The sequence below is a fragment of the Nicotiana sylvestris genome, chromosome 8, assembly GCF_000393655.2.
Source record: "Nicotiana sylvestris chromosome 8, ASM39365v2, whole genome shotgun sequence".
In the NCBI taxonomy this organism is placed as follows: Eukaryota; Viridiplantae; Streptophyta; class Magnoliopsida; order Solanales; family Solanaceae; genus Nicotiana; species Nicotiana sylvestris.
Window position 1 is genome coordinate 125,978,584 of NC_091064.1, and position 72,089 is coordinate 126,050,672.

Here is a 72,089-nt window from a genome sequence, read left to right on the forward strand (position 1 = left end):
ACGTGTAAAGACTAAAAGGATTGGCATTTTGGCTTCATTTGGACTTTAGATATTCAAGTGAGTAATCCGATAATGATTTCCTACGGCAAAGATTACAAAACAAAGAGAATTCATAACATCTACAAGGATTCTAATGTTAGCAACCTAAATCCAACGAGAGTACAACAAGATTTCTTGAAGCAAAAATTCCAACGAGATTTTTTAGCACCTCAGCAACGTGAGATTTTGAGATTCTAAGGGAGTACGGTGAAACCTTTTCTAAGAATATCATAGGGATTTTCCCCTACTCTAGGTATGTTAAGGCTATCCCTTCTTTTTTTTGACATGATCTATACGACACAAACGAAACGAGAAAATGCACAACTTCCATAATGACTCTATTCATAGAAGTATTAGAGGTGCCTATGTTCTTGAATTCCCATATGTCCTATTATTTTATCATTTGTTCATGGATCTTAGAAAAATACGTAAGTTGAAAAAGTTTACTTCATGATATTACTCAAAGGCAAATGGTCTTATGACATTTCGAAAGATTTTATTGACGTAATTTTTATGCATTGCATTCATTTATACATATACATTGACCCATGACCAGATGACATTATATACGCATATATATATATATATATATATATATATATATGTATATTATATGTATATAGAATATGGGAAAAGGTTATGGCATTATATACGCACCACCACCTGATCAGCCGGTATACGTTGATGATTTTGTCCATAGTGGCAGAGATGATATGATGGGATACCCTCAGAGGCTTGATAATGTCATGAACACATGTACCTATGCACGACATGACATTCATACGCATATCCATGACACTATAAGTATTTCATGATTTACAGAGTTATTCAGACTTACATGTCAAATCTTTTACTCCATGTTTCTCCCATGTCTATTGTTTACTGATTTTCATTCCTTACACACTCGGTACATTATTTGTACTGACGTTCCTTTTGCCTGGGGACACTGCATTTCATGCCCGCAGGTCCCGATAGATAGGTTATGTGTTACAATCCATATTCACGTACGTTAGTTTATGCCATAAGGTAGTCGACATAAATATATGAAGAGATTATCTTTAAGATGATAAGAAGTTAATCCTATTGGTCTTAAATGATACAAAGGTGTATAAGGGTGGTTAACAAGTATTAGAAGTTAAACGAATCAAGGATGTTGTCAGCCGTATTTTCGGGTAAACCTAGAGGTTCTTAATACACTCAAGAGGTTGTGTTTTAAGGTATTTGAATCATATAATAGCCGTATCATAAGTCTTGAAGTCAAACGAGTTATGAAACAAAGGTCGACAAAAGTTGTCGCAACTTAGGTTCATAATTTTACTTAAACATTAGTTCAAATGTTACTAAACCTTTATCCCAATTTACAAGGAATTACGGGGTGATCTACCCACCAAATTAAATATATTTGAGTCAAGTTTCTAACTCATTAAATTGTTCATCAATACGACATCGTAGTAGAGCGATATAGGCATTTTTGCGAGACTGCACAAGCTGCTAGGTGACAAGTAGGTGTGTCACCTACTTGGTTAAATGATAGCCCAAAAATAGAAAATTTTTGGTTGGCCAAAGAGCCCATTTAAAGTGGTATCTCCTGAAATATAACCCTCATTATATACCACAAATAACCAGACCTAAACCCCTGCAAACTTCCTCCCAAAAATTATCCACAAACCCTAATCGAGTTTCCCTCTTTTTCAAGTTCTAATTGGGGGTAAAACCTAGAGTTTAAAGAACCAAGGGAAGGGTTGAGTTATCCAACACTTAAGGTAAGTTTACTGCTTTCTTTCATACATTTTGTCTATTGTGAATTCATGGTAATTCATTTTATACATGTAAGAACTTACGGGACGGTGATCGGAAGCCGTGAGTTCGAGTTATTCACTTGTAGCGGACTGTTTTGCGTTGTTGTTAGGCTGCGTGTTTTACTACTGTTTTGTGGAGTTTTGGAGGAGTAAGGGTGTGTATAAACACTATATATATATATAGGGTTGTGGGCTGGTAGTTCTTCGTAACTTTTTCCGGGTCTTTTGACAAAACTACGGTGGCCGTCGTACGTATGAAGTGATTAGGTTGTGCGTGGACTGTTTTGGGAGGCTCAATATGATTATTATTGATGTTGTTTGGGCATTGGTGATTGTTTTGAATTGTGTGAAGTCATATGTATAGGGGATGTGTTGTCTGTTTCATCGTAAAATAGGTTGTGGTCGATACATAATAGTTATGACGCTTAAATGATAACGATAGTATCGTTTCTCTTATTGTAGACTAAAGAGTCGCGACAATTGCATAGCTTGAGATTGGGGCAGTATATACAAGGTATGTGAGGCTATCCCTTTCCTCTTTTGCACGACTCCGATAGTACATAATGTAATGAACGAGCTTCCAAAGATACTCTACTCTTAGAAGCTAGCAGTACTTACATTGTTTCCCCTCTTATGGAACGATTGATGTTCATGTTGCTTCTCTTATTCTTATGTTATCAATGTTGTTGGTACTTCCTGATTCTTATAAGGTTCATAGTGAAGAGTTAGTCCTAATAACGTGTACAGAGGATACCGACCTTACATCACTCCGGAAGGTTTAAAACGTGATTCCATGAGTAGAGCATAAATTATATATATGTATTTATTTTACTCTACCGAGCCACGCTATAGTCGGCCAGGTACGACACCTATTGTACAAACACTGATCAGTTGGGTTTTACCGAGCTCTACGTGGCCGGGTACGATACTATCGAGCCTTATGATGGCCAGGTACATTTTTTTACCGAGCCTATTAAGGCCTGGTATGACATGATGATGATGATGATGATGCCCATAGAGGCGTATGATTTAAAAGTTTATGTATATATATATATATATATATATATATCATTCATTTCATATTAGTAGCCCTCAGAGGTACGCAAATGTTACAAGTTGTATATTCTCTATCCCTGCTTACATTACTGTTCGTACTTATGGTTCCCTGCCTTACATACTCAGTACTTTATTCGTACTGACGTTCTTTTATTTGTGGATGCTGCATGTCGTGCTGCAGGTCCTAATAGACAGGCAGGTGCAGCTCCCCCACCACAGTAGGTTGTCCAGTTCTGCGGTGATTGGCGAGATCCCTTCTCCGGACTTGTCGTGGTCTTGGTATGCATTTTTGTTATAGACATTATGGGTATGTCGGGGACCTATTCCGGCTATGTTGCAGCACTTATGTTCCTTTAGAGTCTCATAGACAGGTGTCGACTCATGTATAGTTTGGTATGCCTTGTCGGCTGGTTTTTGTTGTATAGTCTCATGGTAGCATGGTAGCTCGTACCTTATATATAGTTTCTTGATTGTCTGGTCATCCCATTTTATGTATGTTTATGCCATAATATTTTAATGTTGGTTGTCCATGATCCATGTCTATCATTTATATTGATCTCATCAGCCCTAAAAGATAATAAAGAAGGTTAGATAAAATGTACGTTGGTGCTCGGCAAGTATGGCCGGGTATTGGACATGGCCCTCTAGTTTGGGTCGTGACAAACTTGGTATCAGAGCAAGTCTGTCCTAGAGATTGTCGATGAGCTGTGTCTAGTAGATTCTTGAATGTGGATGTGTAGCGCGCCACATTTATAATCAGGAGGCTACATGACATCTAGGGTTGTTACCTTCTTCCTGAATCTAGATCGTGCATAGAGTTGAGTTGTAAGTGTTCATCTCTAATTTTCACCCTGTTTTCTTTCAGTGATGCCTTCGACTAGGAAGCAAACAATTAGTAGACGGCTTGATACAGCTACGGGAGAGGGTACCAGTCAGGTGCCCCAAGCCAGAGCAGGCCAAGTGAGGCTTAGAGTGAGATGTCGTCTCATACCTCATCTACTCTGTCTCCTCCAGAGGAAATTAGGAGGCACCCAGCACTACCTGTTCCTCCGTCTGGCACTACAAACCAGGATATGCGGAATGCGGCGCAGTAGTTGACTAGCTTGGTTGCTGATCAGGCTTAGAGGCAGAATGCTGGTGTTGTTGATAAGACGGTTAGTACGAGAGTTCGCGATTTTATTAATCTAGACCCTCCAGTGTTTATTAGATCAGACCCTAAGGAGGAATCACAGACTTTTATTGATCAGGTTCATCGTACACTGCGGGTTATGCATGCTAGTGATACAGAGGCAGTAGAGTTGGCTTCTTATCTGCTACGGGATTTAGCGGTTCTCTGGTATGATAGTTGGGAGAGATCCAGGGGTCCGAACTCTCCTCCAAATATGTGGAAGGAATTTTCTGAGGCCTTTCTTCATCACTACTTGCCAGTTGAGATACGACGAGCTTGAGCTGATAAGTTCTTGAACCTTAGACAAGGTAATATAAGTGTGCGAGAGTACAATATGCAGTTTTATTCTTTAGCAAGGTATGCTCCCCATATGGTGGCCGAGATGAGTGATAGGGTGCATCTGTTCGTGAACGGGTTTGGACCACATCTGATAAATGAGTGCACGACAGCCTCCTTGGTGGAGGGAATGGATATTTCTCGTATTCAGACTTATGCCCAGACCCTAGAGGATCGTAAGCGCCAGCAGAGGGCAGATAGGGAGCAGGATAGGGGCCAGCATAAGAGGGCAAGATTTACAGGGTATTCTAATGACTACAGAGGCAGCGTTAGGCCCCAGTCTTCGAGGAGTTCGGCGCCTCTTATAGCTAGTGCTCCTCCACAGTTTCAGAGGCATCCATATGATCGATTTACCTATTCTGGTCCAGGTCAAAGTTCACGGGCATCGGGCTCGTAACATCATAGGGATACTAGTCAGACGAGACCTCCAACACCACGTTGTGATCAGTGCGACAAGGCCCACATTGGACTGTGCTGTCGAGGTTCTGATGCGTGCTATTCTTGCTGACAGCCTAGCCATATGATGCAGGATTGTCCTAACAGAGGAGGTGGTGGTATGGCTCAGCCGACTGGATCTATGTCTAGTTCTTCCTCATCAGTTCGACCTCTAGCACGAGGTTTTTAGAAGTCAACAGGTCATGGTAGAGGTATAGGTGCAGTGCCGAGTGCGAGTGGTGCTCAAAATTGAACCTATGCTCTAGTAGGTCGACAGGATCTTGAGTCGTCTCCAGATGTTGTTACAAGTATATTGTCTGTGTTTTCTTACGATATATATGCGTTGATTGATTTGGGATCCACATTATCATATGTTACACCCTTTGTGGCTAATAAGTTTGGCGTTGAACTTGAATTGATAAGTAAACCCCTTGCGGTATCTACTCCTATAGGAGATTCTATGATTGCTAGAAGGGTATATAGAGGTTGCACTGAGATTATTTGTAGTCGTCAAACCTCGGCAAATTTATTTGAGTTAGAAATGGTTGATTTCGATATGATAATGGAAATGGACTGGTTGGCCTCATGCTATGCAAATGTTGACTGTCGTACGAAGATGGTTAGGTTTCAATTTCCTGGTGAACCCATCATTGAATGGAAGGGGAACATTGCTACACCGAAAGGTAGGTTTATTTCCTATCTTAAGGCAAGGAAAATGATCTCAAAACATTAGATTTATCATCTCGTTCGCGTTAGGGATGTAGAGACGAAGCTGCCTACTCTACAATCAATCCCCATGGTCAATGAATTTCCAGATGTTTTTCCAGATGAACTCCCAGGTCTTCCTCCTGAAAGGGAGATTGAGTTTAGCATTGATGTGTTGCCTAACAGTCAACTGATCTCTATCCTCCATACAGAATGGCCCCGGTAGAGTTGCGAGAGGTGAAGGTGCAGTTGAAAGATTTGCTGTTTAAGGGCTTTATTAGGCCTATCACTTCACCTTGGGGTGCGCCAGTTTGTTCGTGCAGAAGAAAGACGGGTCGTTAAGAATGTGTATCGATTATCGACAGTTGAATAAGTTTACTATAAAGAACAAGTATCCACTTCCAAGGATTGACGATCCTTTTGACCAACTCCAGGGTGCCAAGTATTTCTCCAAGATTAACTTACGTTCAAGGTATCATCAGGTGAGGGTTAAGGAGAAGGATGTTCCAAAGACAGCCTTCCGGACAAGATATAGGAATTTGAGTTCTTAGTGATGTCGTTCGGGCTAACAAATGCCCCAACAGCTTTTATGGATCTCATGAATACTGTATTCAGGCCCTATCTTGATGTGTTCGTGATCGTATTTATTGATGACATTTTGGTGTATTCTCGTTCGGAGGCGGAACATGCGGGCCACTTGCAGATAGTATTATAGACGCTTCAGGATCGTAAGTTATATGCTAAGCTCTCCAAATGTGAATTCTGGATGAACTCAGTAGCATTCCTTGGCCATGTGATATCTAACGAGGGTATTAGTGTCGACACTCAGAAGATCGATGCAGTAAATAATTGGTCAAGACCTACCACACCATCAAAAGTCCGCAGCTTACTTGGGCTAGCAGGATATTATAGGCGGGTTGTAGAAGGGTTTTCCTCTATATCAGCACCATTGACTAATTTAACAAAGAAAGCTACCAAGTTCTAGTGGTCTGACACTTGTGAACGTAGTTTTCAGGAGCTGAAGAATCAATTGACATCCGCACCAGTGCTCACTTTTCCTGAAGGAACTGAAAATTATGTGGTATATTGTGATGCCTCAAGTATAGGTTTGGGGTGTGTATCGATGCAACATGGGAAGGTGATTTCTTATGCATCAAGACAATTGAAGAAGCATGAAAAGAATTATCCAATCCATGATTTGGAATTGGCTGCAGTAATATATGCTTTGAAGATATGGCGGCACTACTTATATGACATCCATGTTGACATCTACACAGATCACAAGAGTTTATAATACATCTTCAATTAGAAGGAGTTGAATTTGAGGCAGCGTAGGTGGCTTGAATAACTGAAAGACTACGACGTCGAGATATTGTATCATCCCAGTAAAGCCAATATTATGGCAGACGCTCTCAGCCGTAAGTCAATGGGAAGCTTAGTACATATTGAGGCAGGTAGATGGGGGTTGACTAAAGAGCTTCATCAGTTAGCCAATATAAGAATCAGATTGTTAGACTCTGATGACGGAGGTGTTACGGTATAGAATACATCAGAATCGTCTTTGGTAGCCGAGGTAAAAGCACGGCAATATGAAGATCCTATCTTAGTATGATTGAGAGAGAGAATTCAGCAATGTAAAATTATGGCTTTTGAGATTGGAGGAGATGGGGCACTGAGATAACAGGGCCGATTATGTGTGGCTAATGTGGCAGGGTTGTGAGAGAAGATTATTAATGAGATTCATCAATCCCGATATTCCATCCATCCCGGCTCGACAAAGATGTATCATGATATCAAGGAGCAGTATTAGTGGGATAACATGAAGAAGTCCATTGCAGAATTTGTAGCTCAGTGTCCCAATTGTCAACAAGTAAAGATAGAACATCAGAAACTTGGTGGATTGCTTCTGAATATAGAGATTCCGACCTGGAAATGGGAGGTGATTAATATGGACTTCATTATTGGATTACCTTGCTCTTATCATAAGTTTGACTCCATCTGGGTGATAATTGATCGACTTACAAAATGTGCCCATTTTCTACCATTTAAGACAACTTACATGGCTGAAGATTATGCGAAGTTGTATATCAAGGAGATTGTTAGGCTTCATGGTGTGCCGATATCTATTATATCAGACCGAGGAGCTCAATTTACGGCTAACTTTTGGAGGTTTTTTCATAGGGGTTTAGGCACGCAAGTGAATCTCAGCACTACATTTCATCCGCAGGCTGACGGACATGCTGAATGTACCATTTAGACACTGGAAGATATGCTACGAGCATGTGTTCTAGATTTTAAGGGGAATTGGGATGACCATCTTCCACTCATAGAATTCACCTACAATAATAGCTACCATTCTAGTATTAAAATGGCCCTATACAAGGCACTATACGGGAGGAGATGTAGATCACCAATTGGATGGTTCAAAATTGGTGAAACAGAATCATATGGGCCAGAATTGATTCACCAAGCCATTGAGAAGGTGAAAGTGATACAGGAGCGATTGAGGACAGCACAAAGCAGGCAAAAGTCTTATTCTGATGTCCGACATTGTGATATGGAGTTTGAGGTTGGTGATTGGGTTTTCCTGAGGATCTCACCAATAAAGGGTGTTATGCGTTTTGGGAAGAAAGGTAAGCTGAGTCCAAGGTATATAGGGCCGTATAAAATTCTTCGACGAATTGGACAGGTTGCTTATGAGTTAGAATTGCCATCCGAATTGGAATTTGTCCACCTGGTATTCCATGTATCTATGTTGAGGAAATGTATTGTAGACCCTTCTCGAGTCGTCCCTAACAAATATGTACAAGTTATAGAGGATCTATTATATGAAGAAGTGCCAGTGGCTATAGTAGATCGACAAGTCCGCAAGCTGAGCACAAAAGATGTAGCTTCCGTCAAAGTATTGTAGAGGAACAAGAATATGGAAGAAATGACATGGGAAGTAGAAGAAGAGATGAAGTCTAAATACCCTTACCTATTTTAGAATGAAGATAACAAGGATGCTGGTGGAACGCAGGATACATTAGAAGGTGAAACGGCTCTATGAGGTAAGCAATAACTTGAAAATACTCTTCCTTAATACAAAATGGTGATATGCAGATAATGTACATATCCATAATGTTTTGTGTAGCCTTGTGAGGCCATACGTTGGGCTTAACTGCTTGCAAGCTTTGCTAGTGACCATTTTATAGGGGAAAATTGACCGGAAATTTCCGTTGGAATCTAGGATGATTTGGACTCCCCATAAGCCCTTACATTCAAGGACAAATGTTCCTAAGGGGCGGAGGGTGTTACAACCCATATTCACGTACATTAGTTCATGCCATAAGGTGGTTGACGTAAATCCATGAAGATATTATCTTTAAGATGATAAGAAGTTAATCCTATTGGTCTTAAATGATACAAAGGTGTATAAGGGTGGTTAACAAGTATTAGAAGTTAAACGAATCAAGGATGATGTCAGCCGTATTTCGGGTAAACCTAGAGGTGATTAATACAGTCAAGAGGTCATGTTTTAAGGTATTTGAATCATATAATATCTGTATCATAAGTATTGAATTCAAACAAGTTATAAAACAAAGGTCGACAAAAGTTGTCGCAACTTAGGTTCATAATTTTACTTAAACATTAGTTCAAATATTACTAAGCTTTTCTCCCAATTTACAAGGAATTATGGGGTGATCTGGCTACCAAATTAAATATCTATGAGTCTAGTTTCCAACTCATTAAATCGTTCATCAATACAATATTGTAGTAGAGAGATATAGTCATTTTTGCAAGACTGCACAAGCTGCTAGGTGACAAGTAGTTGTGTCACCTACTTGGTTAAATGATAGCCCAAAAATAGAAAATTTTGGGTCGGACAAAGAGCCCATTTAAAGGGTTATCTCCTGAAATATAACCCTCATTATATATCACAAATAACCAGACCTAAACCCCTGCAAACTTCCTCCCAAAAATTATCCACAAACCTTAATCGATTTTCCCTCTCTTTCAAGTTCTAGTTGAGGGTAAAACCTAGAGTTTGAAGAACCAAGGGAAGGGCTGAGTTATCCAACAAGTAAGGTAAGTTTACTGCTCTCTTTCATACATTTTTTCTGCTGTTAATTCATGGTAATCCGTTCTATACATGTAAGAACTCATGGGCCGGTGATCGGAAGCCGTGAGTTCGAGTTATTCACTTGTAGCGGACTGTTTTGTGGACTGTTTTGTGTTGTTGTTGGGCTGCATGTTTTACTACTATTTTGTGGGGTTTTTTGAGGAGTAAGGGTGTGGAGAAACACCATATAGATGTAGGGTTGTGGTCTGGTAGTTCTTCGTAACATTTCCGGGTCGTTTGACACGACTACGGTGGCCGTCGTACGTATGAAGTGATTAGGTTGTGCGTGGACTATTTTAGGAGGCTCAATATGATTATTATTGATGTTTTTTGGGTTGTTTGGTGATTATTTTGAATTGTGTAATGTCATATATATAGGGGAGGTGCTGTCCGTTTCATCGTAAAATAGGTTGTGGTCGATACATAATAGTTATGACGCTCAAATGATAACGATAGTATCGTTTCTCTTATTGTAGACTAAGGATTCACGACAATTGCATAGTTTGAGATTGGATCAGTATATACAAGGTATTCGAGGCTATCTCTTTCCTATTTTGCATGACTCCGATCGTACATAATGTAATGAACGAGCTTCCAAAGATACTCTACTCTTAGAAGCTAGCAGTACTTACATTGTTTCCATTATTATGGAATGATTGATGTTGATGTTGCTTCTCTTATTCTTATGTTATCATTTTTGTTGGTACTTCCTGATTCTTATAAGGTTCATAGTGAAGAGTTAGTCCTAATAACGTGTACAGAGGATACCGACCTTACGTCACTCCGAAAGGTTTAGAACGTAATTCCATGAGTCGAGCATGAATTATATATATGTATCTATTTTACTCTATTGAGCCGCGCTGTAGTCAGTCGGGTACGACACCTATTATGCAACCACTCATCAGTTGGATTTTATCGAGCTCCACGTGGTCGGGTACGATACTACCGAGCCTTATGATGGCTGGGTATGTTTTTTACCGAGCCTATTACGGCTGGGTATGATATGATGATGATGATGCCCACAGAGGCGTATGTTTTAAAAGTTTATGTATATATACATATGTATCATGCATTTCATGTCAGTAGCCCTTAGAGGTACACATATGTTACAAGTTGTATATTCTCTATCCCTGCTTACATTATTGTTCATACATATGGTTCCCTACCTTACATACTCAGTACTTTATTCGTACTGATGTCCTTTTATTTGTGGACGCTGCATGTCGTGCTGCAGGTCCTGATAGACAAGCAGGTGAAGCTCCTCCACCATAGTAGGCTGTCCAGTTCAGCGGTGATTGGTAAGATCCCTTCTCCGGACTTGCCGTGGTCTTGGTATGCATTTTTATTATAGACAATATGGGTATATCGGGGCCCTGTTCCGGCTATGTTGCAGAACTTATGTTCCTTTAGAGGCTCATAGATAGGTGTCGACTCATGTTTAGTTTGGTATGCCTTGTCGGCTAGTTTTTGTTGTATAGTCTTTTATGCTAGCGTGGTAGCTTGTACCTTATATATATTTTCTTGATTGTCTTGTCATCCCATGTTATATATGTTCATGCCATAATATTTTATTGTTGGTTGTCCATGATCCACGTCTACCATTTATATTGATCTCTTCAGCCCTAAAAGATAATAAAGAAGGTTAGATAAAATGTATGTTAGTGCTCGGCAAGTATGGTCGGGTGCTATACATGACCCTCCAGTTTGGGTCGTGACATTATGAGCCCTCTAAGTAAACTATCAGCTCAGCGAAAGGTGTTGGCATGCTCCATTTGCTCCGGAGTTGCCTATTTGGTCAGTATGATTAGTACATGTATTGATTGGTACGGCGGGGCCCTATCCCGACCTTTATAATTTTATGTATTCCTAGAGGCTTGTAGAAAGATGTCATGTATACAGATACTTGTATGGCCTTGTCGGCCTATGTTTTGAGTATATAAAGGATCATGCTGGCCTTATAGGGCCCTACATCACATGTATGAGTTTGGATTACATGTTTGTCACGACCTAAACCGATGGTCCGCAACGGGCACCCGGTACCTTACTCAATCGAGTACCTACATAATGTATCTTTTCATGTCATACTAATCACTGAGCTGGAAGATTGTCATGGGATAAATAGAACACAACATGTGATACCAACGTATACACAAGACATACGTTCCTATAAGATCAAAATAACCACTCGTACACTGAACATAGGCCGACAAGGCCATACAATCCTTTACGTACATGACATCTGTCTACAAGCCTCTAAGAATACATAATTTTCATAAAGGTTGAGACAGAGTCCCGCCATACCAAACAAATACATGTCTAAATCATACTAACCAAACAAGCAACTCCAAAGCAAATAGAACGCACCAAAATCTTCCGCTAAGCTGATAGCCTACTTGGAGGGCTCTCGATCTTTCTATCGGGACCTGCGGGCATGAAACGCAGCGTCCCCACGCAAAATAGACGTCAGTACAAATAATGTACCGAGTATGTAAGGAATGAAAATCAGTAAATAATAGACATGAGGGAAACATGGAATAAAAGACTCAACATGTACATTTGCACAGCTCTGTGAATCACTTAATATTATAATGTCATGCATATGCGTATAAATGTCATACCATGCATGGGTATATATGTTCATAACATCATCAAGCCTCTGAAGGCATCCCATCATATCATCTCGGCCACTGTGGGCAAATCATCAATGTATACTAGCTGATCAGATGGTGGTGCGTATATAACGACGTAACCACACACACACACACACACACACACACACACACACACATATATATATATATATATATATATATATATATATATATATATATATATATATATATATATATATATATATATATATATGCGTATATAACACCATCTGGTCATGGGTCAATGTAAATGAATGCAATGCATGAGAAGTACTTCAATAAAATCTTCCAGAGTATCATAAGACCATTTTGCCTTAGATTAATATCATGAAGTAAACTTTTTTCAACTTATTTTTTCTGAGGCTCATGAACAGATGATAGAATAATATGACACATAGGGAATCAAGAATATAAGCATCTCTAATATTTATATGAATAGAGTCATTTATGGAAATTGTGCATCTGCTCGTTTCGTTTGTATCGTATGGATCATGCCAAAAGAAAGACGGGATAAACTTAACATACCTGAGTCGATTCTCTTGAAAATCCCTCTAACACACGTTAATTGAGACAAAACACATGACAACGAGATCGAAATATAGAACAATCCGTATGAAATGCATCAAAGCAATAACGTTGCTATTGCAAAATCATCTTTGTCCAAACTCTTTCTCAAGAGAATTAGCTTAACGTTATGCATGGAAGCTTGCTGAAACTCTTCTTAAGAGTTTAGAGTTAATATTGAAATGGAAGGCTTTTGGCTAAAATGTATAACATTACAATTGTATGGAAAGCTTGGTTGGAGCTCTTGGAATTCACGTTACTAGTGTAGCGAAAGTGTGGTTGATATTCTTTTCATAAGACTTTAAATGGCATGACTAAGTCATATGCTACTAAAATGTGCCACATTTTCAATCATAGATAAGAGTAATAGTTTGGACAAGATTTTGCTACCACGTTAGCTTTCCTTAGTCTTTATCCCAAAGACTTCAATTAACCATCCACCACTCCTTAATCACTTATTAATTCCCCACTAATCCAATATTTAACCAATTACCCACATAATTAAGAATGATCTCAAATTACTTAAAATACTACTCACTTTTAACATACCTTATACGCCTTACTATCATGGTCATATAGTACCTTGTATGACACTAGTCTATAAATACCGAGTATTTTAGCTCGGGCTGTATTTTATCCAAAATGACAAACTTCAACGAAATTCATTTTCTTCGATTCGCTTATACTCTCGCCTTCACGAATTAACTTATCGCTTGTTTGATATAGCGTGGTACTTATAATCCCAAAATAAATCTCATTTCCGAACTTATGTTGATTAACTTACGATGAAACTTTAACGTACGAAAACATGGGACGTAACATCTCATTTCCGATCTTATATCAATTTACTTTTGTCGTACTTCCACGTACGAAAATATGGGGTGTAACAATGTTGGGTCGTCCAATGCGTATTTTTCCCATGTTTTATTCTATTTGTCTCACAACAACCTCTCTGGCTCATTTACCTATGATAGTATGATACGAAAGATACGTTAAGTAGGTAATCGGTTGAGTTAGGTACCGGGTACCCGTCGCGGCCCATCGATTTGGGTCGTGGCAGTAAGTAGAAGAAAAAAATACTAACTAAATAAGAAAATTAAAAACTTAAACAAAAATCAATTAAAAGCTTAACTTAGATAAACAATCAATAACTAAGTCCCTGGCAACGGTGCCAAAAACTTGTTGGTTCCCCAAGTACACGCAAGTATACGTGGCCGTCAAGCAATAAAGTAACTCGAAAGTCGGATGTCGAACCTATAGAAGCTTAAATTGATCGTTAACTAAGCAAACCAAAATCAATTTAATGTCCAAGATAATCGAGAGTGGTATTTCTCTATTACAAATACCATTGCGAAATTTAAATACATAACCAAAAGAGATATAGATTCCAAAGTTGTGGTCGGTTTATCAATCCTATTTAGTTCGTAATTACACCTGTTAATCCAAATTATATATGATTTCTAGTTGACCGGATCGTTTGTATAAATAGCATGTTCCCACAATACTATCAGTCTATCCATACTATATCAACCCTATATTCCTATGGTCTTGAATCTATCATGAACGAATATAATACGATATTCAACTAAGCAAGACTGTTAGGTATATTCCTATCCTAATCGCGAAATCTTTCCCCGAGCCACGGGTTCAGAAACAAGCTCTTTCTAATTCTACTCTAATCTAAACACGGCTTTCCCAAGCATATCATAGATAGTAAATAGAACTCAACTGCTGGCCAAACAATTAAGCAATTATGCACAGAATTAGAGAAACAACCAAAGATGATAACTCGAATTAACGATAATATAATTAATAAACTTCAATATTCATAACAACCACAATCCTAGAACGTGAAGTTTAGCTCCACATAGACATGGTAGAAAAACAACAAATCATCAAGAAAAAATAAAGATTACTAAGTTTGATGGAAAAAATATGGAATCTGATGAATTCCGGCCTCCAAGGCGACTCCGTGCTCTCCCTTCGTCCAAAATTCGGTCTCCCCTAAAAAATAATATTTAATGACTATTTATATGTGTAGGATAAAAGCCTAGGCGAAATAACCAAGTCCAAAACCAAAAAGGAGACAAAATAGGCTTTAAAACCCGGAACACCCTCGCTACAGATCGTGCCTCGCGAGCTCTGTAGCGCGCTCCACCTCGATGTACACCGGGCGACGCGAGCTCTCCATCGTGCTTTCCACTGCGCGACGACTCCATAGCGAGCTTTAAAGCTTGCAACGCCTGATGCTGCTTTGTTCTCATTTTGTTTCCTAACTTCCAAACTCTTCAATTTCACTTGTTTTCTTCTTTTTTCAATTCTTCTTTTTCAATCTTTGTTTCTTTCTTTGTCATCAATAATTACTTCGTCATTAGATAATCATAATCCCATTGTTTTAGTGCATGAAATACACTTTAAATATTTACTTTGTTCCAATTTCATCTTCAGTGTACCTACGCATAAAATAAACTCAATTAAGCACAAATATAATATAATTTAACATTAAAACACCTAAATGTAAGGTATGTAATGCACTAAAAATATATAATTATAAGCAAACATCATAAAGCAAGAATGAGGTGGGGGAAGATACTAAGGGAGAGGGCAAACTTATGATTGTTCTAGTAGAACCTAGCAATACTATTCAGCTGGAGGGTTCATCTAGGGGTGCCAATGAGCCCGGTCAAATACCAAATCCTATTAAACATGTGCAGGAGATGGGAAGGAACAAAAGATATCAAGGTAGGGGGTGGGCTCAACCATTAAAGACACCGAATGGAACTGGGGTTAGGATGTAATAACAAATGTAGTAACAACAAAGAATTCTTTCTTCCCACTTGGAGAGGAGGAAGGTGAAAGAATGTGGGAAGTGCAGGGAATGAGGGTGGACCATCATCTCTCCTAGTGAGGGATGGTTAATATACTTAGCTGGAATATGAGAGGCCTGAATAGCCTCACCAAGCAGAAGGAAGTTAAACTCCTCTGCAATGAGCTTGATGTTGGACTAATTGGTCTTTTGGAGAATAAAATTAAGAGTAACAAGATTAATCTAATAGCAACTAGAGTGTTTGATGGTTGGAAGTACTACACTGTGTGGAAGGAGGAAGTATACAATATTACTATATTTCGTAAGAATGCTCAGGCTATAACTTGCAAGGTAAAACATATACTGTTAAAACTGGAATTTGTGGCTACATTTGTGTATGCTTACTATCAGAAAGAAAAGATAACGCCACTATGGGAATATTTGAATCAAGTTTCAGTGGGTATGAATCAACCATGGATAGTTTTGGGAGACTTCAACTCTGTATTGCATATAGAGGATAGACAATGAGGTAATCCTGTTACTATAGCTGAAGTTTTGGATTTTCAAACATATTAAAATATGAATGGACTGGTGGAGCTTCCTAATGAGGGGTGCTCTTATACATGGAATGATAAACAGGAGAATGGTATGGTGTTCTCTAGAATTGATTGGATATTTGTTAATGGGGAATGGATGGACAATATGGTAGATTGTCGAGCAAGGTTCTTACCTGAAGGGGTGAGTGATCACAGCCCTGTACAGGTCACAACCATGCAACATACTTGCAGGTGAAAGAAAGCATTTTAGTATTGTAATGTATGGAGTACTCATCCTCAATTTATAGAAATAGTAGAGGAGGGGTGCAAGCAGAACATAGAAGGATGGAAGATGTTTCAAGTGGTGAAGAAACTTAAAGGTCTCAAACCTAAACTGCAGAAGTTGCATAAAAGCAATTTCAATAACATAGTGAAAGAAGCAACAATGGATAGAGAGAATCTGTTGAAGAGCCAAGAACTACTCCAGCTGAATCCTTTGGATGTACATTTACAACAAGAGGAGAGGAGATTGGGGGCAAAGTTTAAGAGGTCTAACTATTTGGCAGCAATATTCCTTCAAAAAAGGAGTAAAGCAACCTGGATGTGATTAAGGGATAATAACACTAGGTACTTTTATTCTGTGATCAAGCATAGGAAATTAGTAGAAGCAGTCACACAGTTGCAAGATAGTAATGGGAAGATATAGGATGATCCAACAGCTATAGCTGAATTGTTTGTACAGTTTTATAAAGAACTATTGGGTGAACAAGGAGGGTGGAGAAGAATATCATCACCATGGTTTCTACAGAATGGTCATAAATTAACTACACAACAACTGGTTCTACTTGACCCAAACACAAGGAAAGATGTTAAGGATGCAATGATGAGTATCAATGTGAACAAGAGCCCAGGGCCTGATGTGTTTGGGAGTGGTTTTTTCAAAAGTGCATGAACATTGTTGGTGATGAAGTGAGTGAAGCTGTGCTAGACTTCCTCAAAAATGGGAAGCTGTTAAAACAACTGAATGCTACACTGATTAGTTTGATTGCGAAGGTGGCTAATCCTCTGAATGTCGCGCAGTTTAGTCCAATATCTTGTTGTAACACCATATACAAATGCAACTCTAAGATTCTATGTAAGAGACTAAAGAGACTGTTACCATCATTGGTCAATGAATCGCATGCAGCTTTTGTCAAAGGAAGATTATTAGTGCATAATGTATTGATTTGTCATGATCTCATGCAACACTACAACAGGAAAACTACTCCAAGATGCTTAATGAAGATTGACTTGAGGAAAGCTTATGATATGGTGCGCTGGGAGTTTATAGAGGAGATGCTGAAAGGCTATGGATTTCCAGAAAGTTTCACTCAATTGGTAATGGCATGTGTCTCTTCTACATCCTTTTCTATCAAAGTGAATAGGGAGGAATATGGTTACTTTGCTAGGAGAAAGGGATTGAGGCAAGGTGATCTGATGTCACCCCTCCTGTTTGTAATGGTAATGGAATACTTGTCCACAATTATGGGAAGAAAGAGTCAATTACCAGATTTTCGATTTCATCATATGTGTAAGAGACAAAAGCTTACTCATTTGATATTTGCTGACGACCTCATTACTTTTTGCAAGGGGAATATTAGCTTTTTTAACAGAGTTATGGGAGCACTAAAATATTTTTTAGAGGTGACTGGCTTGATAGCAAATGTGAATAAATCTATGGCTGGGGTGGATGCAAAAATTAAGGAGAAACTAATAGAGATGACTGGATTTGCAGTAGGAACATTCTCAATAAGGTACTTGGGATTACCACTTTCGCCTAAGAAGTGGAACAAGATGGAATATCATCAATTGACTATGAAAATTAGAGCCTATTCTGCTAAGAATCTATCTTATGCAGGTAATCACAAGTCATAAAGTCTGTATTATTTTCACTACATAATTTCTGGGGGAGGCAATATTCATCCTCCCACAGAGTGTGTTAAAAGAGGTCCATAGGAAGTGCAGAAAATTTCTGTGGGGAAGTACTACAGAATAGAAAAAGGTTTCTTTAGTTGCCTGGGAGAAAATTTGTAAACCAAAAGCACAAAGGGCTTTGAATATTAAAGGATGTAGGAACTGAAATATAGCAGCCGTGGGAAAATTAGTGTGGATGATAATGGAGAAAGCGGATAATCTATGGGTGAAGTGGGTGCATGGTATATATATGAACAATGGTATAAATTTTTGGGAGCATCAGGCACCAGTGGACAACAACTGGTATTGGAGACGGCTTAACAAGCTAAAGCTGGGGATGATAAGTTGGTACCACAATGGAAGGTATTGCCTAACTGTTACTAGGCACTATTCTATAACAAAAGGGTATTTGAAACTAATAGGAGATGCTCCTAAGTTACAAGCAACTGGATTGGTATGGAGCAGAGTAATGCTTTCCAAAACACATGTTCATAGTGTGGCTTGTTATGTAGGGGAGGCTTATGACAAAAGATAGACTACGACATATGGGAATACACTGTGACAATACAACATGTGGGATGTGTGACAATGGCAGTATCGAGAATGCAATGCACTTATTTCATGAATGTACCTGGTCTGTGCAGCTATGGACAATGGTAAAGCAATGGATTGGTCTCAACATACAACTTCTAGAGGTGGCAGATACCATGCACAACATCAATAGTTAACATTGGAGAATCTTTAAGAAGAAGATCATGGTAGCGATACATGGAGGGAGAATCTATCAAATATGGCAAGCACGATACTAGAGACATTTTAGTGGACTTGGTGTAAATAATAGTTTTATTTTGCAGCAAATACAAAGTATAATAAGGGAGAGAATTGATATGTTGAGGGAAACTAAGGAAGCGAGGAAAACTAGATTTCTAATTGATAGGATATATAGCTAGTAGTTGTGATCTTTTTTGAGAGAGGTGTTCGAGGCTCAATTACCGGTTCTATAACAGTATTGAATAATCTTATGTGTAAACTGATGGTTAGCTGTCTGGTAACATATTCACATCTTATTACCCAAAAAAAACATAAGCAACTATTGAGGACCCAAGAGTCGAACAATGAAGTTCTCTTTTCTTTTAATTTGGCTGTTCCATGCTAGGGGAAGGACACCTCCCAAAGGAACCATTCCAATCCGTCCCTCGGTGCCCACTCGACAACCCGCTCTCATCGAGGAGTAGCTCAAGCAATATACCCCAACAACCGATGGGTGTGGGACTAGGACCCCGATTCCAATCGAGCATGAACAACACTCAGTCTTCTGCATTTCATGGGCTACCAGAGGCACACTGGACATCAGCATCTTGTGGAGTTGATAACTCAAATTTTGAATTTGTATTATATAGCAGTGTACTTGTGAAAAAATAATGTGTATACGAGCTTGATAATTATCAGATACACAGTGCATGCTTAGTGGTTTTGACCAAGTATACAATTTGCAGAGCTAGAAGATCATTAATGATTTCCTCTTAATGAACAAAAGAATGCCTCTAGTTATTAATGATATGGTATTTAGATTCAACATAGCTTTCTGCCTCCCATAAAAATGATCCAAAAGCAACTGCCTCCAGAACCAGCATTGTCAAACCAGAGTATGTAACAGAGAGAACTTCATCATTAGATACATCTAGCGTACCATCGTCAGAAACTTTAATATCAGGCCGTCCAAACAATGCTTGCGTCTGCTTTTCAATCACAGAAATTGCTTCCTTTGATCTTAAGGTTGCATATCTCTGTAGTGTCTCCGCATCCAAATACATCACATAAGATCTCAGCCTTTGTGATTTATCCTCAATATCAAAATCCGCTAAACCTTCTCTGTCACCATCTTCAGGGTAAATTTCTATCAATGACTCTGGATCCCATAGTTGTCTTGGTGCAGCTGGCTCATCAGGATTTGTTGAGATCTGGAAACTTTTAGGAGGCTTACTCATACTCCTCTCGAGTTGATAACGTTCGTCAACCCTTTTGAGGAAATATCCATACATAATAGAAGCAGCATAGAGCTTACCAAGTTTGACTTTGCTAATTTGAACAATGCTATCAAGAGGCCCCACTTCACGCTCACCAAGAACTATAGATATGTGGCTTACGATCATTTCAAATGCATCAGCAGAGTGAATAGATTCTAGCTTCTGCTCTTGATTTGGCCAAAAACCCACACTTCCAGTAGGAACTGATGTTTCAGATATTTTTGGGATCAACGAAATTTCATTGTCTACAAATTTGTGTACAATTAAGCAGTATAGAATCTCCTCTAATGCTCTCCGCCTTTCCTTCTCTCTAACTTCAGCTATTCTCCTGAAATTCAAAACGAATTTCTATCAGGCATGTCCATATATATAGCCTTGGCTGTAGGAAACGATAACTAAAATATGACTCACTAAGCAAACATTAAAAAGAAAAAAACAAAGATCAAATATATTACTTATGGAGCACATCTTTGGACGAAGGCTGATTTTCCTTTAATTGGGTATCCCGTTCATTCTGTAGGTTCTCCAGCTGCTGTTCAATAGCTGCAGGGAGCAAATGCGGATGGGTTTGTAAAATCTGTGCTAAAAACTGACCAACAGCAGACTCCAACTGAACAGGAGCAACTGGGACCAAATCACCTCCTGAACTTCCTGATGCTGTAGCTCTTATCATCCAGTTTCTGTTTTGGGCCTTTTCTGGCCCAATTCCTAGCCTCGGGACAGAAAAAGGGGAGCTCTGCATAAGAAAGTAAGATTATTTCAGGCAATGAATGTAAGATTATTACAAGTATTAAGAAAATATCTCTTGTGAGAACTGGAAGATAGAAATTAGTGCATCTTCATGACCCTCCGTCAAGAACATTGGCATAAAACAACAACAACAAACCCACTGAATTCCAACAAGTGGGGTCTGGGGAGGGTAGAGTGTACGCACACCTTACCCCTACCTTGTGCAGGTAAAACATTGGCATACAATTTTATAATCAGCTAAATGGTCAAATTGAATCGTTTCTTTTTTACTTCTTGAGAAAGATATATCAGATGAAGCCGCAGAGAGTACAATCATCACGTACTATTTAAACTACAACCTTTTCTTCTTAAGCCCCCAACCCCAAAAGGGAAGGGGTAAGTAAACAACAAACCAATATATCTGTAAGCCCTTAAATCAGGTTATATGTTTCCAAATTCCATCACTCAAGCCTACAATCTGGCATAAATAACTCAAACTATGAACTCCAAATCAAACTTCTCCTTTAACCATAAATATATTTACAGAAGAAAATCCAAATTTAACATTTGCAGCTGTCAAAAAGGTTTTCAGCACAAACAACATGTTTCATGCAACTTGATTAGCCAACTTTTCTGAAGATGTAAAGCCAAACAAATGGTCCCGAGAAGATATCTTTACACATTTTAAGTTTACCAGACCACACTCAATGTATGTTCAAGAAGAAGTGATATATCTTTAAATGTTAGTGATAAATGTTTCTCCTCGATCATATGTGTAATGCATCCACATCTATTTCAGTCACTTTCGTACTCGTAAAAGTCTAGTTCTATTATTTTCCAATTCCAGTTACATGAAATGAAGTCAACTATTGATCACTGACTCTGAGAACTTTAATATCTGGTAGGTGAAATAAGTCCACCTTAAGGGTTTCCAAAATGCAAACATACCACTTTGGCAATTTGAGCCTACTTGATGTAAACACTTACACCTCAAGTTCTATAATACAAGTTATGTAAGTTAAAAACATTTTAACTAAATTGTTGAAAGTCAAAAGAGATAGTCAAGTTGAAATTGAGGGAGTAAATTTGTCAGTTCATCAAACAGCAGATCAATATTTAGACATGTAAAGGAAAGATAGACGGACAAACAGATCCTTGAACCTTAATCGAGAACTTTGAAAAGTGGACATTGATCATCATTAACAGGGATAAAGGTACCATGCATTCCAAGATAAGCAAAAGTCAAAAAATGATGATGCGTATAGGTTAGTTTCATCTGCAGTGTGAACCTTTCTTCTTCTTTTTCTGGGAATCTTGGTAGCTACAAAAATCAATTTGACTTGATTATATGTAATTTATATGGAGCATGTTCACAAGCCTTTTAGGAGTACGATGGGCAGTGTCAAACAATGTGAAGGATGTGGCGGCCAATGACAAAGCAGCTTAAGGATTTACAGAACACTGTACCTCTATGCACCAAATGGACAAAATGGAAAGAGAGAAAATCCAGATGTTTTGAAGGGAAAAAAAACTGCACTACATTACGTAAAGCTACTAGTCTACATTCTCTATCAATTTGGTGTAAAACGAAGGATGTAAATCATTACAAGAGTAATTTGTAGACTCCTTGTATCATAGATAGGAACTTAAGTCTTTTATTTTGTATAAATTCCAACAGTTTCTTAGTGCTATTTTGGTGACAAAAATTTACTGACTTATACAGTTATACCCCAATAAAAGGGATTGAACATGCAAATTTCAATTAGTGATGATGCATCCTATTTTCATGTTAAACTTTTAGAAATTGATAAACAAGCATATGGATCATTGGAGAAAAGAGAAATGCAATGCCCTAGTGCTCTGAAAGCCTTTTTCATGATCCAGTTTCAGGTGTTCATGGTATTTAGACTACCTCCCCACTTATTTCCCCAACAACTGTAATCCGGCATTTTCTTGTTAAAACCGAAGAGTACGCCAATATTCTTTCTCAAATCGACAATCAACGAATTTGGTTTTCAAGCCAAAATATACCATATTAAGTTTGGCATCTGAGTACCTTTCCATCTTCATTATGCTCGTCACAAAGTTTTTCTATCTAATCAGGTATTACTCATTTAGAAGTAGTGCACACTGAACTTCTACATCACCTTTCCTATAATTATGGTAATCGAAATGGAAGTGGGCACTTTCTCTCTTACACCATAATTTTGTAACATTCTTATGCTATACAGGAGAGCAAATTTTTAAATACTTTTCATAATAACACAAAAAAAAACTATGCAAAAACCAGCCCTCGATACCACTTTTCCCAATTCGTGTACTTCTCAATACTGAATCATTATACAATTCCCCACTACTTAATTTCATCTGATTATTTTTATATTTTCATCTCTGTTGTTTCCTCCGCATAATAATCATGTTCAATCTCCTAATTAAAATAAGAATAATAATCTTTTTTTTTTTTTGGGGGGGGGGGGGGGGGTGGTGGTGTTAACTCTTCAACCAAAAAAAGCGGCTACTGCCAATTGTGACCTTTATCTTCACATAATTAACAACGAGTTCATACGCAAGTATTTACCGAGTCAAATTAACGTACTAATTTATCTAGTCTCTACAGAATACCATGACTGTACTGAAACCAAATATATTTCTTACTTTGGAGAAAGAATGAGAGAGGAAGGATTTGGTGGGGTCGGAGAATGCCTGGAACTTTTTCAAACCGCCGCCGGCATTGGACGGGAGAACAACGGACACGTCGGCTAATATTCCGGTCATTTGCATCGACTCTTCAGTGGTGGAGGTGAGGGGTGAATCTTCTGGTTGGCTGCTGCTGTTGCTAAGCCAACGGTAGAGCCGCGATTTTGCTGATATTTTTTTTTGTAGTTGGTCACTTGGCTGTGTACGGAGGAAAATATTAGTTGGTTACGTGGTATCTAATTTAGAGAAGGCGCACGACAAAGTCCTAGGGACGTTCTTTGGAGATGCAGGTAAAAGGATGTCGGTAGCATACATTAGATCGATAAAGAATATGTATGATAGAGCTAAGACTCGGTTTAAGACTGCGGGATGTGACTTAGAGCTTTTTCCAGTGGTTATAGGGTTACACCAAGGATATGCGCTTAGCCCGTTCTTATTTGCACTGGCGATGGACGCCCTAACACACCATATTCAAGGTGAGGTGCCATGGTTTATATTGTTCTTTGATGATATAGTTCTGATTGATGAGACACGAGGCGTCGTTAATGAGAGATTGGAGGTTTGAAGGCAGACCCTGGAGTCCAAAGGTTTTAAGTTGAGTAGGACTAAGACGGAATATCTGGAGTGTAAGTTCAGTAGCATGACGGGGGAAGCGTACATGGTAGGGAGGCTCGACTCACAAGTTATCCCCAAGAGAGAAAGTTTTAAGTACCTATGGTCTATTATCCAAGGTGATGGGGAGATCGACGAGCATGTAACGCATCGTATTGGGGTGGGTGGATGAAATAACGATTAGCGTTTGGAGTCTTGTGTGACAAAAAGGTGTCACCGAAACGCAAAGGTAAATTTACAGAGCGGTGGTTAGACCGGCTATGTTGTATAGGGTTGAGTGTTGGCCAGTAAAGAATGCACATATCCAGAAGATGAAAGTAGCCGAAATAAGGATGCTGAGACGTATGTGCGGGCATACTAAACTGGATAAGATAAGGGATGAAGATATTTGGGAGAGGGTGGGTGTTGCTCTTGTGGACGACAAGATGCGGAAAGTGAGGCTTAGCTAGTTCGGGCATGTGTGGGGGAGAACCTTAGATGTCCCGATTAGGAGGTGCGAGCGGCTGGCTTTGGCAGGTATGATAAGAGGTAGAGGGAGGCCTAAGAAGTATTGAGGTGAGGTGATCAGGCAGGACATTGCGCGACATTAGATTTCCGAGGACATAGCTCTTGACAGGAACGTGTGGAGGTCGAGCATTAGGGTTGTAGGCTAGGGGGTAGTCGAGAGTTTTTCCCTCTTTGTACCGGGTAATCTGATAGAGTTTTATCTAGGTATGTTAGCGGTCTATGCTTTGTCCACATTATTTTATTGTTTTGCATAGTATTGTGTTATTGCCCTTTCACTTAGTTGTTGTCTCAAACGATACTGTTGTTACCTTTCTGGTTTCTTTTGATGTGACAAACCTTTTCTTTTATTTCTTTTCTGATATTATTGTCTCTTCTGTTGAGTCGAGGGTCTCCCGAAAATAGCCTCTCTATCCTTCCGGGGTAGGGGTAAGGTCCACGTATATTCAATCCTCTCCAGGTCCCACTAGTAGAATTTTACCGGGTATATTGTTGTTGTTGTTGCTATTGTTGTTGTTGTTGTTATTGTTGTTGTTGTATATTAAAATAATAGGAGTATTAGCACTAGAGCGATTTATATTAAGAGAAATTATCACTTTATGTCTATTAAACCCAAACTATTCATTATTTTAGGGGCTTTTGCATCTATACCCGATTTTGGGGTCACAATTGAACCTATACCCACTTTGCAAAAAAAATTTGCAAGCCTACCCACTTTACGATCAACTTCAGGCTTATCGGGTCTGAAATTAAAAAAATATTAGTCTGAAGTGAAAAAATTGCACTTTAGATGCACTTAAGGCCAAAATAGGTCTGAAGTGCAACCAACGTTTTCATGTGTTTAAGGCTAAATAGGCCTGAAGTGCAAATTGCCCAGAAACAGAAATTTGTTTTCAAACTTGTACAATCCAATATACGATTTAATACCTAAATCTACTCCAAATGAGTTCAAATTTGAAACATAACCTCCAAATATCATCAAGAACAAACCTCAATCATCAATTTTTCAAAAACAACAATAAATCTAACAAATTCATTTTGCAATTAAGTGTGATGACCCGAAAGGTCATCACTTGTTTTAGAAATAAATTCTGTATTCCGAGGCCTTTAAAACCTCTTTCTGTCTCACCTCAATTTGTGTGCGTAGTCCGAGCGGGTAGCCGAAAAGCCATTATGTGAAAATCTGTGAAAAATAATGAATTTTGCCTTTAAAATGAATTTAAGTTGATTTTGGTCAACATTTTGGGTAAACACACTCGGACCCGTGATTTCACGGTCCCGAAGGGTCCGTAGGAAAATATGGGACTTGGGCATATACCCGGAATCGAATTCCGATGTCCCAAGCCCGAGAAATAAATTTTTAAAGAAAATTATTTTCTAGAATATTTATGAGTTTTTGGAAATGAAATGTGTTTTAAATTTAATGGTATCGGGCCCGTATTCTAGTTCCGGAGCGCGGTACAGGTCTTATAGGTGATTTAAGTTGAGTATATGAAATTTGGTAAGAAACGGACGTGAAATGACGTGAATTGGACCTTATTTGAGAAAATTGGAAAATTAATGTTCTTAAGTGATTTCATGATTTTGATGCTAAATTCATAGTTGTTGATATTATTTTGGTGATTTGAATGCACGAACAAGTCCGTATGATGTTTCTAGGTTGGTGTGCATGTTTGGTTTGGATCCCCGAGGGCTCGGGTGAGTTTTGGATAGGCCACGGAGTGGAATTTTAACTTAGAATGTTGCAGATTTTTAGCTGGTGTTGCAGGTCTGCAGGCTTCGTATTGGCTCGCAAATGCGAAAGGACCTGGTCTGCCTTGGGGTCGCAAATGCGACATAGTCAACGCAAGAGCGGTGTCGCAAATGCGAAAGGCCTGGATTCCCTCAGTGTCGCAAATGTGATAGTTCCACCGCAAAAGCGAGTTCGCAAATGCGAGAATAGCAGACTTCTGGGTTCGCAATTGCGAACCCTGATCGCAATTGCGATACTTGCAACCTGTAAATTCATAACTTAGACGCATTTCAACCATTTTTCAAACCCTTTCAAAACCAAAACACTCTTGGGCGATTTTTCAAAGACAAGTACTCTTCCAAATCGATTATACGAGCGAAGTAGTGGTGGAATCAAGAGGTAAAACGATAGTTGAGACTTGAATTGTGTTCGTGGCATTGAGGTAAGTGTTTGGTCTAACCTTAGCTTGAGGGATTAGGAGTTGTGTCCTATTTGCTATGTGTTATTTGTTGAGTACGACGTATAGGCATGGTGACGAGTATCTATACGGTAGTGTCAAGCATGCCCGCGAGTCTTATATTGTGATTTTTATGACTCTATTTGTATTGTTCATGCCTTTTGTGATGATTTCTATTTTTGAGTAAAGTTTATGGAAGTAATGGTGGTACTTGAGTATTGAAGAGCGTTAACCAAAATTGTATAATGAATTGTGGAAGTATAATTGGTATTTGAACCTTATAGGGCATTGGCTCAAGTTGTGAAGTAAGTTGTGAAGTAAAAGTGAAAAAGAGAAGAGAATTATTATATAATCTCCCTTGCCGGGATATTGTTGCTTTTAATGCTATATCCCTTGCCGGGATGTTGATGCTTTTGATATTGTTCCCTTGCCGGGATTTGATTGTTAAAATATTGTTCCCTTGCCGGGATTTTATTGCAATTTTATTCATTTCCTTTCCTTATTGCTTGTGATTGTTGTTTGGATGAGGAAGAGTGTTAAAGCACGAAGGGTGATGTCGTGTTGTCACGATCCCAAATAGCCAATCGCGATGGCGCCTATCACATTACTAGACAAGCCAACCCAAACCATTAACTACAACAAATTCCTTTTATAAAACCATTTTCTAACACATGTTTAAATATCAAATTTCCAAAATAAGCGTTTAAAACACAATTACATATGCAGAAGTCAAATAAACATAAAAACTACACAACCCCAAATATCTGGTGTCACGAGTCTAGAGCCTCTACTACATAACTGATTGTCTGATACAACATAAGTCTAGAAAATGCGGAAAAGAACAAGAAAAGAAGGAGAAAACAGGGCTACGGACGCCATGCATCTATCTTGAAATCTCCAGCAACCTCTGGATCAGCTGAGGACCCTCACTTTGCCACTCGGTCACCTGGATCTGGACACAAGGTGCAGGGAGTAACGTGAGTACGCCAACTCAGTAAGTAACTAAAGTAAATAAGGTCTGAAAGTAGTGACGAGTAGTTAAAAATTATATAACCAAATAAACAACAGGATAACAAATCTATTTCACAGTTTAAAGCCAGTTTCGTCGTAAAATTATCAACTTCAGTTTAAACACTTGAAATCATATACTTAGCAATTTTTTCCAACAAAGGTTATTTTTAAAATAAGAGTGAAATCAGTAAAAATATCATAACTGGGCCCCTCGGGCAAGGTATCACTCAGAATATGTCCTCTCGGGCAGCTTCTCAGTCACTCGTGACTCATTCTTGTCACTCAGTACTCACTCTCAACACTCAGGCTCATTAATATCTCATAATAATAGAAATCATAGTAACCGATGCGGCGTGCAACCCGATCCATAATTTATAGTCGACTACGCTCACTAGGGGTGTACAGACTCCGGAGGGGCTCCTACAGCCCAAGCGTCATATCGCTGCAGCACGCAGCCCGATCCATATAATATCCTCACCATTAGGTTCTCAACCTCTCTCAGTCATTAACCTCACAGCCTCTCGGGCACAACAATAGAAATTAGGAAACTCAGCCCAAACAGTCCTCACAATTAGAAGTGGAGTGATAAAACCAGTTTTAAACATTTAAACAGGTAAAACATGACTGAGGATATGCTTTCAACAAGTAAAGTGAGGAAAAGCAGTAGAAATGCCTCTAAGGGTCTCAACATGTCGGCACAAGGCCCCAAACATGACGTACAACCCATAATACAGTATAAATGACTAAAGTACGGAATAACATAAGATTCCAAATCAAATACGCGGCTTAATAGTCGCTACGGGACGGACCAAGTCACAATCCCTACCGGTGCACGCCCACACGCTTGTCACCTAGCATGTGCGTCACCGCATTTATCAAAACAAGTCAAATACCGGGGTTTGTACCCTCAGTTCCAGATTTACAATGGTTACTTAGCTCAAACCGGTGAAAATACTACTCTGCGATGCCTTTTCCCCTCGAATAAGCCTCCACTCGCGTCGTATCTATCTAAAATCAGAATCACGACGTCAAAATATGCTAAGGGAACGAAGCCCAAGCGAAAACAATCAAATAATACCAAAAATCCCGAAATTGGCCAAACTCGACCCCCGGGCCCACGTCTCGAAACTCGATAAAAATAACATCAACGGAATCCTTATCATCCCATGAGTCCATACATATCAAGAACACTGAAATCAGAGTCCAAATGACCCCTCAAATTCTCATTTTAAAGTCTCTTAATCTCAAGCCCTAATTCCTCCATTTTAGGCTTAGATTCTATGATTTACTAGGTAGATTTCACATTAGAATCGAGTTTTAAGACCAAGAATCTTACCTCCAAGTGATTCCCCTTGAATCCCTCTTCAATCCCCTTCAAATAACTCCAAAAACGACCAACAATGGAAGAAATAAACTCCACATTCGCGGACAAGACGACCTTCTAAACCTTCTACCCAGACCTGAAAATCCTTCTTCGCGAATATGGTCAAAGGCTCGCGTTTGCGAAGCACAAAAATAACCTTGACCAAATTCCTCTTTCACGATCGCGACCAGCACATCGTGAACGCGATGCTTTACTCAGACAGGCCTTCACGATGGCGTTCCACCTATCGCAAACACGATGAATTAAATCCACTAAAGCTCAACCGTTCATTTTCTTCTATGCGAACGCGACACTACCGCGCGAACGCGACACTACCGCTTAGCCCTTAGCGATCGTGTAGCCATCCTCATGAATGCGATGGATTAAATTTCACCTTCCTCAACTGACTCTTCGCGAACGCGAAGAGTAAAATACCTGCAGCAGCTGAACAGAAATCTGCAACTTTTCTTTAACTCAAAATGGTTCGTTCAACCCTCCAAAACTCACCCGAGGCCCCCGAGACCTCAACCAAAAGCACAAACATATCCCAAAACCTTATTTAAACTTGTACCAATCTTCAAAACACCTCAAACAACATCAAATCGACCAAAACACATCGGATTCAAGCCTAATTTTCCAAAAACTTTTAAATTCCGCTTTTGATCAAAAACCCGACCAAACCACGTCCGAATGACCTGAAATTTTGCACACACGTCCCAAATGACATGATAGAACTATTGCAACTCTTGAAATTCCATTCTGACTCCTATATCAAAATCTCACCTATCAACCGGAAATCGCCAAAAATCCGATTTTGCCAATTCAAGCTTAAATCTACTTTGAACCTTCAAAACTCATTCCGATCACGCTCCTAAGTCCCAAATCACCTCCTAAAGCTAACCAAATCATCAGAACTCACATCCGAACCCTCTAACACACAAGTCAACATCCGGTTGACCTTTCCAACTTAAACTCACTCTAAAGAGATTAAGTGTCTTAAACCTTACCAAATCCTTTTCGAACTCGATCCGACCAACCCGATACTACATAACACGGATAAATAAAACATAAAGAAGCAAAAATGGGAAAAACGGAGCGGTAACTCATGAGACGACTGGCTGGGTTGTCACACGTGTATTATTTTGGTGAGAGAGTGTTAAAGCACGAAGGGTGATGTCGTGTATGATTTTTGAGGAAGAGTGTAAAGCACGAAGGGTGATGTTGTGCCGCACGATGTACAATTCTGTGTCGATTATATTGATTTTATGGAGAGGACGAGAGTAAAAGCATGAAGGGTGATGCCGTGCAATTTATATTGATTCTTATGGTAAAGACGAGAGTAAAAGCACAAGGGGTGATGTCATGCACTTATTTGATTTCTGGTTCTTGTTGAAAATTTAGATATGGTGTTCCTCGTATTTACTTGTTGCCTTCTTATTCTTAATTGATGTTTCCCCCGAAGCATGTTTCCCACTCCCATTATTAATTGTACATTCCTGTTTCTACTTTCCGCTATATGTGATTTGACTACACAGGTTTGTTTGGTAGTCTGGTCCTAGCCTCGTCACTACTTCGCCGAGGTTAGGCTAGGCACTTAGTAGAACATGGGGTCGGTTGTGCTGATACTACACTCTACACTGTGTGCAGATCCCGGCGTAGCAGCTTTTGGACCTTAGCTTGGATGGTTGCCTTCAATCCACACAGAGATCCAAGGTAGTCTTGCAGGCGTCCGTAGGCCCAGGCGTCTCCCTCTATCCCTTCATCCTGTTTCATTTACGTATTTCAAATATAGTGTATTATTTATTTTCAGTATTTCTAGACCATCTGTGAAGTGTGACACCAGTTCTGGGTAGTCTTTGTTTAAGAGATTGTATCAGACATATTAAAATGGTTTTATTGTTTCTTCCGCTTGTTTAAATTCCGCTGTTTACAAACTATTATTTCATAATTGTTAAAGGATTAAAAATGGGAAAACAGGTAAATTGTTCAAACGTTTGGCTTGCCTAGCTTTCATTAGTAGGTGCCATCACGACTCCAGAGGGTGAAAAATCCGGGTCGTAATATTAAGAAAAAGAAAAGGAAGAAATCCTAAGCAAAAAATAAAGCGCCACAATAGCTCACCATTGTAAAACATCATTAACTACCTTAAATATGTTCACAAACACCATATAAAATCACTCTTACCTGGAGAAGAAGAAGAAGAAGAAGAAGAAGAAGAAAATGGCCTGAAGTTGTTTAAACAGTGGGTACAAGTTAAAAAGGAATTTAAAAAGTGAGTACAAGTTAAATTGGGGCGACCAAATAGGGTCGCGGGTGCAATTTTTACACTCTTTTGTACCCCAAGCCCAAATGATTTACTTATCCTACTGAACCATTCCATTGACGCATGATTTTTTTTCTAGATTTTGTTTCTGTCTTCTTCTAATAATAGTATTTGGGCGAAATTTTTAGATTTCAAAGTACATTTTTGAGAAAGTGGGTCCTAAAAATCAAAGACGTTTTGTGGGTTTCTTTGTACTTTGTTAATCGATGTATGTGGATTGTTGTATTTCAGTATGGGTCGGAAGCATGCTGCACGTAGATGGTGGCGCGTGAAAAAAATCATTCTTCAAAACAAGTAGGGGCTGAATCGGTTGCATCAGTTATGTCTACTCCAAGTTTTTCTTTATTTACTGATTCTCCATCAATGGTTAGCCCTAAACCGAGTAGTAGTCGTATCGAAAATAAAAGAAAAAATGTAGAACCCATAGGTGTTGATTTTGAATTAGAGGGAAGAAAAGCCAAAAATTGATGATTTTTCATTAAAGGGAACTCCCTACCAATCAGTACCCGAAACAAATTCTGAACTAGCTATAGCAGGTGATGCAATGATTGATAAGGAAAAGCTAAAGTCGTTGAGGATTCCGAATTAGGAAAAAGTCGATGTGAATCAGTGCCTGAACCAGTCAATGATAATTGTAGTGACAACTCTCAAATAAAGAAGAGAAAAGTTGGTGTACCAACCAAGAAGGTAATTTCTTAAAATTAAGTTTTGTGCTTTTGAACATATAGTACATTTTTATTTTTGATTTTCTTTTATGCATTTGTATTATATAATAGTTTTTATAGTTATAGGTAGTTGGGGCAACGATCCCATATAACTGTATACTCTGTTGGTATAGCTATATACTATATCAGTATCATATGTTAGTTGAAATTTGTATTGGGTTCATTTAATTGCTATAATATTTGATTTTTCTTTAGTAATAATAGTATAGTACGGTATCTTGAATTTTTTTATTATATGAACATGTGGTACATTATTTGATTTTCTTTATGCATGTATGTAACAATTTTTACAGTTATAGGCAGTTCTAGGAATGACCTTAGTACAACTATATACCCTGTTAGTATAGCTATATACTATATTGGTATCATATGTTGGTTGGAACATTTTTTGATTGTATTAGCTCCATTTAATTGGTACACTATTTGATTTTCCTTTAGTATTAGTAGTATAGAATCTTGAATTTTTTTAGTATATGAACATGTGATACATTGTTTGATTTCCCTTTATGCATGTGTTTATGTAATCATATATTTGATTTTTCCTTTATGCGTTTGTTTTATATTATAGTAGTATAGTACAATATCTTAAAATACTTTATTATATTAATATGTGGTACACTATTTTTGATTTCTCTCTTTATGCATTCATGTTATGTAATAGTAGTATAGTCGGATAGTTGCAGGAAATTAACCAGTAGAACTGTGTATACCATGTTGGTATAGTTATATCTCATATTAGTATTATATGGTAGTTAAAATATTTTTTGGTTGTTTAGCTGCCTTTTTAAGTAAATTCTACTCTGAAACTATGTATATGAACATATTTTGCAGTATTGGAATTTTCTTATGCCGATGGACATAGATTACAAACCAAAGATCGATTGGGATACCAAGTGCAACATCATTCGTGAGTTGAAAGATAAGTTAACAAATAAGAAACATCGGATGTTTAAGAAATATGCTTTGGATATTTTTTGGATCTGCCACCAGTCATTGTGCAAATTCAAGTTATGCACCATTTACTTATTAGAGAAGTACATCATGAGGTGAAATATGAGATGCGGTTTGTAGTGAGTTGTTCTAGGTTGCGTTTTGGTTTGAGTGGATTTACACTCATTACGGGGCCAAAATACAAGGGTGATACAAGTATTAGAGAGCCCATCAAAGAATATATTGATTTCAAAATACTTTGGGACTTTATCTGCGACATGGACCCAACTAGTAAAGTATTTTTATGAAGAAGAAATAGGAGTCTGATGATGATGCGCTGAAGATAGTAGTTTTTTATTTTGTGAATACCTTCTTACTTTCTATGGTCAAATAAAAATTATTTCACGGTCTTACATTGACTTGGTTGAGTGTGGTGATTTTAATAATTATCCTTGGGGTTATAGATGTTTATAACGCTATACTCGAGTCGTGTTCTAACAAGGTTCAAGATAAATCTTCTTTTTTATAAGCATGGTGACTTCCCGTTGGCTATACAGATTTTGTTGTATGAATGTTGCACAAGTTTGGATGGTCTCTATGCTAATCATATTGGAACCAAATTTTCACGAATTCTAAACTGGGTAGTCAAAGAGTAGATACGGGATGCGTTGCGTATATTTAGCTTACAACTTGAGCAGGTAATTTTCTTATGCTTTTATTGCATCTTTTAATAATTTTTGTACAGTAGTATAGTCACAGATAGTTGTAATATCCCAGAGGAATAGTATAACACTATAGTATATTGTTCCAAAATACAACATATGATTACAACATGTTGATACCCAATTTTGCCTTCATATTTTTTAAATAGTATATATATTTTCAAAATGTTATTAATTATTCAATTTACAAGAATTATACAGGTATTTTCATAATTGTCCACAATATTTAGAGCTTTAAAATCAATTTTTTTGCATTTAAATTACTTAAATATTTATTAATTATCCCTCAAATTATTTTATGATGACTTAATCATGCAAATTACTATTTGCATCCACATATATGTTTCATTATAATTTTTACTTGATTTTATATAATTATATTTGTATTTTTAAGCTATCTATATAATTTTGCAATAATAACCTATATGTTATGCACAATTACAATTATTACATTATTCATGCTACAATAGTATTTTTATATTTTTATAATGTTAAGTTATTATTTTCAGTCATTTTATTGCATAAGTAATATTTTATTATTTATTAGTTATTTTTTATTTAAATAATTTCGTGTATTTAACTCCTAGCCCAATTTTAGGCTAATTTTGGACCAAAACCAGCCCCAAAGCAGCTGGCCCATCTCCATTAAACCATTCAATAGCCCAAACCAAACAACCCCTTTTAAAATCCGGTCACGACCCGTTTTAAACCCTCTCCACTCCCATTTAGATCCTGGCCGTCGATTTCAAATGATCAACGGCCCATAATAATTCCCCCACATTCCTTATATCCCCTCACCCAAACCCTAACCCCATTTCCTCACTCTAGCTGCCTCTAAACACTCTCCCCCCTCTCTCTAAAGAAACCCTAGCCGCCATACCCCCAACCTTCTCTGATTCCAACCCAAACATGGAATCAATCCATGATTTACTTACCTATTTTGTGATACTCTGCTATTATACGCGTATCTATAGTATTACTTAGTTCTTGCCCTATTTTTGACAAGCACTACCTCTCAAGAATGGGACCGATTTACCTTAATTTTGTAAAGATCTGGACGATCTTTCATCTAAATACACACTACAATGAACGATTCTTGCATTATTGGTTCCATTTAAACCCTCCCCACTCCCATTTCTTGTGTTTGATTGATGATTTCCTTATTTGTTCGTTTAAATCTGCTACTATATAAGCCCCTCCCCTAATTCCCCTAAAATGGACCTTAATCACTATACTCTCACTCTCACTAGTCCTGTACTTTTCTAAAACTAGACCTCTTGGCCACCTGGAAGCCAAGGCCACTGTAATTGAATTATTAGACCTCTCTCAGTGCGAGCACTGCCCGGGGTTCACCTGAAGCCCTTTGAAAACTCTTAACGCATTGAGAATTTTGGGTTTCGTATTCTTTGTTCAACGACAAAAGGAATACAATAGGAATATTTACAAATATATACACACAGCAAATCACTATCTTCATAATGACAAAAGGCGCCGAACGCAAACACATCAAGCTAAGAAATACCTGACTCTCTCATAACTATTCTTTGCGTTCCTTGCATGAGACTAAGTGTCGCACCTCCTTTTTACCGCGCCCGCGGGGGCGCGTGGGAGTTTTCTCCAATTAAAGGACAGTCGAAACGGGATTTGTTTGTTTGTTTCAGAGTCGCCACCTGGGAATTTTAAGGCGTCCCAAGTCACCGATTTTAATCCCTGAATCGAGGAGAATATGACTCTGTTTGTTATTCTGCGAACCAGAAATCCTGAGTAAGGAATTCTGTTAATTCGGGAGAAGGTGTTAGGCATTCCCGAATTCCGTGGTTCTAGCACGGTCGCTTAACCATTTTTATATTTGGCTTAATTATCTTGATTTACTAAATACCTTTTTTCTTGTTGCCCGATTTTATTACCGCTTTTGTTTAGATTGTTTACAATTATATAAACGAATCACGCGTACGTATATTCGTATTATGTACCTTTTATAAATAAGAGCATCGTGCCACGCATACGTGTACAACACAGGGTTGACAATATATTTTTTTTTATATTTTTATTATAAAAATCATATGTTTGAAATCGTGCTTAGAATAAAATTAAGGACGTTTGTCGCTCTTGTATTGATTAAATAGTGAACCGCACATCTCGGGTTTTTATGAAATTAATTTGATATTCTCCGAAAAATCCCTTTTTATTAAATATTTACTCGAAGCTGCGCGAACGCATAATCCGAATTGCTTTTTTAGAAATATAATCAGGTCACGCGAACGTATCCCTAATCAAAAAAAATATTCTTGATGGTAGTATAAATTTTTTCACAAATTGTTTATTACATCCATATATTTTTTGTGAAAGTCATGGTAAATCACTATTTGAGACGCCTCTAAATTACTCGAAAAGGATTCACAAATTATTGAGTGTTGGCCACAAATTATATTTTTTCGCGTATAAATTATATTCCTCCAAGCCATTCGAATTTAAGGAGTAAAAATGAACAACGTGTGATTAATACTACCATTTATAGTGAATACAATATTTGACTACCCAAATAAACAACGTGCGAATTACGTATAAACATTGGGAAAGAATTGATGTAAGAAAGGAAATGATATTTTCGAAGAATCTTCATTATTCTATTTGAGGCGAATACTATTTTTTATATTTTTAAAATTGTTATAATCTATAAACCTAATCACCTTCTACATTACTTGTTTTTAATCCAAAGTTGTAATCGTTTGGTTAATTTGTTTACGATGGTAGATAGGCATCAAGTTGATAAAAAGGGGATTATTATACAAATCGATTCAATAAAATTGCATTACATGCAACATAGTTATACGTCTGAACCGTTCATAACATTCTAACATCGTAACGAACTATATCAACTCACCTTTCACATATGGTTATATATATACCCGTTATCATGCCATATATGAACATACAACTTATATCAATCTAAACAAAAATCAGATTTTAAAATCAGGCAACAAGAAAAAGGTATTTAGTAAATCAAGATAATTAAGCCAAAATGGTTAAGCGACCGTGCTAGAACCACGGAATTCGGGAATTCTTAACACCTTCTCCCGAATTAACAGAATTCCTTACTCAGGGTTTCTGGTTCGCAGAATAACAAACAAAGTCATATTCTCCTCGATTCAGGGATTAAAATCGGACTTGGGACGCCTTAAAATTTCCAGGTGGCGACACTGAAACAAACAAACAAATCCCGTTTCGACTGTCCTTTAATTGGAGAAAACTCCCACTCGCCCCCGCGGGCGCGGTAAAAAGGAGGTGCGACAGCTCTGGCGACTCTGCTGGGGATTTGGTTGGACTCCTTTGCTTTATTGACTTTACGTGTGCTCCTTTCTCACATGGGCAGGCTTTTGACTTCAACCCGTAATGTCAAACTACATTGCCATTCTGTTCTTCAGGTGGGCGCCTGACTGCTGATCCTTCAATTGTATTCCCTTATTCTCCAGGTGGACGCCTGATTGTCTCTTCGATTCTTCATCCTCATTCTCTAGGTGGACACCTGATTTCTTCTTCAATTCTTCATCCTCATTCTCCAGGTGGACGCCTGATTTCTTCTTCACTTCTTCATCCTCATTCTCCAGGTGGACGCCTGATTTCTTCTTTAATTCTTCATCCTCATTCTCCAGGTGGACGCCTGATTTCTTCTTCAATTCTTCATCCTCATTATCCAGGTGGACGCCTGACTTCTTCTTTAATTCTTCATCCTCATTCTCCAGGTGGACGCTTGATTTCTTATTTAATTCTTTATCCTCATTCTCCAGGTGGACGCCTGACTTCTTCTTAAATTCTTCATCCTCATTCTCCAGGTGGACTCCTGATTTCTTCTTAAATTATTCATCCTCATTCTCCAGGTGGACTCCTGACTTCTTCTTAAATTTTTCATCCTCATTCTCCAGGTGGACGCCTGACTTCTTCTTAAATTCTTCATCCTCATTCTCCAGGTGGACGCATGACTTCTTCTTAAATTCTTCATCCTCATTCTCCAGGTGGACGCCTGACTTCTTCTTAAATTCTTCATCCTCATTATCCAGGTGGACGCCTGATTTCTTCTTAAATTTTTCATCCTCATTCTCCAGGTGGACGCCTGATTTCTTCTTTAATTCTTCATCCTCATTCTCCAGGTGGACGCCTGACTTCTTCTTAAATTTTTCATCCTCATTCTCCAGGTGGACGCCTGATTTCTTCTTTAATTCTTCATCCTCATTCTCTAGGTGGACGCCTGACTTCTTCTTTAATTCTTCATCCTCATTCTCCAGGTGGACGCCTGACTTCTTCTTTACTTCTTCATCCTCATTCTCCAGGTGGACGCCTAATTTCTCCTTTAATTCTTCATCCTCATTCTCCAGGTGGACGCCTGATTTCTTCTTCAATTCTTCATCCTCATTCTCCAGGTGGACGCCTGATTTCTTCTTCAATTCTTCATCCTCATTCTCCAGGTGGACGCCTGATTTCTTCTTCAATTCTTCATCCTCATTCTCCAGGTGGACGCCTGATTTCTTCTTCAATTCTTCATCCTCATTCTCCAGGTGGACGCCTGATTTCTTCTTCAATTCTTCATCCTCATTCTCCAGGTGGACGCCTGATTTCTTCTTCAATTCTTCATCCTCATTCTCCAGGTGGACGCCTGACTTCTTCTTTACTTCTTCATCCTCATTCTCCAAGTGGATGCCTGATTTCTTTTTTAATTCTTCACCGGGTGTTTCCTGACACAAATGTTGTTTTTGCCCTTGTTTCAAATCAAAGAAAACTTCGTTAGTTTAAAACAGGGTGGTTAACTGGGGCATTCTTGCCGACGGTGGGGCTTCTCTTCGTCTTGTTTTATTGCCTTGGAATGGTTGAAAAGACTGTTTTGTCCTTGTAATTGATCCTTAACTATAGGATCACCAACTGTTGTTTTCACTTCAAACCATTTCAACTGTAATCATATGTTTCTCCTGACATTGCTGAACCACATTTGATTCCACTTTTCTTACACCCATATCTTATTTTTTATCCTATTACCTCCTGCCCATCATGGTCGTATTTTGTCCTATGCAATCTTGAATCTTGGTAGTATACCTTGACATTCCTCCTTATTTGTTTGGAACAAAACTCATCTCAAAAGCTTTAGAAGAGTAAGATTATTAGTGACGAAAACATGACGATTTCGACAATCTAAAAAGAAAAGAAAAATCCAAATTTGGATGACTGTTGGAGAAAGAATAAAGGACTTATCTGATTGGAGTCACTGGCACCAATGATCATGGTATGCATTTGGATTAATCGACCCGGTCTTTTAATCAATCTCCTTTTAATTGTTTCATTTTGTTTTCCCAAAATTTCCATAACCCAATTTTCTTTAAACCTTATTTGGGTTGCTGTATCTAAAAGAGTTTTCACCGGCAAACCTTCCTCATTTGTTTATTTCTTCATCCCTTTTCGCCTTATGGTGCCCACGAAGGTTTTCACCAATAAGACTCTCTCATTTTACTTTCTCTCAACTTTCGTCGTCTTATGGTGCCCGTGTGGGTTTTCACCTATAAGACTCTCTCATTTTTACTTTCTTTCAACTTTCGTCGTCTTATGGTGCCCGTGTGGGTTTTCACCTATAAGACTCTCTCATTTTTACTTTCTTTTCTTGTTTGGACCAGAGTGTTATGAACCATCTTCATTTGCTCGATTCGGCATTTTTCTAAGATTGATCGAAAGGTCTTTTTGGTATGTGGTTGGAATGGAAAGGTATCAAAAGTTAAACAGTTTTGATATGGGTTTAAAATTACAACTCTTGGAATCTTTTTCTTATTTCCAATACAATTCCTGCCCCAGTTTCTTGATTGGGGTCTCTTGATGTTTCTTTTTGTGCACATTATGCATATCGTGCACCCTATGACCGAGCCGTGAGGCGCCTACGTATCCTTCTTTGAGGAATCAGGTTAAACGTAGTTCACTACTATAATAGTGATTTTCTATTTTTTTTATTTTTTTTTATTTTTTAATATATATATATATTATTTAATTTTCATTGATTCCAAGAGAGGGAAAGAAAGAAACGAATGTGGTTCAAAGGGGAAAACGAAGGGTACAGTGGTTGGATAGCAGAATAAATTGCCTTTGTCATCCCAATCTTCGAAATAATGTCGAATACAAACATTTAATAATTATACCAAAAAATCATGCATAATATCTCTTTACCGCATCAGAATTGATAGCCGTGTCAATGCATTTGCCTTCAATATCTGTTAAACACAATGCACCATTGGATAATACTCTGGTCACGATGAATGGTCCTTGCCAATTCGGGGCAAATTTGCCCTTTGCTTCGACCTGATGTGGAAGAATACGTTTCAGCACATGCTGACCCACTTCAAACTTTCGGGGACGCACCTTTTTGTTGTATGCTCTTGCTATTCTTCTTTGATATAATTGGCCATGACATACTGCTGCCAATCGTTTTTCATCAATCAAGTTTAATTGTTCCATTCGGGTTTTGACCCATTCATCATCATCAATCTTAGCTTCGGCGATGATCCGAAGGGAAGGAATTTCAACTTCTGCAGGAATTACTGCCTCAGTGCCATATACCAACAAATAAGGAGTTTCTCCTACTGAAGTGCGAACAGTAGTGCGATATCCTAACAATGCAAATGGTAATTTTTCGTGCCATTGCCTTGAACCTTCTACCATTTTCCGAAGTATCTTCTTTATGTTTTTGTTGGCTGCCTCGACTGCTCCATTCGCCTTGGGCCGATATGGGGTAGAGTTGCGATTTATAATCTTAAACTGTTGACATACTTCCCTCATCAAGTTACTGATAAGATTAGCACCGTTATCTGTGATGATCACCTTTGGGATTCCAATCGACATATGATATTTGAGTGAACAAAATTGACCACAGCTTTCTTGGTCACTGATTTGAATGTTTTGGCCTCAACCCATTTGGTAAAATAATCAATGGCTACCAGAATGAACCTGTGCCCATTGGATGCTGCCGGTTCAATTGGTCCAATCACATCCATGCCCCAAGTGACGAAGGGCCATGGTGCCGACATTGTGTGTAACTCGGATGGTGGAGAATGAATTAAATCCCCGTGTATCTGGCATTGATGACACTTGCGCACAAAACTGATACAATCTCGCTCCATGGTAAGCCAATAGTAACCAGCTCGGAGAATTTTCTTTTCCAATACATATCCACTCATGTGGGGTCCGCAAACTCCCGCATGCACTTCAGACATGACGGCCGTAGCTTGTCTGGCATCTATGCATCTTAACAATCCAAGGTCTGGTGTTCTTTTATACAAAACTCCTCCGCTCAAGAAGAATCCATTTTCCAATCGCCTAATGGTTCTCTTTTGATCCCCTGTGGCTTGTGCTAGATATATCCCCATTCCGATATATTCCTTGATGTCGTGGAACCATGGTTCACCGTCAAATTCCTCCTTAACCCTATTGCAGTAGGCATGCTGATCGTGGACTTGAATATGCACTGGATCCACATAAGCTTTGTCTGGATGGTGTAACATTGATGCCAGGGTAGCCAATGCATCGACAACCTCATTATGGATCCTTGGAATATGTCGGAACTCCACTGATTGAAACCGCTGACAAAGATCATGTAGACATTGTCGGTATGGTATGAGCTTCAAGTCTCGGGTTTCCCATTCTCCTTGAATTTGATGTACCAGAAGATCCGAATCTCCCATGACTAAGATTTCCTGGATACCCATGTCTGCGGCTAGCCTTAACCCCAAAATACAAGCTTCATATTCAGCCATATTTTTGGTGCAATAAAATCGTAGTTGAGTCGTAACAGGATAGTGATGCCCTGTTTCAGAAATGATTACAGCTCCTATCCCGACTCCTTTCATGTTAGCGGCCCCATCAAAGAAAAGTTTCCAGCCAGGTTTTTCAATTTGCTCCGTCTCATCGATATGCATTATTTCTTCATCAGGAAAATAGGTTTTCAATGGCTCGTACTCCTCATCGACCAGGTTTTCGGCTAAATGATCGGCCAGTGCTTGGGCTTTCATTGCAGTCCGAGTCACATAGATGATGTCAAATTCTGTGAGTAATATCTGCCACTTTGCAAGTCTTCCCGTTGGCATAGGCTTTTGAAAAATATATTTCAACGGATCCAAACGCGAAATGAGGTAAGTAGTGTAGGACGACAAATAGTGTTTCAACTTCTGAGCTACCCACGTTAGGGCGCAACATGTCTTCTCCAGATGAGTATACTTAACCTCATAAGCTGTGAATTTCTTGCTAAGGTAGTAGATGGCCTGTTCTTTTCTACCGGTGAGGTCATGTTGCCCCAATACACAACCAAATGAACTTTCCAAGACCGTTAAGTAAAGAATCAGAGGTCTTCCTGGCTCCGGCGGGACTAGCACGGGTGGATTCGACAGGTATTCTTTTAGGTGTCACAAAAACAGGAGTTACAGGTGGAAGAAAGTATGGAACTGGTTTAGGAGGGGGAGACTGCGGTGTCTGAGAGGTGGTGCCTCGGTAGTGTTGGTAGATGGGGAAATTTGGGGATAATTCAGTGGTAAGATTATCCTGAGTTTGGGCCATTGATGGAGCAGGGTTAGTTGGGTAAGATGAGGGTGACTGCCCTGTAGACCAGGCCTGGTACATCTCAGCCATTTGCTGCTTGAGTTTAAACATCTCTTCTTTCATTTTCCCGACATCCATCTCCTCTAGCTCAATACCTGTGTCAACATCTGGGATAGACATACTTTCGGGTATTGGTCCTTTTGATCTCGTGTGATAATGATAATATGCCAGTATACTCTTTAGAGAAACTAACTGCTTGAATTCTGGAAATGAGCAAACTTGTTAGTTTTGAGAGTTTAACACATATATAATTACACGTTGAGATGCAATGCTCCTAGACAAATAACCCATTTCTATTTTGCATTTGCTTGGCTGCTTGTGTCATCCCAGCTTTTCTTGGTCTTTTATTGTTGTTCACTCTTATTTTATTTTATTTTCTTATATATATTTTTTTTTATTGTGGTCGAATCTTATAGAGATTGCCTATGTATCATGCCCCCGCATGAATCAGACCTTGCGTAGTTCGGACATAAGGCAAATACTTTTATTTATTCTTGAAAATAATACAAAGATGGAACAGACATTACATTTGAAAACCTTATAAGAAAATGGTTTGAAACACACACACCCAAATCAAAATAAAAGACACAATTCTCTCATCATGCTCCACTTTCCACTTTTGTTGTCAATCATTGGATTATCTGCTCAATGTGGGGCTTGACATGGATGACCTCCCAGCGTACGATACATCCTTTCTAACTCCATTGCCAGATGACGGGCAAAAATAGGTGCATGCTCTGTAAACCCTTCATAATCCATCCCTTGGCAGTTCACATAACTTTGAGAGGTGTAAACCGCTAAATCATGGATTTGTGCCCTGAAATCTTGGAGACGTTGGTCTTGGTTTTGCAGTTGCTGTTGGCGAGTGGTGGCTATATCTCTGATACGGTCCTCACGATCTAAAGCTGACTCTAACTGAGCTCGGAGTCTGGCCAGATCGAGTCTTGCTTGTGCCCTTTCTCTGTCAATGTCTGCATGTTGATGTTCTCTGTTGTATCTTCTCGCCTCTTCCAGTTGTGTACGAAGTTGGTCTTCTGAACGTATCCAATGGTCTTTTTCCTTCTTGAATTGTGCCCTGTCTTATTCGGATTGCCTTACTTGGCGTTCCTTATTAGATCTGGCTTCTTCATTTAATTGCTGGATTCTTTCTTTAGCTTTGCTCAACACCCTTTTGTTTTTTGCAAGAATGGAATCATAATCTTGCATTCTTTCAAAAAGATTGGCGATGGTTTTTTGATCCTTCCAACTCCTCATTGGTGTTTCAGAAGCTTTCATTTTTTGAAATCGAGCGTGAAGATTTTCTTTCTCACATGCCAGACTCTTCTTCTCGCCTTCTGCTTCCTGTGCCTGCAAATCTTTCTCCAGATTGAGGCTCCTCAGATTTTCCTTTAGGGCATGGTTAGTTGCTTTGTACCCTTTTTCCTTTTCTCCCCAAATCAACCGCTGTTGGATTTTATCATTAAAGGTTTGAACATGGGGTCTTTTTGTTGGCCTTCTTAGCTCGGGTTCTGGTACATCATCCACGCGAGACCGTTTCTCAAACCACCTTGCATATCCTGGATTTATCTCGCCCCTTGTAGTGTCTGGGACTTGAGTATCACTTTTCAAGTATCGACATCCATTCCACATCTGCTGAATTAGAGCCTCGGGAATAGTGGCTTCAGGGTGTAATTCGATTACTTGCATACTCAAATCTTCATCATCAGGAACTACTTGGTATCTCCCTAGTTGTCTTAGAACTCTTAGTGGCGCATATGGCTGGATGCTTCTCAATCCCAATAGTAGCAAATAACTATTTGAGGTTGACATGTGTATCACTTCCCTCATCGGGAGCCATCCCAAAGTCCACTCAATTTGATTCGCCGTTAAAGCCCTTAGATGAGATACCCAAGCTTCTATCCCTTCTGGGGACTTATAATCTTTTATTCTTTCCTCATAACTCTCGATGAAATTATCATTGCTTGGCCCATACTGTATGATCTTGGGCTGATGTTGGAGATGTTCAATCATCCACATTTGCAACAAAATTTTGCATCATTCGAAGACTTTTGCCCCTGATTTACATAAAGTCAACGCCCGATAAATGTCTGAGAGAATGATCGGGACAAGGGTGTGAGTTTCCTTGGTGGTGAGGACCTGTACAACTTTCGTTGTGCGAATATCAATTGTTCGCTCTTTGTTTGGGAAGACCATGATTCCTAGAAAAGCCACCATGAAGGCGAAGCGACGGTGAATCTGCCAGGTGTCTTTGTTTTGCTTGTTAGTAAGGCCTTTCTCATGAATTTCAAATCCATCTGGCTTTCCGAACCTTGAATACAAGAAGTTGAAAGAACAACATCCGTTGATGACATTGCTTTTCCTGATTTGATTACTGATGTTCAGAAGACCGAAGAATCGATGTACCGAGGGAGCCTTTGTGAATATCAGGTTTTGATTTCTTAGACTTCCGTCAAAACCAGCATATCCAGCTATCTCTTCTAATGTAGGAGTAAGCTCGAAATCAGAGAAACGAAAGACATTGTGAACAGGGTCCCAAAAAGTTACTAACGCCTCAATCAGATCATCACAGGGTTTAACTTTCATAATATCTGTGATATTTCCCAAATGCTTAATGACCCATTTTTGACCATCTTCGCCTAACTCATACCACCACATTTGAAGCTGAAATAGAAACTCGTCTGTATTCGTAGACGGGGGGTTTTGTGTGGTGCTCATTTTGTATCTGAAATTTTATTTTAACAAAATCAAGACTCATTTTGAAAATATACACTAAAAAAAAATCATTTTTATTTATTTAACACTTTTTTTTTCAAGATTTAAAAATATTTTTTGGGAATTTTTTAAAACAACCCATTTTATTCCTCGGCTCTCACAATGATTTCAATTAAGCTGGTCAACAAGCAAATCCGAGGCAAATGAATGCACAGGTAGCAAGTAGGATGCATCAGGATAGTCTTTTCATCTTGGGTTCACCTGTCCTAGACAGACCCAACCCCTGTGTTGAGTCTCCAAGGCCAAATGTACATGATGCAAATAGACGTTCCTACTAGGGATCCGGTACATGGCTGAGTTATTCTAGGTGAAAAACCTGAGGCATATTGTTCTAAACCTGGCTCACCCAAACGGACAGTTTGAGCCGAAGTGGGGGCAACGTACCGGGAGCACGAAAGTCTACCCGGCCTAGTTACTTGTCCCAACTTCGTCTTATTTGGTATGACTTTAACAGAAAGGTGAGCCACGCGCACGTGTGCACCATAAATTCAGAAGACTCAGAAAGAAGGGGGTTTCGTAGCAATTGTATATACACAATTCAGATAATATTAAAGCGGTAAAAACATTATTTAGCACATTAGGCATATATCATGTAGGCATCAGATAATAAATAAAGCCAACTATAGCAGTTATTTTAAGCTCGAATTCTTAAACCCTGAACCAGTGGTTCTGGGTTCTAAATCACACACTTTTATCCCCAGCAGAGTCGCCAGAGCTGTCGCACCTCCTTTTTACCGCACCCGCGGGGGCGCGTGGGAGTTTTCTCCAATTAAAGGATAGTCGAAACGGGATTTGTTTGTTTGTTTCAGAGTCACCACCTGGGAATTTTAAGGCATCCCAAGTCACCGATTTTAATCCCTGAATCGAGGAGAATATGACTTTGTTTGTTATTCTGCGAACCAGAAATCCTGAGTAAGGAATTATGTTAATTCGGGAGAAGGTGTTAGGCATTCCCGAATTCCGTGGTTCTAGCACGTTCGCTTAACCATTTTGGCTTAATTATCTTGATTTACTAAATACCTTTTTCTTGTTGCCTGATTTTATTACCACTTTTTGTTTAGATTGTTTACAATTATAAAAACGAATCACGCGTACGTATATTCATATTATGTACCTTTTATAAATGAGAGCATCGTGCCACGCATACGTGTACACCACAGGGTTGACAATATATTTTTATTTTTATATTTTTATTATAAAAATCATATGTTTGAAATCGTGCTTAGAATAAAATTAAGGACGTTTGTCGCTCTTGTATTGATTAAATAGTGAACCGCACATCTCGGGTTTTTATGAAATTAATTTGATATTCTCCGAAAAATCCCTTTTTATTAAATATTTGCTCGAAGCTGCGCGAACGCATAATCCGAATTGCTTTTTTAGAAATATAATCAGGTCACGCGAACGTATCCCTAATCAAAAAAAATATTCTTGATGGTAGTATAAATTTTTTCACAAATTGTTTATTACATCCATATATTTTTTGTGAAAGTCATGGTAAATTACTATTTGAGACGCCTCTAAATTACTCGAAAAGGATTCACAAATTATTGAGTGTTGACCACAAATTATATTTTTTCGCGTATAAATTATATTCCTCCAAGACATTCGAATTTAAGGAGTAAAAATGAACAACGTGTGATTAATACTACCATTTATAGTGAATACAATATTTGACTACCCAAATAAACAACGAGCGAATTACGTATAAACATTGGGAAAGAATTGATGTAAGAAAGGAAATGATATTTTCGACGAATCTTCATTATTCTATTTGAGGCGAATACTATTTTTTATATTTTTAAAATTGTTATAATCTATAAACCTAATCACCTTCTACATTACTTGTTTTTAATCCAAAGTTGTAATCGTTTGGTTAATTTGTTTACGATGGTAGAGAGGCATAAAGTTGATAAAAAAGGGATTATTATACAAATCGATTCAATAAAATTGCATTACATGCAACATAGTTATACGTCTGAACCGTTCATAACATTCTAACATCGTAACGAACTATATCAACTCACCTTTCACATATGGTTATATATATACCCGTTATCATGCCATATATGAACATACAACTTATATCAATCTAAACAAAAATCAGATTTTTGACAAGATATACTAATAATGTAATTTCTTGATACTTCCATTTTACTTTACATTTAGCTAACAATATTATGGGATGTAATTAATGGCCCATTTTATGCCATGTTCCCTACTTTGACAATTCAATCATGACTTCACTTAATGAAAATTCCGAAATAGGTGACATTATTACAACACTTTTATGAACTTCAAGAGGTAACAATTATCTTATACTAATCACGTCAAACATACTACTATATTAATCAACTGAAACAAAACCAAATTTTAAACTAATGAACTTGGACGAGTGGAAAACAGAATTATAATTCCCGAACTTCATTTATTTGTCATGTTGAAGCTTTTCATGACAGGAGTTTACAGATATGTACCTGGAAATGAAGGTAGAAGGAGTAGATTTCAGTAGTGACAGCAGCAACAAAATCAGCAGAATATACCAGTGTTCAACAGATTTGATCAACAAAGCAAGACCCGAGGAACCCAGATGCACAGTAACAAGACTTCTTTTAAAAGTTTCAGATTCTTTAAACTGAACAAATAGGATCAAATAAATCCGGACAGATTGCAGAAGAAACAGTATTTCTGATTTTTAGACTTTAGAAAAGGAAAACTGAAAAGCTCTTAATTTCAGAAAATCAGCCTCAATACTAGTGTCTGATGTAAAATTCTTTTTACTGTTTCTGATTTTTTTTCTTTCCTTCTGTTCTCTATCTGATTCTGTGTGTGTTTCTTTTTCTGTTTTTTCTCAGTTTTTTTCAGATTTCTATTTCTGATTTTTTTCTCAATGCCTCTCTCTGTGTATCTCTTAATGTCTATATCTGTGTGTATTAAAATCTGGGTCTCTCTCTCTCAAAAACCACCCCCTCTTTATAAACAGATCCCTGTATTTATACAGGTCTGCCCCTTTTCCTTTTAGTGCTGCCTGGACCCCCTTCTTCTTTTAAAAATCAGAAAATCCCATTAAAATCTGCTTTTACTGCTTTAAATCCCATTAAGTGATCTTATCCTGATTTTCAGTATCCCCATTACCCTTTGTTTCCCATTATTACATTAAATTATATCCATTATACTCCACTATCAGCACACTACTATTATCAAATTACCCTCACTGTTTTATTCCTCAAATACCCCTGAAATCCTACTGTAATTACTGTTCTTAATACAAAATCAGAACAGATTCTACACTCTGTTCAAACAGCTATAACCAATCCTATTAACATTATCTAATCAACCTCCTAACACAGTTGTATCTAATCAACCCTTGTAAACTTGAATTCAAACCCAACATCACAATAACATTACACTGAATTCAGCATAACAATTCAAACTGAACTTCAACATTGAACTAAGATCAAACAAACACAGGAGCATTATCAATATACTGACAATGCCCTGAAACTCAATGTTCAGAAATCAACATACACACATCATTCATCTGACAGACTCATTAAAATATAATCAAGGATGATTTAACTGACGAGTATTAATTAAACTGATTATTTACAACAATTGTCAAAAAACAACCGATAAACAGATTATTTCAAACAGCATTTTCAGAAACAGGATTCTATAATATAACTACTCGACGAACTTAATCGAGTCGATTACTCACATTGTAAATAATCACAACCAACAGAAACAATTTCACATTTTGATCAAGTAAGCGGGTAGGAGACAGAATCACAGAATTAAATAAACAAAAAATATGAAAAATTACACAGGTTACTAAAACACAATACATGTAGGAAATAAAAGAAAAACAGGAAAAATACCTCTGAATCTTTAAATTTACCCGGACTCAGACTCAACTTGGATTCGAACCTTTTTGAGGCTGAACAGACTTTATTCGAAGTATTCTCAATTGAGAATACCTCGATTAAAGTCTCTTAGACCTCAATCCTTCACTTGAATTGGAAAAATTCCACGATTGGAAATTTTTAGGGTTTCAGATTCTTTGATTTAGGGTTCGACCAATTCTGGGCAGATTCGAAGGGAACCTAAGATGACACAAGGGTGAGGGAGGCCTAGGGGTCATTTGGTGTTAGTTTGGAACGAAACTGGGTGAGTTCATGTTTGGCTCGAACCTTCAAAAGAAGATTCGAAGAGCTCTGAGGTGATTCGAGCCAAACCAACACCAGATCCATAGCTAGGGTAGTTAGGGGAAGCTACAGTGTTAATTTGGAGACCATCGGAGGTGGTTGAGTTTTCAGACCAACCTTCGATTTAAGATTCGAAGATTTGGGGCCTGATTTGAAGGAAACTAACCCTGGATCAACGCCGTCGGGTTTCAGGCAATGGGGAATTAGGGCGGCTAGGGTTAGGGGTGTGTTTCGAAGATGACGATGAACAGGAGAGGAGGGGGTGTTTAGTTAGGGGGCGGGGTAGGGATTTGGATTTATATAGGGATGGGGTGGATTGATAATGACCGTCGGATTAGCCGAGATTAAAGGCCTGGATTAATTCACTTAACCAAACGATGTCGTTTGGTTTAAGTTGGGGGGACGGGTTGAGCCGGGTACTGGATTGGGTAAGGATCACGGGTTAGGTCAAAATCCTGGGAGCCCTTGGATCAAAAATAATGAACGACCCCGATCTATTTCAACCATACGACGCCGTATGGTTTGCATTTGTAATTAAATGACCGGGCATCATCAAACAGCGTAGTATTTGCCCTATACTACGTCGTTTGATGGTCTTTGGGTTGACTGACCTGGGTTGGGTAAAATGCCTTGTTTTGGGCCTGAATTTTTTGTCAAATAAATGGCCCAGTCCGTTTTTCTTTACATTTTAATCAACTCTTTTCCTTTTCTAATAATTATTAAATTCCTAATTTTAATTATAAAAACAAAATTACCCTTACAAAAAATATTAATTACCTTTTAACAATTATTAACACATAGACAAAACATTAATCATACAATGACATAATTAAATGACCAAAATAAGGTAAATGCATATTTTTGTGATTTTCTTTTAATTAACTCTTAAATGCATAATTAAATCCTAATTATGCATGCAACATGTGTTTTTATTTTATTTTTCATTTTAAGAAACAAAGTAGACATTTACGGACATAACACAAATATTTAATAAACGCCACACAAATTCTAAAAATTGCACACTAAGCAATAATTGTTTTATATATATTTATTTGTTTTGAATTATTTTGGAGTAATTTTCGTGAGGCAAAAATCACGTGCTCACACTAAGCATTGTATCCGTTTCCTGCATGAGGCTAAGCATTGCTTCCATAATTTCATAAGGCTAAGCAGTGCATTTTCCCGCATGAGACTAAGCATCGTCTCTGTTTCCTGCATGAGGCTAAGCATTCCCTCCCCAATTGCATAAGGCTAAGCACTGCCTTTTCCTGCATGAGATTAAGCACCGTCTCCATCCCTTGCACGAGGCTAAGCATCACCTCCGTAATTGCATAAGGCTAAGCATTGCCTTTTCCTACATGTGACTAAGCTCAGTCTCCATCCCTTGCACGAGGCTAAGCATTGCCTCCGTTGCATAAGGCTAAGCATTGCCTTTTCCTGTATGAGACTAAGCATCGTCTCCATCCCTTGCACGAGTCTAAGTTTTGCCTCCATAATGGCAAAATGCTGAGTGCTCCTTTCCTTGCATGAGACTAAGCATTGTCTCCATTTCTTGCCTAAGGCTAAGCATTGCCTTCGTAATTGCATAAGGCTAAGAACTGCCTTTTCTTTGCATGAGACTAAGCATTGTCTCCCTTTCCTTACTTGAGACTAAGCATTGTCTCCATTTCTTACATAAGGCTAAGCACTCCCTTTTGTTTGCATGAGACTATGCACTGTGTCTGCTTCTTTGCATAAGAATAAACATTGTCTCCGCTACACTACATAAGGCCAAGCGCTATCCCCTTATTCGCATAGAGCTAAGCATTGCCTTCATCTCATACAAGACTACGCCTTGTCTTGTATTGTCCTTGCATATGACTAAGCATCATATCTCTACATTTCATAGGCTGAAATATCACCATTTTGGTCTGAAGGCGTCATAGTTAGAAGGCACCATCCTCATAGCTGGGAGACACCATTCCATGGCCTCAGAATCTCTCGAAACTGCACATCATTATTCAAAGGCGTCATAGTCTAGAGGCATCATCCTCATGGCCCGAGGACACCACTTCATGGCCTGTGAATCTCCTATCATATGCTTCATGGCCCAGGACGTCATCATCTTCATCGTCCAAAGGCAAATTCATGGTCCAAAAAGAATTTGTATCATGTTTATATTCTCACAATAACCTATATATATTCGCATGTACCGTGTTTTAAGTTTTGTAGGTAATTCTAGAGGTAACCATTCTACAAACGGGAGCAATCTTCGCTCCGGTTTCTGTTCACAAAGTTCATATCCTTTGACTACCTCAAACGTAACCGACTACTAGTAATTGACTATCTTTTACTCTATGACCGTTCAGATATCTGCCTTGTGATACACTCATAATGTCCATTTAGCATTGGTGACTCCACCTAAAATTGTTCGTTACTTACAATATTATCCTACCCAAAAGAACCTTTTCGAAACATACGACCATTCTTATAACAACTCCATTTGTTTTGTTCTCCGTTGGATCCAGAACTACACACGATCTGATTTTCGTAACACTAGGGATATGTAGGCAACTCAGGAACCAGGGTTCCGCCCCATTTTTAAATCACATCATTCCTCACTCTACTCGACAAAAATTGGTCATTATTTCTTTACCCGACAACTCTTTCATCATTCCCGAGTAAAGAAGAGCAGCTGTTGATACCCAGTTTTGCCTTCATATTTTCCAAATAGTATATATATTTTCAAAATGTTATTTTACATTATTATTCAAATTACAATAATTATACAAGTAGTTTTCATAATATTTCGCAATTTTTAGAGCTTTAAAATCAATTTTCTTGCATTTAAATTACTTAAATATTTATTAATTATCCCTCAAATTATTTTATGATGACTTAATCATCCAAATTACTATTTTCATCTTCATATATGTTTCATAATATTTTTTACTTGATATTATATAATTATATTTGTATTTTTAAGCTATTTACACAATTTTGCAATAATAGCCTATATGTTATGCATAATTACAATTATTACATTATTCATGCTACAATAACATTTTTATATATTTATAATGTTAAGTTATTATTTTTAGTCATTTTATTGCATAGGTATTATTTTGTTATTTATTAAGTTTTTTTCATTTAAACAATTTCGTGTATTTAACTCCTAGCCCAATTTTAGGCTAATTTTGGACCAAAACTAGGCCCAAAGCAGCTGGCCCATCTCAATTAAACCATTCAGTAGCCCAAACCAAACAACCCCTTTTAAAATTCGGTCACAACCCATTTTTAACCTGCCCCACTCCTATTTCGATCCTGGCCGTTGATCTCAAATGATCAACGGCCCATAATAATTCCCCTACCTTCCTTATATCCCCTTACCCAAATCCTAACCCCATTTCCTCACTCCAGCCACCTCTAAACACTCTCCCCCTCTCTGTAAAGAAACCCTAGCCGCCATACCTCCAACCTTCTCCAATTCCATCCCAAACATGGAATCAATCCATTATTTATGTACATATTTTGTGATACTCTACTATTATACATGTGTCTATGGTATTATTTAGTTATTGCCCTATTTTTGGCAAGAGCTACCTCTCAAGAAGGGGACCAATTTACCTTGATTTTGTGAAGATCTGGACGATCTTTCGTCTATACATGCTACAATGAATGATTCTTGCATTATTTGTTCAATTCAAGGCCATTGGACCCAACTAGGGTTTGAGAATTTCCTTTTTCCTTACTGATTTTCGATTGCGTGTGATATTCTTTCCTTTCTTGTATTTGACTGGTGATTTCCTTATCTGTTCGTTTAAATCTGCTACTATATAAACCCCTCCACTAATTCCCATAAAATGGACCTTAATCACTGTACTCTCACTCTCACTTGTCCAATACTCTTCTAAAACTAGAGCTCTTGGTTAGTTGGAAGCCAAGGCCACCGAAATTCAATTATTAGACTTCTCTCAGTGCGAGCATTGCCAGGGTTCACCTGAAGCTTTTTTGAAATTCTGACGCACTGAGAATTTTGGGGTTTCATTGTTCTCCTGCAATCGCCACTATTTCTGAGATTTTGAGTTTCGCATTCTTTGTTCAATTTGTTTGCAACTGGTTAGTACCTCATACCCTTGAAATTCCTACTTCTTTCTGCTTGTATTATGTGCACTAGTGCTACCTGGATTCCTTTAAATTAACTTCGATATTATGCCACTTCGTATACGAGCCTGTTTGTCTTAATACCATTATGCAGTAGCTTCATATAGCTGATCGATATTTGTTGCACCTTAGTTTGATTTCTTGTACTAAAACCATTAGGGAATTATGTCATTGCTCAGAACTGCTCTCTTCCTGTTGAATCCATTGTTTCTCTGCGAGTTATGTGACAATGATGTGTAGATGCTTAGTCTTATATGTTCTCTTGCCATTGCTAGCTCTAATACATGCCCATTATATGTGTCCAACTTGATTAATTTCTGATCGTTATGTTTATAGGTAGTTAGTTATTTATACATGTCGCTTGTTATAATTCTATGTTTTAGATTCTTGGGAGGAGCTAATTCACACCTAGAATTTGCCTGAATGAACTTTACTAAAAATTCCTTTATGGGACCCTGTTTCTACTTTCCTACACAAGCCCTATTTGATGTCGCAATGTTTTTAACAAAACATATTGCTTTGTTCTGGTATTTAATCACTCCTGCATTCATTGGTATTGCTTGTGTTCTAGTTGAATTCCAATACACTTAGGTTCCATGATCACTGGCCTAAGTTCTATAACTGCCTGCACTATTTAACTTTAAGATAATATGTCTTCCTGCCATATCCTTGTTATATACTCAACATGATTAGGCTTCTCGTTGATCTCTTGCTTGCCTCTTTGTTATGTATAATTGTCATTCCCTGAATGTGACTCTGCCTGACCTTCCATGACTTAGATTCCTAGGTTTTATAATCCTTTCAGGCTAGTGCTCTATTCTGAACTCATTTGACATGTGCACCATGTATAAGTTTATCCGGCAAACTCAAAGGACTTGTTTCCCCTAACTCTCTCTCAATATATTTTTCTGCTCAATATGCAATCTCCCACTAAATGATTGAACCTGTAATGTTAGTATTGCCATATCAACTTGCTATGATGAAGCTAAGCCTTATTGATTCTCTTAGTTTTCATGTTCTTTGTTTAATCAATCCTATTACATTTGCTTCTAAAATGCAAATGCACTTTTCTATAAATTCTACCATCTAGTCGCTGTTAGTAGGCCCCAGAATCCTTTAAGTGATTTCTATGTGTGGTTTGTTTGGTTAAGTTGTGAACTCACAATTGCTTGGTAAGTGGGACTCCATTTGAATTTTGATATGGGTCCAAATATGGACCTGGGCTGTACAACTGATACACTCCAATGCTTGAGCTGAGTTTGGTTCTGGGTTTGCTACACGCGTGAGAAGCAAGCTTGTTAAAGGCCCATGCAGTGTTGGGCTATTTTCTTCTTAGGCTTGCTCTATTTGTTGGGCCTATAGTCACCTCAATTTTGTAACATTTGAGCTTGTTTCTTCTTTTTATCTTTGGGCCTGTAATAATTTGTAAACTGAACAGTTTGGGGAAATTAGTAAAAGGGGGAGGGTATTTTGATTCTCATACAGATGGATAGAAAGCATGCATATGGGATCTACTTGCTCTTGCTTTCTACTTTGTTAGATGTGATTTATAGACTAGTAAAAATCATGCCTATAGGGAATCAAACACTCCACTCAACTTGTCTAATACACGTATACTATCCAAATGTATGTTAGTAAATATTGTACCTGTTTCCATTAGACAGCATGCCTATAGAGATCGACGCTTGTAATTACCTGTTTAATTATTAAACATCATGTCTATAGAAATCGATACCTATAATTACTTGTTTGTTTATTAGATAGCATGCCTATAGGATATAATAACACATGCCTTTGCTAATGCTCATCTAGATACCATGATATAGGATTTTAACTAATTAATTAGATGCTCATGTTGCTTTCATTATACTGCTTTACCTAGATGACATGCCTATAGGGGATAAAGTATTATAAGATCAAGTTAGAATGCCGACTGTTAAAAATCCAGCCTATAGGATACTCTCACTTGCCTATAAAGCTTGTCTATAAAATCAACGCTGTTAATTATGAGTTTTTAGATAGTTGTACTGCCTCATTGTGCAAATAACTAGAGACCATGACTATAGGGTTTGGAATACCCATAATCTACAACTTCCTTATTCTGAAGCCGCAGTACTGCTTGCACAATACTGAAAATCAGAATTATAGAAACCATGCTTATAGGACTTAATGGCTCTAATGCGTCTTATCTCTAAAACTGTATGCAATCTAATTAGCTCGCGTGCATTCGTTATTTATGTGTGGAGGCTAACCTGGGCCTTTAATTGCCTTTAAATGAAGTACTATTTGTTTTGAATGTCGCGTAGTTTTTATCATTTTTGAGTAGCCTAAGTAAAACTAGAACCACCCAATGTGACGACCCGGCCAGTCGTCTTATGAGTTATCGCTCCATTATCCCTATTTCTGCCTCATTATGCTTTGTATTATATGGTATCGGGTTGGTTGGATCGAGTTCAGAAAGGATTGGGTAAGGTTTGAGACACTTAGTCTCTTTAGAGTGAGTTTAAGTTGGAAAAGTCAACCGGATGTTGACTTTTGTGTTAGAGGGCTCGGATGTGAGTTTCGATGGTTCGGTTAGCATCGGGAGGTGATTTGTGACTTAGAAGCGTGATCGGAATGAATTTTGGAGGTTCGTGGTAGATTTAGGCTTGAATTGGAGAAGTTGATATTTTGGCGATTTTCGGTTGATAGGCGAGATTTTGATATAGGGGTCGGAATGTAATTCCGAGAGTTTCAGTAGTTCCGTTGTGTGATTTTGTACGTGTGTACAAAATTTCAGATCATTCGAACGAGGTTTGGTTGGGTTTTTAATCGAAAGCATAATTTGGAATATTTTAGGAAATTTGGCTTGAATCCGATGTGTTTTGGTTGATTTGATATTGTTTGAGGTATTTTGATGACTGGAAAAAGTTTGAATAAGGTATTAGGATATGTTTGTGCTTTTGGTTGAGGTCTTGGGGGGCCTCGAGGTGATTTCGTAAGGTTAACGAGGAGTTTGGATTGTTGTTGCAGCTGCTGAATTGCTGCTTCTGATATTTTTGCACTTGCGGAATGGGGACCGCAGGTGCAGCGCCACATATGTGAGAGAGTGGCCGCAGAAGAGACCAGAGGTATTTTGACTTGGACCGCAGAAGCGGCTAGGAGAATCGCATCTGCGATGTCGCGGATACGGGCGAGGAACCGCAGATGTAGATGGGCTGGGAACTTGAGTGATTCCGCAGAAGCGGATGTTGAACAACAATTGTGGTACCGCAGAAGTGAGCATGGGACCGCAGATGTGAAAAGGTCTATGCAGAAGGTATAAATTGTCTTCTTCATGAAATTTTGCTAAGTTTATCATTTTTGAAGACCGGAAAGAGGCTAAAGCATAGGATTTCAAGAGGAATCAAAGGATATCAGTTGGGCAAGTTCCCTAAGCTTAATTACTTGAGTTTAAGATCATTTTTCCATTATTTAATCATGGTTTTAGTGGAGATTAAGGGGAAAAAATGGGGATTAGGGCTTGAGTTTAAGATGCCTTTAAATGGGAATTTGAGGGGTCATTTAGACTCCGATTTCAGTGTTCTTGATATGTATAGACTCGTGGGAGGATAAGGATTCCGTTGATATGGAAATTATCGAATTCTGAGATGTGGGCCCCGTGATCGGGTTTTGGTAATTTATGAATTTGTGTCGTTTATTGATTGTTTTCGCTTGGGCTTCGTTCTAATAGCATATTTTGATGTCCTCGTTCTGATTTTGGATAGATTCGATGCGTGTGGAGGACGATTCAAGGGGCAAAGTCATCACGAGCTAGATATTTAACCGGTTCGAGGTGAGTAATGATTGTAAATGATGTTCTGAGGGTTTAAAATCCCGGATTGCACATCGTAGTGTTATATTGAGGTGAGGCACACGCTCAATGACGAGTGTGGGGTCATGCACTATTGGGGATTGTGACTTGGTCCGTCCCATTGATCATTTTACCGCGTATTTGATTGAAAACTATTTGCTATCATTATTATTTGGGCTGAATGCCATATTTGGGCATAATGCCAACTATTTGAACCCTTCGAGGCTTTTTATTGATATTTCCTCACTGTTTTGACTTTATACTTGAACTTAGTCATGTTATTTTCCACTATTTTCATACTCAGCCATGTTTACTCAGTTTTAAGACTTAAATGATATATTAAATGATGTTTGGGATGAGAAACACTGTTTTACTATTGCTCGAGGGGCTTGTGAGGATTTTTGACTGAGTAAGGCCGAGGGCCTATGTTGTGAGGAAATACTGATATTGATTTGAGGCTGAGGGCCTGAGATATGTAGACCACGAGGTGGCTTGATTGATATGAGGCCGAGGGCCTAGTGATGATGTCACGAGGTGGCTTGATATTGCCCTTGGGCCGTAAGGGGCCCTTCCAGGAGTCTGTACATCCCCAGTGAGCGCGGGTACCCATTGTGATGTGAGATTGAGCCCGAGGGGTTGGTATTATTCTAAGATGTTACCTGAGGGGATGATTTGTTGATACTGTACCCGAGGGGCGAACTTCTATTTGTTTACTTTACCTTAACTACCTGTCAATTACCTATTTACTTGTTGAAAAGGATTGTTACTTAACTTTTCACTGGTTTACTGCTTTTAAATGGTTTTACTGCTTCATTATAGAATGCCTTGTGCCTTACGCGTTTTCTTACTTTCAGTCGTTATTTACATTTGTTACTCACTGTGTTGGAGTGCTCACTTTACTCCCTGCACACTGTGTGCAGATTCATTCGTAGCTGGTTCTGCTCCCGAGTGCTGATCCCTCCAGCTTCAGGCGGACATTTGGAGTTCACGAGGTAGTTGTCGTCGTCCGCAACCCCGTGTCTCTACTCCTTTATCACTTCTATCTCTTTTCAAATAGTTGTACTAGTTTATTGACTTAGCGGATTTGTATTATGACTTATAGATGCTCATGACTAGTGACACCCTGGCTAGGGTTGTGTATGGATGTTCTTCCACGTACCTATGTTATCATTGTTATTTCAGATTTATTTTATCATGTTTAGACTGTTTTCTTAAATGCTTAACTGTTAATAATTGGAAAATGGGAAGTGTCGGTTGGCCTTGTCTTCACGAGAGGCACCATCACGACCGGGTCCGGGTTAGGGTCGTGACAAGTTGGTATCAAAGCCTAGGTTACATAGGTCTCACGAGTCATGAGCAAGTTTAGTAGAGTCTCGCGGATCGGTACGGGGATGTCGGTATTTATCCTCGAGAGGCTGCATGACCTTTAGGAAAAACTTTATATTCTTGAAATTCTTGTCGTGCGAACTTGTTGATCCGAGTACTAAACTTCTGTTGTTCTATTCTCTCATAGATGGTGAGGACACAAGCTACCGGTCAGGATGGACGACTACCAGTACCACCAGCTGTGGCCACCAGAGGCCGAGGACGCGGCCGTGGTAGGGGTAGAGCAGCTAGGGCAGCATCTGTAGATGCACCAGCTGCCCCAGTTCAGGATCAGGTCCTAGTTATGGACGCTCCTACAGCACCAGCTCAGGCACCAACTGTGCCCATTGCGATTCTGGGTCTTCAGGAGGCCTTGGCTCAGATCTTATCAGTTTGCATTGGCCTAGCTCATGCGGTTTCAGCCACTACATCCGCAGCTACTTCTCAGGCTGGGGGAGGCAATCAGACTCCTGCCGCTCGCACACTTGAGCAGGTCATGCACGGACTTCAGACGCCAGGGGCACATCTAGCCCAGCCGGTTGTAGCTGCTCAGTGCTATGTAGTTCCTGCTATGCCGGAGGATGAGCAGCGTAGGTTGGAGAGGCTTGGTAGACTGTAGCCTCCGACCTTCAGTAGTGCAGAGGGCGAGAAGCGCGAGGAGAGGGAGGCCAAGAGGCCTCGAGGATCTGGTAGTTACAGTGGTACTCCTTCGAGAGGTCAGTTTCAGCACGGCAGATGCCGTCTATTCAGGCATGCTCAGCCAGCTCGCCCAGGTTATTAGGGGGCGTCATTGGGTCATGGTTCTCATAGTTCTCATTAGGGCCAGTCATCACTTAGTGCCTTTCCAGCTCAGAGTTCGTCCCGTGCTCCATCAGTTTAGGGCTCTTCTATGTCGAGCGCATTTTCTAGTCACTCCGATGCGAGGGGTTCCCTTTAGTCCCCTTCTCCAGTACCTAGGAGTTGTTATGAGTGTGGTGAGATGGGTCACATGTGGTGGCAGTGTCCTCGTCGTCTTTCCAGTTCATCTCAGCAGTGGGGTCAGTCATTGGCTTCAGCGCCAGTTTCTTCATCACCACCTGCCCAACCAGCTAGGGGTGGGGGGTCAGTCAGCTAGAGGTCGTCCTAGAGGAGGAGGTTGATCAGGTGGCGGTCAGGTCCATTTCTATGCACTTCCAGCTAGACTCGATGCTACTACTTCAGCTACTGTTATTACAGGTATTGTTTCAGCCTGCCACAGAGATGCCTCTGTATTATTTGATCCCAGTTCTACATTTTCTTATGTGTCATCATACTTTTCTCATTATTTGGGTATGCCCCTTGAGTTTCTTGCTTCACCTATTCATGTATCTACCCCGGTGGGCGATACTGTTGTTGTAGACCGTATGTACTAGTCATGTGTGGTGACTATTGGGGGTCTAAAGACCCGTGTGGATCTTTTATTATTGTGTATGGTGAATTTCAATGTCATTTTGGGCATGGATTGGCTATCTCCATGTTGTGCTATTCTGGATTGCCATGCTAAGATAGTCACTTTGGCTATACCGAGTGTGCCACGGATTGAGTGGCGAGGTGTGACTCAATACCAGTAGAGTGATCTCATTCTTGAAAGCCTAGCGTATGATTGGGAAGGGTTGTCTTTCATATCTAGCTTTTGTTAGGGATGTCGGAGCTGAGACTCCCAGTATTATGAGGGATTTTACCGATGTGTTTCCTGCAGACCTGCCGGGCATGCCACCGGACGGGGATATTGATTTTGGTATTACCCTGGTGCTAGGCACTCAGCCCATTTATATCCCACTGTATCGTATGGAACCAGCAGAGTTGAAGGAGTTGAAGTAGAAGCTTCAGGAACTCCTTGATAAGGGGTTCATTGTGTGTCACCTTGAGGTGCACCGATTCTATTTGTTAAGAAGAACGATGGCACAATGAGGATGTGCATTGATTATAGGCAATTGAACAAGGTAAAAATTAAGAACAAGTATCCTTTGCCTCGCATTGATGATTTATTCGACCAGCTTTAGGGAGCGAGAGTGTTCTCCAAGATTGATCTCTGTTCGGGTTATCACTAGTTGAAGATCAGGGACTCGAATATTCTTAAGATAGCTTTCAGGACCCGATACGACCATTATGAGTTCTTGGTGATGTCTTTTGGGCTGACCAATGCCCCAGTAGCGTTCATGCATTTGATGAACAGAGTGTTCCGGCCTTATCTTGACTCGTTCGTCATAGTCTTTATAGATGATATTCTGGTATATTCGCATAGTTAGGAGGAGCACGCAGAGCATTTGAGAGTTGTGCTGCAGAGATTGAGAGAGGAGAAGCTTTATGCAAAATTCTCCAAGTGTGAGTTTTGGCTCAGTTCAATGGCTTTCTTAGGGCACGTGGTCCAGCAAGGGTATTCAGGTTGATCCGAAGAAGATAAAGGCGGTTCAGAGCTGGCTTAGACTGTCCTCAGCCATAGAGATTTGCAGCTTTCTTGGTTTGGCGGGTTATTATCGCTGTTTTGTTCAGGGATTCTCATCTATCGCATCGCCCTTGACTAAGTTGACTCAGAAGGGTGCTTCATTTGTATGGTCGGATGAGTGTGAGGAGAGCTTTCAGGAGCTCAAGACAGCTTTGACCACAACTCTAGTGTTAGTTTTGCCATCAGCTTCAGGTTCATATACCATGTATTGTAATGTTTCGAGAGTTGGTATTGGTTGTGTATTGATGCAGGAGGGTAGAGTTATTGCTTATGCTTCTCGTCAGTTGAAGCCCCATAAGAAGAACTACCTCGTTCATGATTTGGAGTTGGCTTCCATAGTTCACGCGTTGAAAATTTGGAGGCATTACTTGTATGGTGTGTCTTGTGAGGTGTTTACTGATCATCGTAGCCTCCAGCACTTGTTCAAATAGAAGGACCTCAATTTGAGGCAGCAGAGATGGTTGGAGTTGCTTAAGGATTATGATATCACTATATTGTATCATCCGGGAAAAGCCAATGTGGTGGCCGATGCTTTGAGCCGAAAGGCAGTGAGTATGGGAAGTTTGGTATATATTCTAGTTGGGGAGAGACCTCTTGTAGTTGATGTTCAGGCCTTGGCCAATCAGTTCGTGAGATTAGATGTTTCGGAGCCCAGTCGGGTAGTGGCTTGTGTGGTTTCACGGTCTTCCTTATATGATCGCATCAGAGAGCGCCAGTATGATGATCCACATTTGCTTGTCCTTAAGGACAGAGTTCGGCATGATGATGCTAGAGATGTGACCATCGGTGATGATGGGGTGTTGAGGATGCAGGGCCGGATTTGTGTGCCCAATGTGGATGGGCTTCGGGAGTTGATTCTGAAGGAGGCCCATAGCTCGTGGTATTCCATTCATTCGGGTGCCGCAAAGATGTATCAGGATTTGAGGCAGCACTATTGGTGGAGAAGAATGAAGAAAGATATTGTGGGATTTGTAGCTCGTTGTCTCAATTGTCAGCAGGTGAAATATGAGCATCAGAGACCTGGTGGCTTGCTACAACAGATGGATATTCCCAAGTGGAAGTGGGAGAGGATCACTATGGACTTTGTTGTTGGACTTCCACGGACTTTGAGGATGTTCAATGCTATTTGGGTGATTGTGGTTGGCTGACCAAGTCCGCGCACTTCATTCCTGTGTGTACTACCTATTCTTCAAAGCGGTTGGCAGAGATCTATATCCGGGAGATTATTTGATTGCATGGTGTCCCAGTTTCCATCATTTCAGATAGGGGCACTCAGTTTACTTCACAGTTTTGGAGGTCTGTGTAGCAAGAGTTGGGCACTCAAGTTGCGTTGAGCACAACTTTTCACCCTCAAACGGACGGACAGTCCGAGCGCACTATTCAGATATTGGAGGACATGTTGCATGCTTATGTCATTGATTTCGGAGGGTCATGATATTAGTTTCTACCACTTGCAGAGTTTGCTTATAATAATAATAATAGCTACCAGTCGAGTATTCAGATGGCTCCATATGAGGCTTTGTATGAGAGGTGGTGTAGATCTCCAGTTGGTTGGTTCGAGCCCTAGGCTATTGGGGACAGACTTGGTGCAGGATGCTTTAGAAAAGGTGAAGGTGATTCAGGAGAGGCTTCAAACAGCGCATTCGAGGCAAAAGGGTTATGCTAACATGAAGGTTTGAGATGTGTCCTACATGGTTGGTGAGAAGGTTCTGTTGAAGGTTTCGCCCACGAAGGGTGTTATGAGATTTAGGAAGAAAGGGAAATTGAGTCCACGGTTTATTGGGCCTTTTGAGGTGCTTCAGAGGATTGGGGAGGTGGCTTATGAGTTTGCTTTGCCACCCAGCTTGTCAAGTGTGCATCCGATATTTCATGTTTCTATGCTTCGGAAGTAAATTAGGGATCTGTCTCATGTTTTGGATTTCAGCACGGTTCAGTTGGATGATGATTTGACCTATGATATGGAGCCAATAGCTATTTTGGGTTAATAGGTTCGAAAGTTGAGGTCAAAAGATATAGCTTCAGTGAAAGTGCAGTAGAGAGGTCAGCCCGTGGAGGAGGCTACTTGGGAGACCGAGCGGGAGATGCGGAGCAGATATCCTCACCTGTTTGAGGCTTCAGGTATGTTTCTTAACTCGTTCGAGGACGAACGTTTGTTTAAGTTGGGGAGGATGTGACGACCCGACCAGTCGTCTCATGATTTACCGCTCCGTTTTCCATATTTATGCTTAGTTATGCTTTGTTTATCCATGTTATGTGGTATCGGGTTAGTCGGATCGAGTACGGAAATTTTTGGTAAAGTTTGAGTAACTTAGTCTCTTTAGAGTGAGTTTAAGTTGGAAAGTCAACCGAATGTTGACTTATGTGTTAGAGGGCTCAGATGTGAGTTCTGATGGTTCATTTTGCTTCGGGAGGTGATTTGTGACTTAGGAGCGCGATCGGAATGAATTTTGGAGGTTCGTGGTAGATTTAGGCTTGAATTAGCGAAGATAATATTTTGGCGATTTTCGATTGGTAGCCGAGATTTTGATATAGGGGTCAGAATGGAATTCCGAGAGTTTCAGTTGTTCCGTTGTGTGATTTGGGACGTGTGTGCAAAATTTTAGGTCATTCGGACGAGGTTTGGTTGGGTTTTTGATCGAAAGCGTAATTTGGAAGATTTTAGGAAATTTGGCTTGAATCCGAAGTGTTTTAGTTGATTTGATGTTGTTTGAGGTGTTTTGATGATTAGAACAAGTTTGAATAAGGTATTAGGATATGTTTGTGCTTTTGGTTGAGGTCACGTGGGGCCTCGGGGTGATTTCGGAAGGTTAACGGGGAGTTTGGGTTGTTGCTGCAGCTGCTGAATTACTGCTTCTGATATTTTCGCACCTGCGGATTGGGGACTGCATATGCGGCGCCGCATATGCGAGAGAGTGTCCGCAGAAGCGACAAGAAGTATGTTTGACTGGGATCGCATAAGCGGCTAGGAGAACCGCCTCTGCGATGTCGCGGATACGGGTAAGGAACCGCAAATGCGGATGGTTGGGAACTTAAGTGATTCCGTAGAAGCGGACATTGAACCACAATTGCAGATGCGAAAAGGTCTAGGCAGAAGGCATAAATTGTCTTCTTCACGAAATTTTTCTAAGTTTATCATTTTTGAAGACGGGAAAGAGGCTAAAACATAGGATTTCAAGAGGAATCAAAGGATATCAGTTGGGTAAGTTCCCTAAGCTTAACTAATTGGGTTTAAGATCATATTTCCTTTGTTTAATCATGGTTTTAGTGGAGATTAAGGAAGAAAAATTAGGGATTACGGCTTGAGTTTAAGAGGCCTCTAAATGGGGATTTGATGGGTCATTTGGATTCCAATTTCAGTGTTCTTGATATGTATAGACTCGTGGGAGGATAAGGATTCCGTTGATGTGGAAATTATCGAATTCCGAGACGTGGGCCTAGGGGTCGGGTTTTGGTAATTTCGGGATTTGTGCCGTTTATTGATTGTTTTCGCTTGGGCTTTGTTCCATTAGCATATTTTGACGACCTCGTTCTGATTTTGGATAGATTCGATGCGAGTGGAGGCCGATTCGAGAGGCAAAGGCATCGCGAGCTAGAGATTTGACCGGTTCGAGATGAGTAATGATTATAAATGATGTTCTGAGGGTTTGAAACCCCGGATTGCACATCGTAGTGCTATATTGAGGTGAGGCACACGCTTGATGACGAGTGTGGAGTCGTGCACTATTGGGGATTGTGACTTGGTCCGTCCCGATTTATTATTTTACCGTGTATTTGATTGAAAACTATTTGCTATCATTATTATTTGGGCTGAATGCCATATTTGGGCCTAGTGCCAACTATATGAACACTTCGGGGCTTTTTATTGATATTTTCTCATTGTTTTGACTTTATACTTGAACTCAGTCATGTTATTTTTCACTGTTTTCATAATCAACCATGTTTACTCAGTTTTAAGACTTAAATGATATTTTAAATGATGTTTGGGCTGAGAAACACTGTATTACTATTGCCCGAGGGGCTTGTGAGGATTTTTGACTGAGTAAGGCCGATGGCCTATGTCGTGAGGAAACACTGATATTGATTTGAGGCTGAGGGCCTGAATTATGTATGACACGAGGTGGCTTGATTGATATGAGGCCGAGGGCCTAGTGATGATGCCACGAGGTGGCTTGATATTACGCTTGTGCCGTAAGGGGACCCTCCAGGAGTCTGTACACCCCAGTGAGCGCGGGTACTCATTGTGATGTGAGATTGAGCCCAAAGAGCTGGTATTGTTCTGAGATGTTGCCCGAGGGGCTGATTTGTTGATACTGTGCCCGAGGGGCGAACTTCCATTTGTTTACTTTACCTTAACTACATGTCAATTACCTGTTTACTTGTTGAAAAAGGATTGTTACTTAACTTTTCACTGGTTTACTGCTTTTAAATGGTTTTACTGCTTCATTATAGAATGCCTTGTGCCTTTCGTGTTTTCTTACTTTCAGTCATTATTTACATTTGTTACTGACTGAGTTGGAGTACTCACTTTACTCCCTGCACCCTGTGTGCAGATTCAGGCGTAGCTGGTTCCGCTCCCGAGTGCTGATCCCTCCAGCTTCTGGCGGACATTCGGAGTTCACGAGGTAGCTGTTGGCGTCCGTAGCCCCGTGTCTCTACTCCTTTATCACTTCTATCTCTTTTCAGACAGTTGTACTAGTTTATTGACTTAGAGGATTTGTATTATGACTTATAGATGCTCATGACTAGTGACAACCCCGGTTAGGGCTGTGTATGAGTGTTGTTCCACGTACTTATGTTATCATTGTTATTTCGGATTTATTTTATCATATTTAGACCGTTTTCTTAAATGCTTAACTGTTAATAATTGGAAAATGGGAAGTGTCGGCTGGCCTTATCTTCACGAGAGGCGCCATCACGACCGGGTCCGGGTTAGGGTCGTGACACCCAAATAGAGGTCCAAAGCCTCCTGGACCATAGGTATGGGGCGTGTAGTGCACGCATAGGATACGATTAAGAATTGAATTAGAGCGCCTTTAAATAGACAACTTTAACATAGTAATTGGGTAGCAGGAGATGATAGTCTGTGCCCGCTGAATAATATGAGCTACCATTATCTTAAGGGAGTTTTGCAAAGTATTATTTATGTCGCACGGGGTGATCCTTTAGGCTAAAAAACTTAGGACCCCCTTTCCCTTTTATACTTGTTATTTGTTTAATGTAAACTAATATAGTTATATCATTGTAATTCTTAAAATTTGTACCCATTCCCGTGTGTTATAATAAAACTCTTCGACTTTTATTTCCTTATTATGCGATCACTTACTAACGACATAATCCACATAATGTTAAGTTTAGCCGGGATCCACAGTTGTGGACCTCAAAGAGTGCCTAACACCTTTTCTTTGAGATAATTTGAGCCCTTGCCCGATCTTTGATGGCGTTGACTAGTCAATCATAGTTATCTGCATAATAGGTTCCCTAATGCACTTTAAAAACCGTTAGGTGGCGATTCTTCTCTTTTAATACCTATCCTCCATTTAAAAGAGCTGTCACATGTCGAAACTCGCTTTCACGAGAAAACGGGGCGCGACACAACATACAATTCCAATTCTTCATTTTATGTGCATATAGTATTTTTGTAATATACATAATAATGAAATTGTTATTTTCTCATTTTAAGCATAAACATAAGGATAATGATCCCCACTCTGGTAAGTTGCATAAATATTATGACCAGTTTGAAAGGGGTGGAAATGAGAATGATCTTGTAGTTATTGGAGATAGCACCCCTAAGTGCCTTCTAGTATGTAAATCATAGATTTAGATATTTGTTTTTGCTTTTGTTTTATAAAAATAGTACTCTTGATTATACTTTTATATGTTCAATGTCGGATTTTGGCGGGGTTGTTCAAGAGGGTGGTGGCAATGGTGTCAATGTGAAGAATGTCACAGCAAGGGATAATATAGTTAATGATGAGAGTAACAAGGATTTGCCTTCTGGTAAAATCTTGTATATGCAATTTATTCATTCTTTTTTTCTTATTTATTTAACTTTCTGTATTTGTGTGTTCACTAACCTTTTTAAACTTTTCAACCCCACATATGTACATGTAATGACCCGACTGGTCGTTTTGATCTCTAGCATATCGTTTGGCGGTTTGAGACCTTGAGTAGCTTCACTATAGGTATTAGGACTTGCATGTGTAGTTGATTTCGATTTTCAAGAAGTTCAGTATTGATTTGGAAGAATAATTCTCATTCAGAAGCTTTATGTTGGAAGAGTTGAGCAAGATTTGGCTTTTGAGTAAATGACTTCGGAATCGAGATTTGAAGGTTCCTATAGATTCGTAAAGTGATTTAGACTTGGACTGTCATGACCTGAAATCTTAACCACGGGACTGTGATGACGCCTAACATTCGCTTGGTAGGCAAGCCAACATTAGCTAAACAGTTATTCATATTACCAATATTAAAAACAGATTATTAAGAAGATAAAACTGTAATACTATAAAATGCATATAAGAATATGTGAACAACGATGTCTAGTCTAAGCCAAGAAACTAGTGTCACAAGTGCATGAGCTACTGAAATAATACAAACAGGCTCTAAAATAAAATACAACTATCTAGAATGAAATACAACAGTAAAATAGATAGGAAAAGGACTTTAGGGTCTGCGATCACTGTGTAGCTCTATATCAAGTCTCCTAATACGAACGATCCGAGCAAATCTCCACTAAGCGCCGCAGGGACCAACATCGAAATTTGCACAAGAAGTGCAGAAGTATAGTATGAGTACAACTGACCCCATGTACTTCGTAAGTGCTGAGCCTAACCTCGACGAAGTAATGACGAGGCTATGGCAAAACACTCACTATAAACCTGTACGAGTATATGTAGAAAACAATAACAGAATAGAGAAGCAACAATTAACATGAAAACAAGAATAAGAAATACACAACAGAGGGCCCCAATATATCATTAATGCTCAGTTTCACAACACAATATGGATAACGAAACCAACAACCAATAATAATCATAATATAATTTCTCTGTTACACATGCAACCCGATATACATGTATATTATCAATACTATTGCGGTGTGCAACCCGATCCCATATACAATATCATATCGTTGCGGTGTGCAACCCGATCCCATCTATAATATCAATACCGTTGCGGCTTGCGACCCGATCCCAAATATAATATCAATATCGTTGCGGCGTGCAACCCGATCCTACATATACATATTATAATACTACAACCAGCTACTGTGTATCTCATAACGTAATGCAAAAAGGAAATAAGCATATAAAGCCTCTAAGACAATCCAAAATACATAGTAAAGTGCAATAGGAGCAAGTAAGACTAACAAACAAGTGAAGCATAAGACAAGTATAAACATCTATCTAATAACATGTAAAAGCATAGAGCAAGTAAAGGCGGACAATAAATAAATGCATGAATACATAGAAGCATATAATAAATAAAGATATGTAACAAGTGAAGGCATGTATTGTACAAGTAATGACATGTTGTAATTAAAGCATGTAACAAGTAGTAACATGGAATAAATGAAGGCAAGATCTAATTGAAGACAAACAATTAAGTAGCCCATCCCGCATGCTCAAACTCATGACAAAGCATATACACTCGTCGCCTTGCATATGCGCCATCCCTACACATAAATCACGTAACAAATAGAATAATCAAGTCCTAATTTCCTCAAGTTAAGGTTAACCACAATACTTACCTCTTTCCAAAAACAAGTCAACAATCAACCACGACTTTAGAACAATCCTCCAAACCAATCGAATCTAGCCAAATATCGTTCAAAAAAATTCTAAACAAGTTTTAGAAACTACCCACGAATGAAAAAATTTCAATCTTTAACTAAGTTGAAAAACTCAAACAAAGTCAACCCGGGTCCACGTGGTGAAAATCCGAGAGTTGGACCAAATCGCGATTACCGATTCACCCTGATCCCTAATATGTAATATATTTCAAAATCCGACCTCAATTCGAGGTCTAAATCTTAATTTTGCAAAACTCCTAAATTTTACCCCAAATTCCTAATTTCTACCTTTAAACTACTAGATTTAAGGATAAAAATCTATGGGTGTTTCTGAAAATAAATCAAAACTAATGAAAAACACTAACCAATGAAGTTGGGATGAAAATCTCTTCAAAAGTCTCTCCAATCCGTGATCTGGGTCTCAAAAATGGTGAAGGATGGTCAAATTCAAATTTTTAGCTTTTCATATAACTGCGCGTCAGGTGCTCTTCATGTTCGCGGAGCACCTATTGCATTCGCGAAGTACATAGGCCAACTAGACTTCACATTCACGAGGTCCACACTGTATTCGCGAGCAACACCCTAGCCAAGTCTTCGCGTTCGCGTTCATAAGGTTGCCTTTGCGATGAAGACCTCATCTACCTTCCCCAAAGATCCCAAGCCTATGTCTCATTCGTGAAGGCTAGTCCCCCTAAGCCTTCAAGTGTGCGATCTTCTCCTTGCATTCACGTAGAACAACTTGCCCCTGTCCCAAATTTCTCCTTCGTGATCACGAAGCACTGAGATACACCAGAAACCATCTAACTCTACAAGGATAAAAATGATTATCAATTTGAAACTCACCCGAACCCTTCGGGCTTCAATCCGAACATTCACACAAGTATAATAATATCATACAAACTCGCTCGCTAGCTCAAATCATCAAAATAACATCAAATATTCATCAAAACTCAATTTTCTAATTTTTCACATAATGCGCTGAAATGCTCTCGTGTCACCTGCGATGCTAACCAAATATGCATACAAGTCCAATACATCATACGAACCTATCAGAATCATCAAAAAAACAATCTGAGGTCATTTACCAAGAATGTTGACCGTGGTCAACTCTGGTTAAAGCCAAAAATTATATTTTCTTTAAAATTTAACATATAAGTTTTCCAAAAAGCTATACGGATCGTGAACGCATGTCATATATCATTAAATAAAGCTACAGGAGGTCTCGAAACTTAGAAAAAGGAGCTAGTACTCAAAATGACATAACTAATAATACCTTTGGAGAAAATTTCATCTTTCTACACCAATACCTTTAGAGTATAATGAATAATGTGGAACAATGACATCTTTTATAGGAATAACTGACTTATTCTTTTCCTACATGGATTCGTGCAATAAAGTTGAATTATATGCAAATGGTAGAAGATTAAATAAGGAAGTATATTGTTGTCAAATACTCCACCTCTAAAAGAAACATTCGTCCTCGAATGGACATAGAAACATACCTGGACTGGTTAAAAGGTGCGGGTATCTACCTCATATCGGGATCGAACTCCCGCGTAGCCTCCTCAATCGCCTACCTCTCCAATGCACTTTCACATAAGAAAAACTCTTGGATCTCAACTTTCGAACCTGTCAATCTAGAATTGCCACCGACTCTTCCTCATAGGTCAAATTTTCATCAAGCTGCACCATGTTGGAGTCTAAAACATGTGACCTATCCTCATGGTACTTCCGAATCATAGATATGTGAAATACCAAATATACTCCTACTAGGCTGAGAGGCAATCCAAGCCTATAAGCAACCTCCTCGACACTCTCCAAAATCTCAAACGGCCAATAAACCTTGGGTTCAACTTGCCATTCTTGCCAAACGGTATAATGCCTTCATAGGCGAAACTCAAAAAAGTACCTTCTCACCTTCCATGTAAGCCACATCTCGCATCATGAATCCCCTTAACATTTTTGCCTAGACTGAGCTGTATGAAGTCGCTCTTGAATCCCCTTAACCTTTTCATATGCATCATGGACCAAATCTGTGCCAAACAATCTAGCCTAATTGGGCCCAAACCAACCAACTGTCGAATGATATTGCCTCCTATATAAGGCTTCGTACAGAGCCATATGGATGCTCGATTGATAGCTGTTATTGTAGAAAAACTCTGCTAGAGGTAAAAACTTGTCCCACTGACCCTCAAAATACATTGAGCATGCTCGCAACATGTCCTCCAAATTCTGAATAGTGCGCTCAGAATGTCCGTCCTTTTAAGGATGAAACTACTCAGCTCGACCCGTGTGCCCAACTCACACTCATAGCTCTCCAAAAGTGTAATGGAACTGTGTTTTCTAGTCAGAAATGATGGAAATGGGCACACCGTGCAGGCGAATAATCTCCCGGATGTAGATCTGAGCCAACCGCTCCGAAGAATAGGAAGCCATCACCAGAATGAAGTTGCAGACTTAGTTAACCGGTCCACAATAACCCAAATTGCATCATATTTACTCAAGGTCCGTGGTAAGCCTACCACAAAATCCATAATGATGCGCTCCCACTTCCACTCTGGTATCTCAAATCTCTGAGTCAACCTACCTGGTTTTCGATGCTCGTATTTCACATATTGGCAATTCAAACATCGATAGACATGACTGACAATATCTTTCTTCATTTTTTGCCACAAATTGTCACGACCCAAATTCGTAATAGGCAAGCCCACAAGTGAAATTACTATTTATTTACCCTTTTTAAATATTTTTAGAACAAAAGTTTTCCTTTATTAAAGAACAATTTAAACTAGAGTTCATGCCACCGTAACAACTCTTTGAAATAAAATGCCATCATAATAAGAACACCCATAGTGGTGAAAGAAAAGATAAATACAGCAATACATAAATGCTACAAATCCCCCAAAATCCGC

The 72,089-nt window shown here is 39.0% G+C and overlaps 1 protein-coding gene across 1 annotated transcript; it reads right to left on the reverse strand.

The window, feature by feature from the left end:
• Positions 1-19,558: 19,558 nt before the first annotated feature.
• Positions 19,559-23,802, reverse strand: LOC104250017 (UV-B-induced protein At3g17800, chloroplastic). Its single transcript, XM_009806552.2, has 3 exons — positions 23,562-23,802; positions 20,633-20,913; positions 19,559-20,505 (listed from the first exon to the last, which is right to left on the reverse strand). The coding sequence occupies exons 1-3, from the start codon at positions 23,685-23,687 to the stop codon at positions 19,695-19,697; spliced, it is 1,218 nt and encodes a 405-aa protein (XP_009804854.1). The 5' UTR covers positions 23,688-23,802; the 3' UTR covers positions 19,559-19,694.
• Between the last annotated feature and the right edge of the window lie 48,287 nt (positions 23,803-72,089).

Excerpts from the sequence above, each read along its gene's own strand:
- LOC104250017 (XM_009806552.2), bottom strand. The coding sequence starts at position 23,687 with ATGCAAATGACCGGAATATTAGCCGACGTGTCCGTTGTTCTCCCGTCC. Across the intron at positions 20,914-23,561 it reads TCTCTCATTCTTTCTCCAAA|AGCTCCCCTTTTTCTGTCCC; the intron begins GTAAGAAATATA and ends TTTCTTATGCAG. Across the intron at positions 20,506-20,632 it reads TCCAAAGATGTGCTCCATAA|GAGAATAGCTGAAGTTAGAG; the intron begins GTAATATATTTG and ends TTTGAATTTCAG.